The following is a 50,790-nucleotide window of genomic DNA, read 5'->3' as shown; positions in this document are numbered from 1 at the left end:
TTATAATAGTATTACTCTAAATTAAATTATTATAAGTAATAAGTGCACTAAACAATGACCGAAAAGTCAATATATTTAATAATATTCATTTTTCTGATTTACCTTTAATCCTGTTTTTATTTTTTATAAAAAAAATATACTCCATATCATATGCATGACACAATTAAAATAAAGTACAAATGCGTCATAGGCTGCGAGTGGGCACTATACTGTGCACCTCTCTTTGAAACCCCAGTGTAGTTTCAATTTTCAAGGCTGATTATTAATGAAATTGAGGAGAAGAAGAATCTGACAAGATCTTTATTTTGTAAGTGAAACACAAAATTAAGGCAATCAGTCATTGGTGCTATGATTGCAATTTAGAATTTGTAATCTGACATAAACAAATAAATGTTAAAAAAAAGGTACAAGTTTTTCAAAGTTTCAACTAACATGATTCAGACCCTTAATCCCTATTGGAGAGAATCATTTCCCCTCTCTCTCTCTCTCTCTCATCCCCACCAAACTACCCTTTTCAAAGTGTATGGTATTTGGTACTTGGCTCTGTAAGTTTACTGTTCTGCCTTTTGCTTGATCAGTTTTAATTTATCTTTAATCACTTGACTGATGATGTCAACTATTCCATTAGAACTCTCAAAGCTCTGCAAAATCCAGAGCTTAGACAGAATAAAAGAACAACAGCAACAACATTTGGGGGTTTCTAATTCCCACCTAACCCAATCCTATGTTTCCTCCACACTGCATTCTCATTACTTCACTGATACTACTATTCTTATTTGTGGGTCTCCTCCTATGATCTAAACCACTTGTCTTGTTGTTCCTTAAAGGTATTATCCATGTCCTACCTCACTCCATTTTTCAAATTTATATGATTTTTTGTTCTGTCTTTGTCTTTGAACCACTGTCTGAGAACTGAGAAGTGAAAGAGATCTTGAGGTTTGATCTCATGTGCATTTTGGAAGGAGATGGGGGTGCAATTGGTTTTCATGTTGATCAAACTCTTCCTTGCTGTCACTGCTTTGCTAGTTCATGGATCTGCAGGTAATGGGTTTGTTTTTCCTTTGTTGTTGAGTTGTTTTGGATTGAATTTTGTTTGATCCATTGAATTTCTTGATTATCTCCAATTGGGCATCCATGGATTTTGAGTTTGAGGTAAATTTGGGATCTGGGATCTTGAAATTAACTGTCGGTGATCAAACAATTGGGAGAATGAAATGTCATTTCTATTTTATTAGATTATTTATTTATTTATTTCGCTTGTTTGAACTAATTTATATTTCAAAGGGTTGCATCAAAATATTGTTTCAGTTGAGAATTTGCATTGAATTTCACTAACTATGATCTTCATACCAGGACAAAAAAAAATAAAATATAAAATAAAAAAACAGAAACAAAAAATAAATAAAAATACTTGCTATCATTACGTGGGCAATTCCATGTCTGCATTGCAGTAGAGATTATTTTATTACTCTAGTTTGAAGTTTCAAGTTCATGTGTTTTATCCAAAATTCTTTTAACCTTCAAATGTTCATTTCTTGGCATGGGTTTTTGCTGTAAATTTACAGAATTAAAGGGCTCAGTCTGATTCCCAAATCTCAAGATACCAGAATTGAAGTTTGGCAGATTTTGATTTCTGAAGGCCATATCTTTCACTTCTTTTTTTTTTCCTTTTTTTTTTAATTATTCAGCTGATCTTCACCAAATCTCAACATTTTTTTTAAAGGCCAATTTTAAGCATATTAATACATAATTTAAACACACAAAGTTCCTTATTCCCAATTTAGATTTTCAAATTTTAACTGGTTCCAAATTTAATGAAAAATTCTACCTATTTCAGTTTCAAAGTTCACAAAATTTTGCCAAATCTTAAAGCAATTGGCCTATATGTTTTGTGTGTGTGTGTGTGTGTGTTATTTGAACATTGCATTTAAAATTTCATGTTCTCAAAACAAATTTATTGGTACTCTGAACCTTGACTGATTGTTGGTTGTTCACAGCTCAGTAATTTTAACAGTGATGCATGTATAATCCAGCAATTGGCAGTTTGCTACTATCTCTACGTGCAGTTTGCTTTTTAGGTTTTTATGAATGGATTTCTGTAACAAGAGCAGTCAATCGAGCACTGAACTGTGGTTTTCCTGAAGCACCAATTGTCAAAATTTTCATAAACTTTTGAACATGGAAAACTTCAAGTTTCTGTTCTACTCCTTGAAGGAGATCAGTTCTCCAAATCAGCGCTTCCTTTCTCAGATTCATAATGTGCTGGAACTTTCATATTTATCATCTAAGCAATTATCCAAGCAGACTGTTCAATACATGACTTTATTTTACATTGTGATTTCTTAGCATTATCTCCAATAATCCTTACCTTTTCATCCAAAATATTTTTATCTAGGCTTCATTTCTGTGCAAAATCCTTGTCATGTTCAGCTCATATGAACACTGGAACTTTATCACCGCCCGACACCTTTTTTAATGATAAAAAAGAGTGTCTCGTTTAAACTTAATCAACACATTATTTGCTATTCAGTGTCATTTGAAACTTACTTCCTGTGAAAGATCCAGTTAAAAGAGGGAAGCGAGTGATTACAATTGACAGGAACAAGTGGCTGACAGTATTTCTCCTTTTATAATGTTACAGAAACCTTTACTTTTAAGTGCAAAAATTCAGTTCTGAGTTCCATGGAATCGATTTGCAGCTCAAAGGCTTCATTTATTTATATTTTTATTTTAATTGTTTTGGTTTAGAGGATGACATACAAAAAGTAACAGAATTTGAACTTGATTGAGACATATTAACTTTGCACTCTGTTGCAGGTTTTGACATCCCTTCACTAAGAGCAGCCTCGGTGCTCCTCCATTTCAAAATAGGAACCCGTGACTTCGGTTCTTATAGAACCACCAGAGCAAGTCAGACATTTCTGCAAAATGGTAACTTTTTCCTCGTTCTAAGATTCATTATTTGTTTTTTATTTATGATTTCATAATTCTGTATCGTTCTAAGATTGGTGGATGGTTTTATAACCCTTCAGTTTACCACAAAACAACAAATACCTAGTTCCTTCCAGATATGACACAAGTTCTCCAATACCCATGGAAGAGCTTAATAGCTATTGCCACCTTGTGGTCTTCATTGATTGGCATCTGATAGCGAAGCATCTATCATGATACTAGATACCATAGTTTACAGTTCTGCTGTGTAATTCATCTGAACATTATCTCTTCTTTTTCTCTTTTTTTTTTTTTTTTTGGTACATCATTACTGCCTGATATTCATTTAATCACCAATGCTAACATAATCGTATTAAAATCAGTTGTTAGCATGATGTATCCCAAACAGTCGACTAATTTGGGATGAAACGAAAGAGGTGTAGGCACTGACTTGATCATGATCTTGCCCAATTTATTTTATGATGGAACATTCTAAATAAACCATAGATATATTCATATTTACAAATCATAGCAGTACATGATAAAGCATGTTTCTACACTCTCAAATTAGGGCTTGAACATGAATAACATCTAGAAATTTTTTATCAATTTCTATTTGGATTGTTGCAATATAATGATCAGCTCCTCCAAGCTTTGGCCAGAAAAGACACAGAAGTCTAGTTCCAGAATCCCCAAACAAAGTGTTCCACCATTTATTACCCGAGCACCATTCTCCAGCTAAAGGTATTTCAGAAAATTTAATGAAGATTTGTATATACTTCATGTCCATCACTATCAAAAATTAAATGTTCTTTTGTTTGTAGCCCCCAGTCAAAACCCTATGAGGCATTCTAAGACTGCATTTGCACCTTCCACATCATCTTTCAAACGCACTGCAAAAAAATGGATACAGGGCTATGCCTCTTCGCCTTCATTATCATATTTTAAGCATCATCATGCAAGAAAAAAAGTCATCAACTTTGCCCCTGAACCATCTAATCAGCTTCATTCACCGACTCACAGCCCACAAGGTTAGATATTTCAACTGAAAATGTCCTCATACTTATTTGATATTGCTATACTTGAATAAAATTGTCATTAACCATTCTTTCTGTTTCTATTTATTCTTATATAGGTGGACCATCCATCTCTCCGTTACATTCTCCCTTTCCGTCATCCACAGGGTGGAGTTCTCCTGCACCAGCACCATTATCAACAACCCTATCAAACCAATTTAATAGTATGTGAAGACTTATTTTTGTCTTTGATTTATATTTGTACTCTATTTCATTAACAGCAAGTATTGATACATACTGTATGGTGATCATGTTCTGTGTCCTCAAGTGCCTGTTCCTCCGCCTACACTATCTTCATCAAGCTCTTCCCAGAAAGAGAAGAAAACTCCACCACCCTCACCAATTTTGGTGCTGCCACCTCCGCCTCCTAATGGAGGTATGTATGCACATTGCTCTAAATGGTATCAACACGACTCGCGTTTCTATTTGATTCGGTATTTTATCAACTTCTTATTGTCACAGAAAATGGCTTCTCTTTTATTTTCTTTTTTTAAAAAAAATACAATTGTCAGATTGTACATCAGTGACATGCACAGAGCCATTGACATATTCGCCTCCTGGATCACCCTGTGGCTGTGTGTGGCCTATTGAAGTCAGACTGAGTGTTAGTGTTGCCCTATACACATTCTTCCCTTTGGTTTCAGAACTAGCCAAGGAAATTGCAACTGGCATTTCACTAAACCGAAGTCAAGTTCGCATTATGGGAGCAAATGCAGACAGTCAGCAGCTAGAGAAAACCATCGTCCTTATCAACTTGGTACCACTAGGAGAAAACTTCAATCATTCTACTGCATTTTTAATCTACAAGAAGTTCTGGCACAAACTGGTTTCCATAAAGACTTCCCTCTTTGGTGCCTATGAAGTGGTATATGTTCGCTATCCAGGTATTGCTTCAATCTTCAGAGTTTGGGATTTTTTTCTGAAAATAAAGAATTTCTAAGTTCTAGCTCCCATTCAAATTTATTAGCATAAAGAAATATTACTGTTAGAATGATTTGTAATGAAGCACATGCACACCTGCTTTCTTGGAGAAAGGAAGTGCAGATTTTGGAGGTTGGAAGAGGAAGTATTTATTGAAGCTCCGTTATCCAGAATAGTTTCATAGTATTTTCTCACACAATTACTTCTCATTTAGTATTTCTATATATATATAAAAAAATAAAAAATAAAATAAAAAATTACAGTATATATACATTAAAATTCAGTGAGCTTAACTGATTTTCAACTCTTCATTGAAGTAGTTTCTGTAAACATTTTAAAGTCATTTTCATGTTATATATATTGTGTCTAGATATGCACTTTTAAAATCTTACAACTCTACAGGTCTTCCACCCTCTCCACCTTCAGTGCCTTCAAGTGCTGGCATTATAGGTGATAAACCATTTCCTGGTCATGGCAACAACGGAAGGGGAGTAAAACCTATACCAGTTGATGTGCCAAGGAAACAAAAGAATCGGCTTGGTGGGAGCATGATTGCTGTAATTGTTTTATCATCCGCCACAGCTTTTGTTGTATTAATGGGAGCTATTTGGCTTTTGTTGTTGAGATGTGGAGGTTGCAGACGTCAGCCTTACCATTCACCACATGTTTTGGTCTCCTCCCAGGGAAAACCATCAGGTAATTTTCTATTGAAAACATAGAATTCACCAAATATATCAGGAGGTTTATAATCGTGTACCATCCAAACAATTGTGAACTTTCCAGAAAGATGAAATGTTGTCGTGATTTATTTTGGCTGTAGATCACATATTTTCCAGAGTGATTTAAAAAAAATTCCCTACTCAAAATCTGTTTTTCAATTTTCAAATACTCCTGAATCTATTGCCTTGTTAAATCTTGACGTCTGTCTTTTATTTATTTATTTATTTTTTTATATATATATATTATTGTAAATTTGCTCTCTGTCTGATTGACTTCTTAGATAAGTTTATTTCCTCCAAATGTCCCTCTAGTAAGGAATTTTTTTTTTTTTTTTTTTTCCCTGAATATTGGCCACAGTTTTGTAGTAGTCATCACCTTGAGAAATAATAAAATTTAAACTTAACAGGGGCTGCAGTGCCTTTAAGATTTGGAAGCAGGCCCAGTTCAGAAACAATGTCCTTTAGTTCCAGCCTACTGTCATATACTGGAACTGCTAAGATTTTCAGCTTAAATGACATAGAAAGAGCCACTGATAATTTTGAGGCTTCAAGGATACTTGGAGAGGGTGGTTTTGGACTTGTCTATAGTGGGATTCTTGAGGATGGAAGGAAGGTGGCAGTGAAGGTTCTCAAGAGAGATGATCGGCAGGGGAGCCGCGAGTTCTTGGCAGAAGTTGAGATGCTTAGTCGTCTGCACCACAGAAACCTAGTTAAATTGATTGGCATCTGCTCAGAGGACCACACCCGCTGCCTGGTCTATGAACTTGTTCCAAATGGGAGTGTGGAATCCCATTTACATGGTAGATGCATATCTAGCTAAATTTATATACCAATATATATATATAGTTACATTGTTTGATTATCCGAGATTTTTGGTTGTCTCTCAGGAGCTGACAAGGAAGCTGCTCCTCTTGATTGGGGTGCACGAATGAAGATTGCCCTTGGTGCAGCTCGGGGTTTGGCCTATCTGCACGAGGACTCAAGCCCTCGTGTTATACATAGGGACTTCAAGTCCAGCAACATCTTGTTAGAAGAAGATTTTACACCTAAAGTTTCAGATTTTGGATTGGCTAGAACAGCACTGGATGAGGGAAACAAACACATATCAACACATGTTATGGGAACTTTTGGGTACGAACTTTCTTATCTTAATACAATATATCACCTTCAGATTGTGCTGCCACTAAACTATAGTGCAGAATGGCAAGTCAGCATCTTTTGTTGCCAGTCCCAAATGGACAAGCCCTCATTGTGCTGAGTTGGGTTTATATTTCTAGCTCCTGCATGCTATAGTATTTTTGTTTATGATTTTATCTGCTACTGTGTTTTAGCCTCTGAAACACTCTGTCCTGTGAACTGATTTGCAGTTACTTAGCTCCAGAATATGCAATGACTGGTCATCTTCTGGTGAAAAGCGATGTTTATAGTTATGGTGTAGTCCTCCTTGAGCTCCTAACTGGAAGAAAGCCCGTGGATTTATCACAACCGCCAGGTCAAGAAAATTTGGTTGCTTGGGTTCGTCCACTTCTCACAACCAAGGAGGGCTTAGAAACAATCATCGACCCAGGTATAAAGTCAAATAACACATTTGACAGTGTTGTGAAGGTAGCAGCAATCGCATCAATGTGTGTGCAACCGGAAGTATCTCACCGTCCTTTTATGGGTGAAGTTGTTCAGGCCTTAAAGCTTGTGTGCAATGAGTTTGATGAAACAATAGAGCCTGCATTGAGAAGTAGCAGCCAAGAGGACCTCTGTGTGGTTGTAGATAGTAAGCTTACCAGAGCTTCAGGTGAGCTCGTTAAAGCTTCGTTTACCCATTACCCAATGTCTGTCTATGATTCTACCTTCGACTCTAAGATAGTATTATCAGCTTCAGATTTGGTGAGTGTGTCAGCCAGATTTGAGGAGCAAGAACATGAATCCTATACGAGGGTATCTAATTCCGCGCCTTTAGGAATGGGGAAAAAAAGAAAGTTCTGGCAAAGATTAAGAGGTTCATCTAAAGGCAGCGTGAGTGAGCATGGATTTTCATTGAAATTATGGCCAGGATCCCACTAAGTCATGCAAAAGCTGAAAGCCCCAGAAAGATGCACTCTCTCCCGAATAAGTTAAGGAGTCGCCATTGATGGCGTTGATGATGATCACTGATGAACAGCCTGAACAGGACCAAGATGATGAACTCTCAGAATTAGCAACTTGGTCATGGTGGTTAGGCATTTGAAAACTGAAGCATCAAATGACAATGGGTAGTTTACATCACCTCAATGAGGAGTTCAGGGTGGCCTGGTTTTGCGTAGAACGTTATAAGCTATCTTCTGTTCAATTCTTGGGTTAATGTATTGCTGACATAGTTATTTCGGATTAAAAATGCATCAAATCCTTTTTAAACCTTAGCCCATTTTTTATTTTTTATTCTTCATATGAATATTTTGTGATTTGATCTTAGGTTTCTATGTATGTCTCCCTCTCTCTTTCTCACCCTGTCTCTCCTATATGTATATATATTGTATCACATAAAATCAAATAACCATTGTCTCTAAATTACTTGGATAAAAGAGAGAACGATCTAATCTTTTCATTTTGACTAAAACGATAAAATTATGAATTATAGTGAGTTAGTTGGATAGCGGGAGTTAATTGGAATTAAAAAAAAAAATAAAGGGTAAAGTGAAAAAAAAATAAATAAATAAAATAAAATAAAATGATCTATCAGCTGATTGCACAAAGGTCAAACCCCCCTATATTAACCAACTGCCCAACTATGAAAAAATAGTGTATTTAAGAACAAAATGGGAAGTTTCCGTTAAGGTACAATCCTAATACCCAATGAAAATCAGACAGCGCATCAAACCTTATCTCAAGATCACCTTATTGCTTCTGTTATCCCGTTTTAGGGCCAAACACCATCAACACTTGTGCCAGAAATCACTCAAACTCACCCACTGCAAATCCTAAATCACTCATTGCAAGATTACAACTCTTGGAGGGCGTGGCGTTGATGTGGTCCGAGATTAGGAACAGAGACTTTATGGTGCAAAGGGCTTTGTACTAATTTAGCTGGAGGTTGCCGCCGACGCTGAAAGAATCGGAGGTGGAGTGTTTGAGATTGGAGCGCAACCTACAAGTCTGGCACCGACAAGCAATTGTAAGGTTACACTATCAAAATGGGTTCCAATTTTAACAGGTTGTATGCTGGGGTTGATCGAATTTGGTGCGTGGCGGGTCTCTCCATTGACGATGATGTTGGGGTTGATCAACGACGTCTCTTTCCATTAACGGATGCTACAATTGTGAGATGAACCAAAGATTGCAGAAGAGGACTTGGGTCTTGAGTTTCGACAAAGAACAGTGATGATCTGGGGGTTGATCGGATTTGGTGCGTGTCTTCTCCATTGACGGTGATATAGAGGAAGAACAAGGAAGATGGAAAAGACGATGAGGTTGATGAATGAGAGAGTCAGAGTCCAATAGTTAAATAATTGATTTTCTCACTAATTCTTACGTCTTATATACGTTCATATATATGTGTGTGTAAATCGATTGCAGATCACAACAACTGAGAACGAATCGATTACAGAGAATGGAGTTGATTTTTTTTTTTTCCTTGAGAAGATACACTTATTGTGGCGGAAGTAGTGGAGTGTGTCGCCGGAGAATGGACACATGGCGGGGTGAGATTGGCTGAGGAGGAGGAGGTGGTGTGGTTCGGCGGGAGGCAGGGCATCGTCTTTGTCCATTGATTTAAGGTAAAAAAAATAAAAAATCATTTATTAACCTTACTGTACTAAGGGTATCTTTGTCATTTTCAATTTTTGCTTACGTCACAGACCAATTTCAGGTCGACAAACTAACTGAACATTGACGGTTGGGGGATTTTTGCAAAACTTGCGATAGTTCAAGGGGTTTATTGTAAAAATAGAAGTTCGGGGAGTGTTTTTTTTGGAGAAGAGAGTAAAAATAGAAATTCAGGGAGTTTTTTGGAAAAGAGAGTAAACATCAAGGGGTTTTTGGCAATTTATCCTAAAATAAAATAAGTTTTATAATACTGTAAAACATAGAGGCTGTATTTCTTGGTTTTTAAGTTTCCTAATCATACACTGTTTCCAAATTCCCTTTTAAGTTTCCTAATCAGACACTGTTTCCAAATCCTTCGTCTGCCAACACCTACTTTCCTTTTGTTGGCAAATATGAACGAGAATCATAGTATAAGTAGAACTCCATCTTTTCACTAAATCTCTGTATATCTTCGTTTTTAAGTTTCCTAATCGGACACTGTTTCCAAATCCTTCTTCCGGCAACACCTTCTTTCCTTATTTTTTGGCAAATAAGAACGAGAATCATAGTATAAGTAGAACTCCATCTTTTCACTAAATCTCGCTCCAAAGAAAGCTCAAGAAAATTGCAGAAGTTTCCTGAAGGTTAAACATGGAAGCCTCTGCCAGTTCCAAGATTCCAATCGGTTATAAGTTTCACCCCACCGACGAGGAATTGATTCACTATCTTTCCTGCAAGGCCAATGAAGAACCATTGCCATGCCAGGGTGTTGTGAATGACGTATTTGACCTCTACAGCAAAGAGCCGTCGGAACTTTTCGAGGGATCGGAAGAGAAGATTCTTTATTTCTTCACCAAGTTGAAGAAGAAGCACGAAAAAGGCTCGAGGATTAATCGTGTGACAAGGATTGGTAATTGGAAGGGCCAAGACAAGGCTAAAGATATCAAAGATGGTGGTACTGGTAATGCAGAAGGAGAAGAAAGAGTGATAGGAATGAAGAGAAATTTTACATATTATGTCAAGTCTGATCCTAAGAAGAGTGGATGGAGCATGACTGAATATAATCTTGGCGGCACTAATCTGAAAAGAGCAAAAGTACGTACATATATATATATGTTTAGTACACACGTAGTTGTTGATTTTCTTTTATTACTATGTTTAGTTTTCCAAACACTAATTTTTTTTATTTGATTTGATATGGTACCCAGATCAAGGATTATGTAATTTCCCAAATTAAACGACAAAAACAGACAGAAAAAGAAAAAGAAGATGCAATGGAAGTGGCAGCAACAGGAATGCAACCACCAGCAGAGGCTTGCAACGCGATCATCGAAGCCATCAAACCCGAAGTATCAGTAATGCGACACAAAGTAACGGAACCAATGGTCTTGCAACCAGAAGACTGCAACGATTGGTTGAACGATTTTGCCAAAACAATTTCTCCAGAATCAAGAAGAAATACGAGAGAGTACTAAAACAGTGTTGCTGCCAAATATTTTTTGTGATGATAATTGGTGCTTCATTTAGGATCAAATCTACAATAGTCTAGGAGTATGTTGCCACCTCTCAATTTCTCGTGGTACTGTAGACTTTTTTCTTGATTTAGACTCTGAATTGCACCCTCCTCTCACTTTTTATGTAAATAATAACTTCACATTATGTGAAATAAAATTCATCTGAAAATTCAATATCACTTGCTCTGTACATGGTAACATAATCATAATTGTACTATAATAATGCAATGAGACAGGATTGATCAAATCCAAGACCATCCACAAAAAATCTAGCTTTAAATATATATATGTAAGTTGTATACAATTCAAAGAGCCTCGTGAACTCTAAAACAATTTTCCTCGAAATATAAGCAAACATGGGCATTATGCTATCACATTCAAAATTGAAGGGAAAACCAGCAGAAGCAACAACCATTTGGGTAGGACTGGGAAGAGCTATATAACTTATCCCACAAACCAGACAGTAGCTGAACACCTAAATGCTGAAACAAGAAAACCTATTAATCGGGCTTCTCACAACAAATCCGGTATGCGGCGCCTACACAAAAATTAATGCCTTCAAAATCCATTCTTCTTGCGTGCTTGTAATCAGACAGAAATTGACTGAACCGTATGCGCGAAGCATCCTAATTTAGAGTGAGCAGAACACCAGCATCATCAAGCATAAGAAAGTTGCTCCCCAAACAGAGAGCTTACTTCACTTTGTCTTGTATTGAGGGGCTTGAATATTCAGTTCCATTTTCTGATGAAGTTACCTCAGATGAACCACTGGATGACAAAACACCATTATTGGTCACTCCACTCTGTAAACTACTTGATGTAGGCATAGGGTTTCTCTGAGGATCAGAAGTTGCTCGCTTTTGGCCCTCCTCTGCTAGTTTTCTGAGAATATTCATGACAGTAGGAAGGAACTTGGTGGACAAGGAAAGAAGCCCAGGAATCTGAAGTACATAAAATCAAGAATCAGGCCTCTAAAAATCCTTTAGTCAAAAAGAAATTATAATTTTTTTTTTGTCTTAAGATTTCTGGTTAAATTATAATGCTTATGCACATATCATATCGTATTTCAATCTCCATGTAGCAAGGATTTAACAAATACATTCAGTATACGTCTCATAGATGTTCTTCAATGGGCGCGCTTCAAGCATGTTTGCAATAATTTAAGGGGGCTCAAACCCAAAAAACACAAAACAAAAGAGACTTTGACACTCACAGCACCATTACGGAATTCACCCGAGATGTCAAGCTGCACCCACAACGCTTTTAAGAGAAGAAAACCAACAAAAATTACACCTAGATACAAAGGATTCCTGCCACGGAAAAAATTCCAAATTAGTTAAAATGTAGTAGATGACCATACAAAGTAGAGCTTGAACACCAACAAAATCAACTCCAAAAGTATGGAGAACAAATACCTTAAAAGTGTCATAAATTCATTGAACCCCAGGATAACCAAAGCAACAATTGCCCATGGAGGTGGTAACCAGTTGTTACCACGCTTGCTAGCTTCCTGAAATCAGAGAGAACAAAACCGATCAGACATCAGGGGAAATAAAGTGAAAAGCTGCAATACATTTACCATGCAAGACAAACTACTCATATAGATCTGTGCAAATATGTCTCATCTGAGCTGAAATAGAAATTTGAGGGTAAATCAATATGCCAAACAAAATATATTGATCTTTATTTCAGAGGATACAAAGCTACTCCAAACCTAAACCCATAAAACAAGCTGAGGTCAGGCTCCAATATACTAGGATGAGAAAAGTTGGGCCAAGCTCAGGCTTGGGATCAGGAAAACGGCGGCCTACTTTTTAGATCTGTGAGTTTTGAGTTGACCATGTAAAATGATGTTTGGACTTCAAAAACATACTGTACGAATAATTTACAACTTAAAAAGTAATGTAGCTCGAAAACGATGAGCCAACAGAGTAAATCTTGAGTAGGACAGCTGTGGTGAGGAGAGTGCAATGTATAAATATATCAATCAAAAGGTATTCCTAAAAAAGTATCCGCCACTAAGTAACTTACAAGTCCTTATTTAGAACACCCATGATCATCATTTAAAGGAAAGGCAAACATCCTCATGAAGAGAACATCAACTGAGAGCAATGCAGTGTGCACGCATATATATAAGTAATAAACCTTTTACTCACACGCTAAACATTTAATTTTCTAATTAAAGAACAGAAAAAGGGAAAAAAAAGGAACAGCCGGATGTGTCGAATCCCCCTCCCATTGTACTAAAACTTATTGAAAATGAAGTTTAAAAGAAAAATACATAAGCACCAAATCGTAAGAATTAAAAAGAGCCCTCAAATCATAGCCCATGTTCATTTGCAATTCTTGGGAAACAAATTCTGTGATTGTGTGTGTGTGAGAGAGAGAGAGAGAGGGAGGATCCATGCCTGAGCAGAAATGGCTTGAGTGACAGTGTACTCTGTCTCTGTCTTGAATTGTCTCCACAATGATTTGCACTGTACAGGTGTGATCAATGTTTTTGATAATGGAACCTGAGTAGAAAAAATCAACAAGAAAAAGTTAGTTTATGGGTATAGAGAATAGGTTCTAAATCAATGCTCTAACTAGACATGTAACATAAATTGTGTGTGCGCGTGCATGAGAGAAAGAACATGATAAAAACAACCATGACAGTACTCTGGCAGTCTGTTGCCTAGAATAGATATTGAACGATTTAATAATAATGTTAGGTTATAACTTTTGCATTACACAAAATTTCAGTTTTATAATCTAGACATCTGTGAATTACAAGGCTAAAAATTGGTTGCCAGCCCAGTTGTGTTAACACAAAAAATCAGTGTATTTAAACCTAAAAGGACCAGAAATGAAATTGGTATTCATATAATTTATGCAGAAAAACTACCCAGTCAATCAAGTTCTCTTTGGAAGTTTGTAGCCTTGAAGGCCCATGCTAGTTTTTTAAATAATAAATTCAACCACAAATTGCAAGTTGACATGGATACAGATTTTACAAATACAAATTATCACCTCTTCCCAAGTGCTTGAGGCTAGCGGATCATATGATGTGCTGCTCTTATTAGTAACAGCACCACTTCTGTTATCCACCAAAGCAACAGATAAAGTATTCTCAATATTGTCAGCAACATCATCCAAACGGATTGCAGCCATAACAGATAACAGCTTCAAAGCCTGTAAAAGATAATATTAAATAAGATATCCAAAACGTAATATGTAACTCAAATTCCAGAAAAGATATTCGATGAACGTGTCATACTGCAGAACGAGCAGTTTTGGTGATTGCTCGAATGTCTTCTTTCCCACTCCAGACACGTGGCATTGAGTCAGAATCATAACTAAACAATGTTGTAAACCTGTGGTAATTTTACAATCAATTAAAATGAGCTAAAAGTCAAAACAACTAATTCAAATAGCAAGGAGGCCTAATTTCAAAACAAATGAATTCAGATGTTTCAAAGAGTCAGTACCTGTCCTTCATGCGGATCAGAACTCTTCCAGCTTCCTCTTTTGCTTTTGCTTCAACCACTCCTCTTGCATAGTTCTCCAAACTCGCAAGCATTTTATCCTTTGCTTGTTCATCCATGTCAAAACCAGAAAGTGCAGCAGAAAACCCAGAAACAGCTGATTCAGTCTCACGCAGAAAAAGTTTCCTTATTGCTGGCCAGGAATCATCTCCAGCGCCATCCAAGAGAGCTTCCACAGGTCCTGATAGTCCCTCGTTCAACGTTGTCTGCAGATGTATTATTACCAGAAACTTATGACAAGGATTGAATAACATAAGAACAAACTTATCAAAAGCAAAAGTCACAGTAATACGCAGCCTTTTCATTTGGCATGTTCAACTAGCTTTATATCCTAGAACTCACTACTAGGATGCAACAATTCCATGACTAGAATGAATCACAACAATTAGCAAGTCATGCAATATAATTAAAGTATCAATATATATTTCATTTCCACACCATACCTCGCTTCTTCCTTCAAACTACCTCCTTAACTTCTATAGGAGGGAAGAGTGGGAGGAAGATAAGAGGAAAGAGAAGGGAAGGAATAGTAGAGTTTCGTGATCGGTATGAAGGCAAGGAAAGAGAAACAAAGAGAGGAGAGGGGCCTTTTTCCTCTGGGCCCACCAAGTGTTTCCTCCCAAAAGTGGGAGGAAAAGAGGAAAGAAGACTCACTCCCTTTACATTTTTACCCTTCAAACAACATCATTCCTCTGATACGTAAGGCAAGAAGCTAAAACCATGACACCACCTTTTTCCTGTTCAACCAAACAAAATGAAGGAAAGAAGACCCTTTCCATTCCCGGGTGACCTTTTTCATCCTTCCTACCTTGTGATCCCAAATTTCTATCCATTTTATCAAAGAGAGCATTACAATTATTCGGATATACTTGCTGAAAGTTTTTTTCTTTCTTCCCCGAAGTAAAATCCTTGCTTAATGTTATAGATATAATATTCCAGACATTATGCACATTATCTGCCCAACTGACTTAAAAATACCCAAAGCCAAATGATTATTAAATATCGAATTGTCATCATAGTCAAAGACAAATATAGGAAGTAAACAATCCCACATTTATGAATCACACAAGTTGTCATTACCTCATACAAGGTAGTAAGTTCAGACAGCTTGGCAGTACGAACTGCAGCAACATGTCCATCTATATCACGCTTAAGCTTATCCCTTACTTTAGATGAATCCCAGTTTGCTTGCTCGATGACGGCGTCTGTAAAGTTAATGAGCCAGTATATTAAACTACACTTTGCAGGAATCCAAAAATCCTAATTGCTTTGCATCATATTATACATTTAAACTACAGTTTCAAGCTCCTTCAGTACACTGTAACTGTTTCTCCGAAACCATAAAAAGAATATTTTAAAATATAACTAAACTTCCTAAAAATATCATACCATTGCAGTCTATGAAAACAAAAGTTACTCCACGGTCAGGAACAACTAAAACTAAGATTTAAGCACCTAATATGCCGAAACTTTTTCACGAGACCAAAAAAAAAAAACAAATAATGTGATCTAAATATTATTTTTTACACGCGGGAATAAGCGGAATTAATTCTTTTTTTATCTTAGCAGTTACACATGTTTCATGAACTTTTCAGTAACTAAAATGGTCTTTCCACTGAACCGTAAAAAGAGTTTCACTAATGTAACCTCTACATTCAGTCATTCATACTGACGACAGAAGGAAATCGATGCAGAAATTAGAGAGATAGAAAAACACATCAAAATTCTGAACCAATACAATAGAAGGAAATTGATGCAGAGAAAATGGAAGGTGGAGGGGCCCAGGGGGGGTTTGAAAAGTTTTTTAAGTTTCCCTCATTAACAACATTTATTATTCTAAAATAATTGAAGAAGTAACAATTATAATGGAATTGGTACAAGTAAAGGGAGTATCATATTATTATGAGAAATTGTGGAAGTGAGTAGCTAATATAAGACACGAAAAGAAATATAAAGTTCGCAACAGAAACCATTTTGTTGCGTTAGCCTTATATAAAGCTAACTAAGGTTCACTTTGTGAAACTCGTAATATACCTGCACATCCTTCATCAAATAGAGTCATGAAAGACTCGGTGCAATCACAAGCAGCCATGGAAAACCTTTCCCCTCCATTCAAAGCTTTATCAAATGCGTCTTTGAATTTATCAAGAGTTCCAGACCGTATGTGTCCCAACATGGATTGGTAGGCCGGTTGGACAAGCTATTAAATCAGAAGAAGACAAGCAATGAGGAAAGAAATACAAATGAATGAAGAAATAAAACCATTTATTGCCAATATATTGATGTAGGAAAATTAATCACAATTTTACAGATGACCTTGAGACCTCGAGGAACCAAAAGCCCTCCAGAAATGGGGACTCAGGTGATCAAGTCCTCTCCTACTACCAGCTCAACAGGGGAGGAGTCTTTTAAGATAAAATTACAAAAAAAAAAAAGATTAAAAAAAAAAATCATAGTTTTTACGCATAATCAAGAAAAAAGTGGTTAGGAAGGGCAACTTGGTGCCACTGCAAGAACTTTCAAAAGCCTCCTTTTGCAAGGTCCTTGTCTATCAGCACTCTTAAGTGGACACATTTTCTTCTCTGTGCCACTATAGAACATCCTAGACACCTTAGAATCACATGTTTCGGATCTCAAAATGCAGCTTAATGAAAAACATTTGTAGCTTATATATATCTCATTGGAGTTAACATCAAACTTAATAACAAAAAATTAGGGGCGGCAATTCGTGTTCGCGGGTCATAATCGTGTCGTGTCAACCTAAGGGTATTTATTATACTAAACAACTCAACCCAAACACGATCCGTTTAATAATCGTGTTAGGAACCCTCAACACTAACCCGGCCTATTTATTAAACGGGTTACACGCGTAACCAGTTTAATGACCTATTTACTAAAACAAAATATTATATTATTTAAATTGTTAATAATACTCAATCAAACAATAAATACTAGAAAAATATAAGTTTCAATCCAACCAAATTACTATATAATCTCTAATTTACAAAAGAATAAGTTATAAGACACAAGTTTAGATAGTTATTTTGGGACTTAAATAAAAATTTGTTTATGACACATATAGTTAAACGGGTATAAATAGGTTCAACCCCTCAACCCAAACACAACACAATTAACCGAATGGGTTAATCATGTTGACCCGTTTACGACCCGAACCCGTTTAAGGTCAACTCAAACCCGATTAACTCTTGTCGTGTTGGCGGGTCGTGTCAAAATTTGTCACCCTACAAAAAATCGAGTAGGGCAAAACAGATTCTACAAATTTCATTGAGATGATTTCTTATCCTTAATTATCTCAAGTCTTCAGTTGCATATGGGACAGAGACTGTTAACCATAAGGCAGCTTACTTATCGCAGTACTTCCTCATCTATACAACAAGAAACAGCATAAAGATCCTAATCTTACAGAAGAGTACTGAAGAGAGTAATTACTTGCAGCAATTTGTCTTCCAGCTGTTTTCGCTTTGCTGATCTAACACCTTCATCGAAATATGTAGCCTCTGCATCATACCTGAAAGAAGTTTTTTTTTAACGCAACACAAATATTTGTGAAAACACATCAACATTGTTCTTGAAGAGATAGTTTTAAGATATTCAAATCATCTATATCATCAAAATAAATTTTAAATGATAGCATATTCGATCACAACAAATACTTTTGCTAATAAATGCTCAGGTACTATCTCGTGAGTCATGAATTCACATGAACAATATATTAAAGGGGGGAAAAGATATCAAGTAATCAAAAAATCATTCAATTTAGGACATCTAATATAGTGAAAGAATCGACTATTCCTCACTAATATCACCACCATATTTAGTGATATCATGAGCCAACTTGGGTTACAATGCTACTCTTTTTCGAATTCTAATGCTAATTAGTTCAGAAGGTGACCCAGAGGTTGTCTTATGCCATACAGGCAGTTGCCCAGGGTGCTCAATTGAGTTAAGCAATAACTCAAATAAGAATGCCAAGATGTTAGAAATCTTCCCATGATCCCACCCTCCCACATTTATGAACCAGATTTATACAATTCAGACCATCAGCCATACCTTCATCATATTCAAAGTCAAAATTTTAAACCAGCAAGTCCAGCCATCACAATTCTGCAAAGCCCGTTGGAAAGGAAATCAACAAGATTAGGATCAGAAACCCTTTTCCCAGTTGCCCCATAAGAGAAATATCTCTTCCAAAGCTGATCCAGAATTCCAGACCCAGGATGATGCAATTAAGACAGGAAAATTTTGACAAGGTGAGACCGATATTCGGTCACAGCATTAATTTACAAGTTGGTATTGAGTATTCCACGTACTGCAACCACCAATTAAACTTTATTTGCTTTGACTTTTTAAAGTTCATATTGGTTTTTCTTTTACCCAGAATACATACAAGCATGGTATTTAGCGAAGAACATGCATTGCTGCATGGGAATTATCAGTCATCAGGGTATAGTTGTAAATAATCACATCATTCAGACTTTTGCATGGAAGATCACGCTACCAAAGAAACTAGTTTATTACCATCACAAGCCTAGTCTATTATAGTTTTTCCCTATTTACAGTCCAAGGTTCAGTGAATCTCTTATACAAGTTTGCCATAACCCTTCAGAAAAAATCAATTCTTAAATGCAATTTTTTATTTTTATTTTTATTTTGACCTATTACATCACACCAGCACAAGGTAAACCTGTGAAAGTATTGTACGTGGACTGGGTCACTCCTAATCCTGATCCTGATACGCTAAAGTAAATGTGTAATCCCTACCTGAATGATCACTAATGCTAAAATCCGTATCTGTTAAGAATTGGATCTCCATTAAAAGATCAATTAGATCTGATAATTCAAAGGAAAAACTCAACTCAACGTGAAAAATTTTGAAACCTAAAGCTATTTAATTTTTAGACAAAAGTACACCAAGTAAAAAATCAGTATACATACATAATACACACAAACATAATTACTGATACACGTACATAGATACCTAAATAACACGTGTGTACATTATATTATATTTTTTTTTTTTTTTTGATAAGTAAAAATATATTAGAAAAACGTTCAAAAGGCCCTAATACACAAAAACGAAAGAGCAAAAGCCAAATCTATGGACCAACAGAGTCCAATAGAACCAAAAAGTCATTGATCGAGGAGCAAGCGCTGCCTCTGACATAACAGAAAAGAGAGCGTAGGATAAAAGACTTAAGGTTTGCAAAACACGATTCCTTCCCTTCAAAGTTTCTGTTATTTCTCTCTCTCCAAATACACCACCAAACACAATGTGGGGCGACCCTCCAAAAATCACGAGCATGACCAGAAACAGGGCATCTTCTCCAAGCATTAATTAATTGGAAAGAGTGCTTAGGCATTACCCACTGAACGCCAAAAATACTGAATATGAGATTCCAGCAATCAGATGCAACAAGACAATGCATAAGAAGATGGTCCACGGACTCACCATCATTGTTACAAAGACAGCACCAATTAACAATGGTATTATCAGATTGGTTCAGTTTTGGGTAAAATTCAAACCAATCCGGTCCTCACGGATTGGCTAAATCTGAAACCGAACCGATCCGTGGAGACTATCAATCCGAACCAAACCGAACCGTGAAATAACGGATTGGTTCGGTTTGGTTCCCACGGATTAAGCTTTTTCAAATAACCGAATATAATTATATTGTAGTTATGCCCAACTCAATATATGATTATATTTTACTATTTTAGTTATGACTCAGCCAAACAATAAATCTATCAAAACAGTGTGTCGTAACACATTTAATCTAAAAAAATAAGTAATAAAGTTAGTGATGGAGATTTGCAAGAATTTTTCAAATGTTATTGTAATAAATTAATAATATAGTTTCTTCTGGAGATGAGGGACGAAGAGACAGTCAATAGACATGCAGAAAGTCAGAGGCTGGGAGTAAAAAACCTAGGGTTAGATACGCTAATGTAGGGCTAAAATTTAAAAGCAAATAATGAATAAAAAATAAATAAATAGAAATAATATATTACAGTATATTATATATATTATATAATATAATTCACGGATCGGATGAGATCGGATCAGTTAACGGATTGGTTTAGTTTTTTCAACGTTCAATCCATTAACCGAACCGCTCATTGCGGATTGCCAATTTTTAAAACCATCACCGAACCATTAGATCAAAAAACCGAACCGAACCATACGGATCGGATTGGTTTGGATCGGTTTGACGGATTAGCGGATTATTTGAACACCCCTAGTATTACCTCTCTTACGCAAATTATCCAATGTTAGAATTTTTCCCCAGGCAGCAATCCAAACAAAGAAGGCAACTCTAAGAGAAGCTTTAGAGCGCCAAATACACTTCCAAGGGAAATCATATCCAATAAAATTAGACAAACACAAGAACATGGATCGAACTATAGAGAGAGAGAGAGAGAGAGCGAGCGAGCCTGATTGATATCAAGGATGCAGGACGAAAGCTGAAGTTTAAAGGCTAAAGTAGACTATCAACAGCAAACAGGCAAGAGAGAGAGAGAGAGATAGGTATCAACCTTCAAACCCTAAGTGTTCATTTTTATACATGAACTATGAATTGTTAGATCACTTGAAAATCAAACAGTGGATATAAATAATATTATGGAATGCTATACAATAATATGTAGTTTTCAAATAAAATCAGATCATCAGATTAAATCACACTTATCCCACATCCAATCTGTTGCTTAACAGACTTATCAGATTCGCCTTGCAATCAATTATCAGACAAAAACACTCTTGTCGAATCCAGAGAATCAGATCCCATTCAAATTAAAACCCAATCAATTGACAGGCCTAGCACCAGGTATGGCAAAGACAAATATCATCAATAAGACATCAATGTGCAACCATAAACATATAGTCAGACAGCCTTCAGCCAACATTGCCAAATTCTTAAAGGTAGTGACCATAAAGTGTAGCATTACAAGAAACATTAATAACCAACTTCTTAACCACTGGAAAAATAAACATTGGATTAAAGTACAGGCACTCACTCTGACAGAAAAGTTTCAAGAATTAAACTAATCTTCTTCCCAAAGCCTGGCACTGGACGAGATTGTACAGCCTCATCTAGTTCACACCAGTCCTGTGATAAAGTTAGATCAAATAGCTATTTTCAATAGAAGAACATACAAGTTAGAATATATAACGATCATTACACAGTAATACACATAAATGATTTTAGTATACAGGTACCTCACTTGCAACAAAAGAAGCAAACTTTTCATTGGCAATTTCTTCACAGCGCACAGTAGCCACCATGACCTGCAATGGATAGAAAGCATAAAATTCAGAGAATATGCAAGTTGTAGTTTCCATTGAGAAGATTTTCACATTTTTACCTTGTGGGCTGGAAGGTCAAGGTCCCTGTTCTCCTTAATGACTTTCCAGATTTGTTGTGCACTAAAAGAAAACCCTGAAGCAGGAACTACACCACGCCGATCTCCAGCAAGCCCACCAGGTGCTATAGAATGGAAGAACTGCTGCCTTAAGCCAGCCACCTTTTGTTATAAACAAAACATAAGTTATATCCCAAATTCATCAAGTACTGAAAACATAGATTGAGTTTTAAATTACAAACGATAATAAGTTAAAAAATCCTTGCGGGCAAACAGTAAGCTGATGAGAAATTTGTAAACAATATGAAGATGAAATGGCTTGATTTAAATTTCATAGAAAATACAGAATAAAATGTAAAAAAATCATAACAAAAAATCCTCACTACCTTTGATAATAAAAAATTATAAAAGTGGTTGTTTCTGGAAATCCAGCAAGTTCTTCTGGTGAGCTATGAATCCAAAAAAAAAAATTTGTCTATTTTTATTTCAAGTGAGTATAGCCTACAGGTCAGTGTACCTGCTCTTTGAATTGCTCTTCTTTCTCTTCATAACTAGAAAGAGCCACTACTTCAACCTGGCCATTTAATCAATAACAAAAAAATTTACCATGAGAAAAAAGTATGTCGATTCCTTCCCAATAACAGATGAGGACTAGCCTAAGCATATCTTAATCAGATCTTACATTAAAAAATTCACTTAGTGGAGTTTCCTTGTGAGCTTGTGGCTTAGGAACAGAATCCCATATCTACATCCAAGAGATAGTTCCAGTATAAGCAACACTGAGATTGCACCCAAACAAGAAGAAGAAGAAGACAAATCAAATATTTTACCTTCTGAATATCTTCCCTTAGAACAGGTTCTAAATTTTCAAGAGGCGTCTATACACAAAGAAAAGGTTCAACACACTCAAAAGTCAGACAATTCATCAAAGCCATATCCCAAGGGAAAAGCAGACACGGAAGAACTAATATATTAGTGCTATATAGAGCTGCAACATGAAATAAGAATAAATGGAGGAAATATACCCTTGTTTTATCACGTATTACAAACATTAAAGTTGTTTTACGTGGACTGAATAATCGCATCATGACCTGTAGAAGGACCATCATAAAGTTGAACCAATCAAATCATCTATATTTCAAAATAATAGTTTGCATAACGCAGGTACACAAGAGATACCTGGAATACAGTTTTCAAAAGCGGCTTATTTGCAGCCTGCTCACGGCCAATGTCATGACACCACCTAAATTAATAATTCAGAGGGAAACTATTTGTATAAACTATAAAGACCCCAAAAAAATCTTTTAATATTTAAAAAGAATGTGCACTATCCATATAATACATCTTGCATGTGCTAGAAAACTTACATGTTTATTAGAACTATATCTGAAACAGCAAGGGCAAAAAGTGCACTCTGCTTTTCAAATGCAGTATCATCCTGTAAATGATACCAAAACTAAATGAGGGAGCAAGCAATACCATAGTTGTCTATTTCTATTATGAAATTCAATAAAATAAAAAAACAGATAATCAAGAAGCAGTGCTATATGTACTTGCTAATCCTATAATTCAAATACCAAGCCTACAATGATTAAATCCCATAGCAATAAACAAATATTTTTGTGATACACGTGTGTGTGTTATTAATGACTGGTTTTGACTCATTCATATGGTTTATTCAATATAAAATGCATACTTAAACAATAAATCCAAATTTATTCAATATAAAATGCATACTTGACCAACAAATTTGTCAATTTTAGGATCCATTCAAATGAAAAGAGAAAAGGAAGAAAACAATGTAATATTTAATTATGTTGTCACTGGTTAATCATTTTCATGTCCTTGACGGATTGTTTCATTGAAAGAGAATGATACTACACTAGGAATTCACCAATGCATCATTTCTGGAAGTCCTGAGATTTTATATTCTTCACGCAATTGACATTACAATCCTGGATGGCTAGAAAAAAAATGACCTAACTCAACTCAACAAAGCCTTTACCCAACTAGTTGTGGTCACATGAATTTTGTTTCGCCCTAAAAATCACCTAACATGAAATTAATTCTGTTTTTGAAGACTAAAACACCAAGCCAACTTAAATGTTACTTTTCGTGACTATTGGTTCAACTTGGTCTTGGAAATGTGTTGCTACAGCTATCCAATATAAAGTACAATAGCTATCAATGTAGACATAATAGAGTCACTAGGTTTTTGAAGTATATTAAGCAGCTACAACAGACCAGCTTAATTATTAATCATAAGAGAATATTCAGGCTGGACATTCCTTGCAATCTCATGACAAAAAAGGTCTTGTTCTAGAACTATGTAGGTGTGGGGAAGAAAACAGGCATCACAAATATTATTGGGCTCAATTAGACATCAAGTGGCGCAAACTGAAGAACAAACTGAAGAAATAGCAAGGAGTCCTCCAAGCAATTCAAAGTAACACAACCCATAAATAGAAAACAGAGGGTCCCATAACACAAGCAGTCTACATGTAACTTGTTAACAAACATCTACTACTCCAAAAGCTTCATTTTTGTTAGAGACAGTGTAACTTAAATATTTAAATCCTTCAACACGCCCCCTTGCGTGTAGCCTTCTTTTGGTCGAACACGTATTTCAATTTTAAATCAGGATGACGGTGAGGTTTGAACACACGACTTACTCTGCTCTGATACCATGTTAACAACCATCTACTCCAAAAGCTTAAGTTTTGTTAGAGAGGGTGTAACTTAAATATTTAAATCCTTCATCATAACTCAAACTCAGCAAGCAATATTACCAACTAATTGGAGTAGGCTACATGATCCTCACCACAAATCTGCTCATTATAAGGCAATATCCTTACTTCTTAGTTAAATTCAAGGCAATAATATCACTCTAATTGTCTCAATCCACGTTCTTTATGGCCTTCCTTTAATGGTTTTAGCACCTTCAACTTGGATAAGATTACTTATCATTACTGGTGCATTATGTGGTTTACGTTACACATGCCCAAACTATCATATCACAAGGATTTCTACAAACACACAGCACTATAAAAATAAAACTATATCTCCATTCTATCCTTCTTGCTTTAATTCTATAGGCAACATTTCCTAAATCTCCTCCTCTTTATGGATAAGTAATCCAATATATTAAGATGGTCAGTTATTAAGTATCTCATTGCCATTAAGTTTCATTATGCTTTTGTATTACTGAAACTACACTGCATGTATGCAGTCTTGGTCATGCTGAACCTAAAAAATTATGATTTTGAAGTGCTGCTGCCCTAGTTCCTTCATTAGCAATCAACATATGCCAAGAGACATCCTCCTGGTAGACCTAGTAAGACCGTCCACAACCAATATACAAAAGAGATATGTTCAATGCAAGTTATTGATGCAAGAGCCTATTTGCTATTTAAAAATCCACTAATCAATCCTCCCTCTACTCTTGCATTAGTTGCAGCTCCATCATGCACGTCAGTGATCACATCAATAAACCTATTGATACTCTCTCCTTTTTTCTTTCTTCCCCCTCAAAATTACATCCATGGGACCCTATCGTGAGCTTTTTTCTTTTTAAGCATTACTACCATATGCAAGTCATTCTTCTAACTTCTAACTATATTTTTACGATAAAACTCACAAGTTTTGATATATGTGAGTAAACTGTGTGCATATCCATGCATATATAGTAATCACAGGCTTGTGCACACACACATATACGTGTGCAAGAACATATTTTAAAGGCAATGAATTCAAATTCTTTCAAGATATTAAGCTAATCGAAGATCATAACTGATGATGGAAACCATGTAAGTGATCACAGAAATTATAAGCAGATGGCATGATCATAAAGGGGGCAAAAAAGGAAATTTTGCAAAGGCACCTCTCCTCGTTCTCTTCCATCAGTACCCTCCAAATCCATTACAAGAGTGCAAGGTTCAATACCAGCGCATTTTGCCATCCAAATACCTTTAGTGGTTTGAGACCTGAAAAGAGGAGGATAGTGTAGGTGTTTCAAAGTCTGATAAATAAAAAAACAAATGAGACCTAAAATGATCACTTTATGAGTACATGCCTCCCCTTAAAAGCATCCATCTCTCTGAAGTTGGTGCTAAACAAATTATTTAATAGTGTGCTCTTCCCTGCGAGAATCGTAGAAGTCCTCATCAAAATCATTTGTATAAAGTGCATAATAATTAATTCCCAAAATCATTGTATAAATTGAATAATAACTAATTGTATAAAGTGTATAATAACTAATCCAGAACTTTCTAACTTATGCAGAACTTTCTTATACAGGCCTTACGCCCTTACATGATGAACAGACATTCTAGAGCCAGAACAAAGAAAGAGAATGCCCTTGTCAAAAAGTAAGGGCAGGGGGTGCTGGAAAAAGAAACTCAATGTCAAAATAGCTAAGTAATACTAGAAAGAAGATATAGTACCCTATGATTTTTCTCTTTGCTTTTTTTTTTTTTCTCTCTAATAAGTGGCACAATATAAAATATATACATATATAGTACGCATGTTAAAATACGATAATTATGCTTTCACTATTTAAACTTCAAACAAACCTTGTTCAGGCTTATAAAATTATACAAATTTACCTCAATAGATATTTATGCATTCTAATGCATGAACTATTTGGCAAGATCATATTTTGTACATAAAACGGTTATGTAAAATGCACGAGTGAGACACGCATGTAATTAGATTATAGAGAGAATAATTCATACCACTACTTTGTGGACCCATAATGGAAACTATGGCATAAGAAAGTCCACATTCAGCCAGCTTCACTTCTTTCATAAAAGTTTCTATTCCAGCAACATTAAATGTACCCTCCCCATCTATGAGGTGAGTAGAACAACATTCACTGGCTTTATCTGGAAAAATAATAATAGTAAACAAGTATATTAGACAGACAATCATGTGCCACAGGCCATAGCTTCTGAAAAATCACAGTCTTCATGTTACACATAAGTCAAATCCATTACGTACATTAGATAATCTGTTTCACAATACAATTCTTTAGTCAAGATGACAATTTCATATGAAACAAATTGAACCGGAGATCTTCTGATCAATCTCCAACCAAATAAATGTAACTTATACCAACAAGCCTGTGGCCTAGCGATTCAAGGCTCCTACTTTCCAAAGGAAGGTCAGGGGTTCAAACCTCAGTGGAGGTAGTGTGTTTGAGTCCCAACTAGGAAAAAAATAAATAAATAAATAAAAATAAATGTAACTTATCTCACTACAACATGGTTAATTCATTAGCAAATTCAGTGCCGAAGCCACGTTGGGACCAGTCGGGGCAATTGCCCCCAATGGAATTTTCTGTTATTTATAATTTTTTATGCAAATATTTTGATAATTCTTAAAATGCCCCCACTGAACTTTTATAAAATTCTCAAAAGTCCCTAAAAAACTCTCAAAGTTTCAAAAAGACCCCTCATAATTTTCAAAAAAAAAAACATGTTTTTTCTTCCTCCATTGGATCCAAAAAAAAATGTTTAAGAATCAAAATTCAATATAGACAACTCCTTACTATTTATTTTGTTTGGTTCACAATTTCTTATCACATTATTTTAATGGTTGCCCCCACTCAAGTAGATTCCTAGCTCCGCCACTGTTAGTAATCTCTACTTGGTTTCTTGTAAAATTGAGGAAAAGAACACCAGTGCTTATAAAACTGAACCTTATGTCAGTTTCAGAAATTTTAAGCTACCATCAACCAAGCCAAATTGTTGGATAAATCTTGATAGACTTAACACTATCGTATTCTTGGAGCCCATATTAAAAGAAATAACTTAATAATAAAACTATTCCATGAAACACCATTCTGATTTCTTTTGCTTTCCAACATTTTCTCAACAGAAAGAAAATGTGATCGAGGGACATTCCTGAGCTCCAACCCAGTTGCCATCAAGTCATAAAATCAACAAATCAACTTATATAAATCATCAAAGATCTCCCTAAAAAGGCAAATTACATCATGCCCATTTTTCTCACCAAATTCACACTTTAATGGGACCGACCAAACGAAATCACAATGACATCTCAACCTAATGAACCCATGACGATTGGAAATTTCAAACAAACGATAAAAACAAAACAACTGAAAACAACCGTTACATTATAACGAAAAAAAGACATATATATGTACCCGTTTACGTTATATAAATATTTCCTGAAATTAATTGCGAGACTAATAAAAGAAGATCGTTACTCGGGTGGTTCATTATTCGTTAACTAATTGTGATTCAAAACGGAATGAATGTAAAGAAACATTACAAATCAAATGGATCAAAACATCGAAAGTTGAATGCAGTCATTACCCATTTCTCAGAATTGATAAACAGTGTGGATTTGATGAAGCTTTTAGGAGAAAACGCTTGAGACGAGAATCGATTTCCTGGAGAAGAGAAAACAAAGTACGATCGATATCAAAAGGAGCATTAACCGAATAACCTCTGTTGTTCTTTTAAAAGTGGGCGTAGCTGTCCGATGATGGAAAAGGGTAATTAAAGTTAGAAATAAATATTTCAAAAAGATTACCGTCTTATATATATATTTCTATTTCTATTTCTATTTCTATTTTCTAAGATATAAATTTTCCACCTTTTATTCACGAAAACTTTTAAAAACTTTACTATACATTGGATTCAGTACTCTTTTTTTTTTTTTCTTTTCTTTTCTTTTCTTTTTTCATTTTACTTTTTTTTCTTTATGGGGTTAGTTGTCATACAATATAGGAATCATGATACACTTTGAATACTCTTATATATACTTCTTAAATATCTATTATTTTAAAATATATATTTTTATTTTTAACACATATGTAATATTTTTAAGATTTTTAGACCACATATCTTAAATACGTCAAAATACATTTTTAATAAGTTTTCAACATTAAATTTAATTGTTCAACAGTAATGTTTTAGGCAAATGTCTTCCACTCTTCCTAGCCAAGCGGTTTCTAGCCTTGGCACCTCTGACTAACTTCTTCTAATCTAACAATTTTTATCTTTAAAAAACAAAAAACAATAATGTTATAGTTAAGCAAAATTTAGATTTTATTTTAAAAATTAATTATTAAAATATGTACCACAGTTTATTAAATATATATATATTCGTATCTTTGCATATAGTTTGTCCATATACTTATCTTATCGTTTGTATTCAAGCTTTAACTATGATTGGGCATGCTTGTATTTATGTGTTGTGAAATAATTCTTGTGTATATTTAATTATTTAGAATATATTAATAATTGTAGTTAGATTTATAACATTATTAAAAAAAAATGACCAAAAATTAAATTTTTGTATATATAAAAAAATATTTTTTTTATTGGTGTATCCTCCTATATTCGTTTGTTACCTTTTTAAAATTTATCGTATCCGTCGTATTTCATATCATATTGTATACATATTCCGTATTCATACTTACTAGAGCATATAATTCTATATATGGACTAATATTGCATGTCCATTCAATTAAACCTGTTTTTAGGTACACAAACCCTACAAATGCTCACCCCAAAATCCTCTCATTTGTCATTTTTATCACGTGCTTCATTTAACAACTTTACATGATAAATGTAATAATTAGTATTAAATTCTCATTTTAATAATTTTATAATATTACAATTATAACTATATTGCACCGGTGCAGATAATTCTCTAAGCAGATGGGATCTGTTTCTCCTTTGGACGACCATATGGACTCTGACCCATCATAAAAACTTAAAATGTTAACATGTGTAGTCGGTGAGTTTAAAGGTTAAAAAAAATCAATACTATTATTTATCTTTATTCACTGAGGTAAATGCAATACTCTTCTATACATAATAAAATTATGTAAATAATGAATTTATTTTGACTAATGAACTCACTAATTAGCATTTTTAATTTTTTTTTAACAAATGCAACAAGTCCGTCTCATTCAGAAGTTACACAAGTCGAAAGCAAATTCAAGACAAAATGTTTTGTTTTTTTTATTATTATTATACTGTGACAACCAGGGGTTAGATTTAACCATCTTAATCCTCCATCATCTTTCAAAATAGTTAAATCTTTTCTAATGCCCGCTTTTATGGATCTCTTGCCTTTGTGGCTTCAAGATGGATAATAGGTCACTGTTTTCTTGTTATAATTTTTTTAAATAAATAAAATTAATGACTATAGAACTTTTTAGTTTGATATATATATATATAGTTAATGTAATAACCCTTACTCTAGCAAGATACAACATTGTCCATTTTTTACAGACATGCAGGTACTCTTCCAAATTAAGCAAACTTAACTCTGGTACTACCAGCGTGGTAGTTTACTTGTGCCAATACACTTCCGGCTAAGTTAAACTCTGATACCATTTGTAACAACCCTCACCATAACCAGATACAATATTGTCCGCTTTTGACTCCACCAAATAGAGACTTCCCAGAAGATCATCCATCCTACTACTATTCCAGGTTAAACACACTTAACTCTGGAATTATGATGAGTTCATGGCCGTCACACCTTTAAAACACGTTGTGTTGAATCTATATATAACACTTACTCCATTTATACCCAAACGATGTAAGATCGTACACCTATAACTCGCCCAGTGTGGTAACCTAATGGTGCCTACTGCACACACCCACCCACAAGGTCGCCACAGTTAATAAATTATATTACTTATATGCGGATGGTCAATGTTTGGAGGTGTCAAAACCTACAGCCTAGTGATATTTTCTCATTAGAACATGTAGGTGTGAGAGTTTCTTGCCATAATATATATAAGCAGCTTGGATGTGAGCCTACCCTCCTTCATCAAGTTTTGTAAGTGTAACTTACACCTAGGCCTATAAAAAATAGATTTGATTTTGATCCAAATCGGAATTGAATATGAGCGCACATTGCAAACATGGATTGAAATATTTAATTCGATAATTAGGTAAGAATAAAAATCTAATAATTTATGAATTATGATTAATCCGACTTGGTATTAATCCAATCCAACATAATTATATATATAATATGCTTTTAATATATTAGTTAATGCTATAACACATACGAATAACATTTACATGTTAGCAAAATGTTTTTATCATTATTATGAAAAAGAATCTAAATTCTTTTTTTTTTTTCTTCTTCTTTTGGTAATATTTAATTTTTCTTTTCATTTTATTTTTCCTTCATTATTATTTTCCGATAACTTTGAACAATAAATTTTAAATAAAAAAATTTACATCATTACCCGATCATATTATCAAAACTTTGATTAATAACAATTAAATAAAATTTCAACCATATTAAACACAAGAATGGCCTTTCAGGCAAACCACTTTCATTGGAAGTTGAAATAAAAGTTGGACGCTATTAAACTTTCGAGAAAAAAAAAAGTTTGACGCTATAATCATTCGTATAGAGTAGGTGGGTCATCACACATTTGCCAAGATATAATTGATTTTACAACACGCCACTGAAATATCATGATGTATTTGTTGCTTTCTATATTTAGTTTATTATATGGTGATAAAATAAAAAATATTTAGTTTATTATATGACTCATTTAGATGGCTTGGTCTAGGTGATGCCATTTTCACATTCTCAAAGGGCGTGTCCAGCATTATTATATGAGGCAAATGAGTACCCTTGTAAGATCTATCACAGGCAAATAGCCAACCAAAATCACCAACACCTGTTTTTTTTAATTAAAAAAAAAAATTTAATTTTAGTTTTTTTTGGTAGGTATTATTTATTTATTATTATTATTATTATTATTTTTACTCTGGCAAGAAAACAAGCCATACGACATCTACAACAAGACCATCGGTCAGAGACAGGATCAAAAATACAAAAAACACCATTCCAAAACTAACTAACACCTCTTATAGTCAAAATTAACAGTCTTGACAAGTCAAAAAAAATGTGCCAGCTATAGAAGGAAAACTACCACAACAAAAGAAAAAAACAGTGCTAGATAAAGACCCCATGATGTCACCCATGACGTCAGTGGTGAGTCCACCGAAAAAATCACTGGCGAGAGGACCAAACAAACCAGCGCAGGCAACAGAGACGGCGTATGTCGGCAAAAGACATAGATGCATCAGATCCACTGTCAGTGCAAAATACCAAAAAGCTCCATAAAGGAGCAGACAAACATACCCACCCCGGCGACCCAACAACCATCTACCCTCGGAAACGGCGCAGATCAGGAGATCGGGAACACAAATTCACGATAAAACGTGAGAGACACTGCTCACAACGAAACCTTGACGACAATGAGGAGAAATAACAAAAAATGCCGTGAATTCACCCACCAAGTAAGCTATGTACAGTACGCCGATATTATTTAATTTTAGCTAGAAATTGATGATGGCTTTGGGCATGATGAATACCCTTTATCTCCTTTGCAACGCGTGTGCAGTACAAACCATTTTTCACAAGATTCAGTTTTGATCATCTAATAATGTCATGATTAAGGGAATAACATATTGTCTGAATATGATTGGTTATTCAAAACTGAGATTTGAGAGGTGGCAAACTATGGGATCTCGATCATTATGATTTAAAATTTATTTGTAAATGTCCAGCACTTATTAAAAAATTAAAAATAATAAAATAATAATTAATAGGTACACGGGTCATAATAGGTTGACCCTGTCTATTTTTAACCCGTTTTGAACGATTTGAAAATGGGTTTTGACCTATGTTGACCCGTCTATTTTTAAGTCAACCCAAACCCGGCCTAACCCGCTCATTTGCCACCCCTACTCATAACCATTAGAAAAATGACGAATATGAACCGGTTGATAATTCATAACCCATTTTGCCACCCCTAATTTAAATGTAAGAATTTATGGTCTTTAATGTATGGACCTATGCTCCGTTTATCTGTTTTGTCATAATGCATGTGCACGAAAGTTAAATTGATAATTGCATCCGATAATCAAGCTTCATGGTAATATATGACTTCCTTTGAATGTAATTCTCAGAATAGTTTTTAAAAACAATTTTCAGAGAATAAGAATAAAAAATAGTTTTTAAATTTTTGAGTTTGAAAATCTGCTTGGTTGGAAAAACTACAAAAACAGTTTTATGAGAAAAAAATTTCAAAAATCTGTTTTGGTTGTACCAACTGAAAATAGTTTTCTGAATTAAAAATATATATATGTGTACATTACTTTTTATTATGTATTTATTTATTTTTTGAGATGTTAACTACTAATGCATTATATTTATTTTATCTAATTTTACTATGCAATAAGTATTAATTAGTAAAAGAGGTACCTAGGGAAAAGGAAAAAAAGAAAATTACCCAATCATGACATACACATAGTGTGTTGCAAGCCTAAACTGTTCTTGTATCCTGGGGCTTCTATCATTCATAACATTTCATGAATTCAATATTTATATACATTCCATTAAAAAATATTTACATACATAAATCATCTCATCACTGGATGTGATGTTCTCATGAATCTAATTTGATATAAACTCTCACTCCTCATCTAACTTAAAAGGCAATTAATAGAACAAGCATATATATTCTTCCCTTCATAAGATGACATGAAAAAAAAATAGCATCGTCGAAGTTAGATGAACAAGCATATATATTCGGTCCTTGATTCGTGGTAGCATTCCCCTCACCAAGAACTATCATCTTCTTTGTCTTCACACTCCATAAAAAAAGTGATCTAACTATTGAGGGATAAAATTTGGGATAATTCCATAAAAATGGTGTTTTGGAAGTCAAAAGAACAATTATATGGAGTCAAATTTTAGTTTTCCAAATTAATGGAGTTTTCTTAAATGCTGATCTGGACATGAAATTTTACTGTAGATCATTTTTTAATTCCCAAACTGTCAATCATATATTGTTGCGAATTGACCCAACTACATCTTCAAGCTAACCAAGACCCAAAAGCCTGTGTAGCAATAGACCCTTGAGGAGTTGGTGACCAACGAACGACTGAGATGAAGAACTTCTCCGTAGGACTGAACGGCGGTGCGGATTCAGAAAAGTGACACCATGGCGGTGAACTGGGTTTTCACGGAATAGGTCGGCAGTGACGTGGGCAACAATGAGCAAGGATCAGATTGTCGGGTCATGGTGACCGGAACAGCGGACGGTGACTAGAATATAGCCCGCAGAGAGATTGGAACGACTGTGAGTAAGGAATACCCCCACCGACGATGATAATATAAGGGTCTGAACCTTGGGCCAGAGAGGATTCCTGCGAAAACAAAGGACGTTGACCAAGTGGGTAACGAGCAAGGAATGAATGGTGACCGAACCAGCAACTCCAATGCACATACGACAAGCAAGAATGGTGAGAAAGAACGGGCAGTGAACTTGGAACGGCCGGCGAGGACGATGAGAGCTGCCAAAAAAAAAAAAAAAGTGATCTTGAAAGTTGAAACTGTGATGTTGGTGAAGAAGAGGTGTGGCACTGACAACAATGTTGAAGCTTGTGGTGCCACGGTGAAAGAGCTTTTTTGAATTCTTCAATCTCCAACTCAATGGATTCTAACCATAAAAAAAGCCATGAAAACCTCCTTCCCACCCCTTCCACCACCACATCCACAACCACTTCTGGATCAACAACCACCTACCACAACCATCTCCCACCATATTCCACCAACAATAACACAGCCTACACTACCCATTGTGAACACACAGACCAACCAAATAACTAATGAAAGCAAAGATGCTACAAATACGTTTTCTTCATCTGATGATGAGGTATCTCAAGCTGTTAAATTCAGGGCTGATCTGAATGTACTCACACGTGAAATGGACGTTATTCAAGAGGTGGTCAATATTCTACAGAGAGATAACCATCTGCTCAAGAGCAAGCTTAAAGCTCTGCAGCCTGATATGGACCACGAAGTTGAACTAAGAAAATCCATTGCACAGACTGAGGAAAAGAAGGAGCACAGGAAGCAAAGCAAGGTTCTCAAGGGGCGAATGCAGACCACTGAAGATGAGCACCCTACCGTTGTGCAACAGGAAACTGGCAAGATGAAAGAGGTAACCTTACAACCTAGACACTCTTCTCTTGCACACAAGAAGCACTCTACAAAATGTGGTCCTACACACAGCACACTACCTGCACCTTCTCACTTCCTGTCTCAAATTACCCATGTTACCAGCCCTGGTAATCCCACTTCCATTGTTCCACAACCTTCACCATCCTCTCACCTCCATTTACCAACCTCACCTGAGGTTCTTCCCTTGGAGGTAGGGTTGCCCCTCCATTCTCAGACGAGTCCTGTTCACATTCCCCAAGTGCCTACAGTAAGTAGGGCCACTCCTCATGTCACTGTTTCAGAGGACAAAAGAGTACATGGGTCAACAAATCTTACTTCCATTCCTTATAAGTCTTCTAGTGAGCTCATTCCTGACAAAGGAAAGATGTGTGTTGAATTACCTAATCTTATGGTCAATGACCTGTCAGCCTTTCCCCCTCTTGTCACTTCCAACCCCATTTCTCTGGTGACAAATCAATTAGCCATTACCCCTACTCTGTCAAAGCCTCATCTTGACACTTCACCTGTCATACCTACGCATGAAACTTACCAACAAAAACACACTGATGGACCACCAAACAAACCCTTGTGGGCTCATGTTACTGCTGGGAGAAAGAGAAAACTTGATTTTGAATTTCTTCAACCAATGTCTTCTGATGGGTTTATCTTTGTGGACCCATCTGCGAGTGCTAGAGATGAGGGTATTGAGGATTGGAAATCTAGTATTATTGGTTATTTCCTCCAAAGGAAACTAAGTTACAAACTGGTTAGCAGAATTGCTAGAAACCTTTGGACCAATAAGGGCTTAACTGACATAATTGCTACTGACACTGGTTTTTTCATTTTCAAATTCAAATCTGAAGCTGAGTGCAAAATTATCCTCGATGAGGGTTCCTGGTTCTTTGCAAAAAGACCTCTGATCCTGAAATAATGACAACCTAACTTGCAGCACTGTAAGAACTCAAACACTTCCGTACCAGTCTGGGCATTAATTCATAATGTACCATTTGAATACTGGAATAGCAAGGGCCTTAGCAGTATTTCAAGTGCCATTGGTGTTCCCCTTTTTGCTGATGCAATTACTGAAGCAAAGTCAAGGCTATCTTATGCCAGGGTTTGCATTGAAGTTAATGCTTCTGTGGAACTAATTGATTATGTTAATCTCAAAGTTGCAGAGGGTGAATTTTTAGAATTGCCTGTTACCTATCAATGGAAACCACTGGTTTGTCACAAATGTCATACTTTTGGACATTCTGAGGGTAATTGTCTAAGTCATATCCCTTGGGTTCCAAACAGAGGGGAACTCATTGGAACACTGCTACCTAAGAGAGATCCTAAAAGAAATCATAAAACTCAATGGAGGAAGGTCCAACCAAAACCAATTTGCATACCCCCATCACAACCCCAACCCATACCTAAACCTCTACAGCCCACACCCACTACCACTCAGGCCACACCTACTACTATACAAACCACCTCTGAGCCATGCACCAATCCCATTACTACTGAGTTAGCTCAACAACCCATCCCTGAGCCTTTCACTAATCCCCCTACCACTGATAAAATTCAAAATTCCATCACCCATGCTCATATAGCCACTACCACTATAACTATCAGCAAACCTGAAATCACTTTTAATACACCCACTAATCCACATCCTAGATTATCATTATCCACGCCCTCATCCACCAATTCAGCTCAATCATCCAATCGATTCCATATTCTAGCATATCAGGATTTGGAGGATGAATGTGTGTCTATGCCATCACCATCTATTCCTGAAACCAAACTAAATCCTGTTATCTAACCCAAAGATAATGAAATACCATCTGTTAAGGTTCCAGCAGGTGTCTGTGTCTCTGATCCTAGTGTCAGTTACTGTGAAAAGGTTATGCCTAACACTAGACTCACACCTAGACAGGGAAAGAAATTGAGGAAGGATGCCAAAAGAGCAAATAAGGCTGCTCAGGTAGCAGCTAAAGAAGCCTACATCAGGTTCTTTGAGGACCTAAAATCTCCTCAAAAGTAATGATTTTTGCTACTTGGAATGTTAGAGGGATGAACAATCCCTCTAGACAGTGTGAAGTGAGGAAGTTCATTACTGAAAATCAGCTTGATTTTGTTGAACTTATTGAAACTAAAATAAGGAACTGTAATATTCCTCTTATGCATAGTGCAATTTCAAAATGGCCACTCATCAATAACATTAACCATGCCCCTTTGGGAAGAATCTGGATCTTATGGAACCCTTCAGAAGTTGATATTCAATGCATTCAGATGACTGACCAATTCATCCACTGTTCTATAATCCCATCCAACCCATCAGCCACTCCTTTTTTGGCTACTTTCATATATGGTACTAACACGCCTGAGGAGAGAGTTCCTCTTTGGGAAGCCATCAATGAGATATCCACTCAAATCACTAATGAACCTTAGATCCTTCTAGGTGATTTTAATGCAATAAGATGACCTAAAGAGATATATGGGGGAAGTGACATGTGGACACCTTCAATGGATGATCTCAATAACTGCATTATAGATTCTGAACTTGATGACCTGAGGTTTACTGGACACATGCACACCTGGACCAATAAATCCCAGGGACAACCCTCAATTGCAAAGAAACTTGATAGAGTCATTATGAACACTCACTGGCTCTATTCTTTTCCAAACTCAACAGCAAATTTTGCTCCTCCTTTGTGCTCTGATCACTGCCCCATGTTAGTGGATATAGGAGTTCCCACACCAAGAAGGAAATGTCCTTTCAAATTCTTTGATTTTTGGTGTGAGCATCCTGATTTTTTGACAACAGTTGCTTCTGTGTGGAATACTGAAGTGTCTGGAGTGCCTATGTTTAGGGTTACCACAAAACTCAAAAGACTGAAAAGTGCACTAAAAAATCTAAACCACAATGTTTTCAGTGATATTTCTAGTAGGGTAAAGAATGCAAAGTCTAACCTTACTGCTTGCCAAAACCTTTTAGACTCTGATCCAGGGAACTTTGAGCTCAGGCAACAGGAAAAAGATTTGCTTCTTACTTATTCCAGTCTAAGTAAAGTGGAAGAACAGTTATTTCAGCAGAAATCAAGAGTGAAGTGGCTAGCTCTTGGTGATCAAAATACTAGCTATTTTCATAAGAGTGTCCAATCCAGAATTAACAAAAGAAGGATTACAAGTGTTAAATTGCAGGATGGAGCAGAAACAAAGGATATGGAGACCATCAAACATACATTCACCACTTTTTTCAGAGATTTGCTAGGTAGCAATCCTCATTGCTACCCAGGTTTGAATTCATTGTCACCATTTATTTCTAAATCAGTCAATGCTGAATTCCACGATATTCTTTGCTCTATCCTAACTGATGTTGAAATAATGAACTGCATGTTCTCTATTAAATCAAAAAATCTCCAGGTCCTGATGGTTATAACTCATTTTTTTTAAAAAGGCTTGGAGCATTGTTAGGAGAGATGTCACATTGGCCATTAGGGATTTTTTCCAATCCGGGAAAATACTCAAGCAAGTTAATGCAACTTATTTGGCACTTATTCCTAAAGTCCCTAACCCATCATCACCCTCTGAATACAGACCTATAGCTTGTTGTAGTGTCTTGTACAAGTGTATTTCCAAGCTTATTGCAAATAAGTTAAAACCCATTATGCCTACTTTAATTGATAAGGCCCAAAATGCCTTTGTCAGTGGTAGAAAAATTGGGGATAACATCATCTTGGCTCAAGAATTGCTAAGAGGTTATCATAGGAACCTTAATCCACCTAGATGCACACTCAAAGTGGATCTCATCAAGGCCTATGATACTCTAAGCTGGCAGTTTATCCTGGATGTTCTCCAACTGATGCAATTTCCTCCAATATTCATCTCTTGGATTAAAGCATGTATATATACTGCATCTTTTTCTATTTGTATTAATGGTGAACTGTGTGGTTTCTTTAACAGCATCAAAGGGCTAAAACAGGGGGATCCTCTATCTCCTTACCTCTTTGTTCTGGCAATGGATGTTTTCTCAAGTATCACCAACCAAATCACAAGCAATGAACTTCTCTTTACATATCACTGGAGATGTAAAGCAACCCAAATCTCGCATTTAACCTTTGTAGATGACATTTTAATGTTCTGCCATGGAGATGTAAGATCTGCACAGTCACTCAAAGTTTCCATTGATACCTTCACTAACCTTTCTGGCCTCACCCCTACCCCTAACAAAAGCAATTTGTTTTTCAGTGGAACTCCACATCAGACCAAAAACACCATATGCAACATCTTTCAATTCCTTTGTGCTGAACTACCTGTCAAATACCTTGGCCTACCTCTAATCTCTACTAGACTCACAGCAAATGACTGGCAATCCATCATTGACAACATGCTTTCTAGAGTTACAAGTTGGACTGCAAGAGCTCTATCCTTTGCAGGAAGGTTACAGTTGATTCAAGCTACGCTTTTCAGCATGCATATTTACTGGACAAACCTCCTGATTTTACCAGCTAAAGTATGTGACAAGATGAACCAAATAATGCAAAGATTCTTATGGTCAGGCAAAGCAATGAACAAGTACAAAGCTAAGGTGGAATGGGAGCATGTGTGCAGCCCTAAACATGCAGGAGGACTGGGCATCTATGATATACAACTTTGGAACAAGGCCTCAATTTTGAGACGTATCTGGACTTTATGCTCTAATGACTCAACTGGAATTTGGAAAGAATGGACACTCAAGAATTTAGTAAAAAATAAGAGCCTTTGGGACATTTCTATTCCTAGTGACAGCTCTTGGTTCTGGAGAAAGCTTCTACAGAATAGAACTTTGGCACAGCCTTTTGTCAAACATATCATCAACAATGGCTCATCAACAATGGTTTTATTTGACAATTGGCTCCCATGTGGACCTCTCTATCAGGTATTGTCTAACTTTAATCATAGACAGGGTTGGTTACTTAACAAATCCATGAAAGTATCTTCATTACTTACTACTTCCCAATGGTCATGGCCTAGACATATTTCAAATATAGTCTCACCTTATTGCAATATCAGGAACTTGCCATTCCCCAACATTCATTGCAATGATACCATCCAGTGGACTCCATCTCCTAACAAGACATATTCCCTTAAACATACCCTTTTTGCTGTTACCCAACCAATCCCCCCTACCCACTGGCATAAGCTCACATGGTTTAAACATGCCATACCAAAACACTCATTCTGCTTGTGGCTAGCAATTCAAGAAAAATTACTTACTCAAGATAAACCTGCACTTCTCTACACAATGCAACCAAATGTGTGTATCCTTTGTCTAAGAGCTGCTGAAAATCACGAACATCTGTTCCGCCAATGTGATTATTCAAAAGTTGTATGGGCTGGTCTTCAACATAAATGTGGGTTCTACACAAACCCTAAGTCTTGGAAAAACTTCCTAATTTGGGCATCATCTAATTGGAAACAGAAACTTAAGAAAAGCAGAGTTATGGTTTGGAAGCTAACATTGGCTAGCTATGTTTATCACATTTGGAAGGAGCGAAATAATAGAATGTTTAGAAATACCTCATTACCTCCAGGCCAAACAATGAACTCAGTGATCAACGCAATCAGGCTAAAGCTATTAACTGTCAAGAAAGTTAAATGCCCCTTTGCGAGAGAAATTGCAGCAGATTGGAATCTCCCAGCTTCTTTTTATGAGCCTGACCAGTCAAATCCCTTCTTCCATTTCGTAACTACTCAACTCACCCAAAATCCTCCACCTCTACCACCACCACCACCATTTCCACTGATCCCAACTTCTCAACACCTTCCCCGACCATAACCAGTAGTGTGGATTCTTCATGGTTTGTTGAGTCATCCCACCCGAGGATGTGGTTGAAGGTAGTTAATGCTATGGATGCAGAATGTTGTATTTGGGCTTTTGGGCCTAGCTCGGTTAAAGACTTCCTTGTAGGTTTCTTTGGCCACTATAGTGGACTTTTTATTTCTTGTTTCCATGCCCAGTTTTGTATGGGCTGAAGGACCTTCTTGTAATTTCTTTCTTTTTTAATGAATTACTTATTTACCGAAAAAAAAAACTCAATGGATTCTTTTGCTCTCCTTTGGAATCCTTCAACAAATAGAGCTCCAATTGAGGGTATCTTTCATAGATGTCATCAACAACTTTTTGAAATTCTCTATTAGCGGCTGTGAGCATAGAGGTCGTGAAGAGAAAGACTTGAGGGCTGTTGTTGCATGCTTTTGGTTCTCGGTTAGCTTAAAGGGGTAGTTGGGTCAATTCACAATAATATATGATGGGCAGTTTGAGAATGCAAAAAAATGATCTACAGTAAAATTCCATGTACAAGTCAACATTTGAGAAAACTCCATTAATTTGGAAAACTAGAATTTGACTCCATCTATTTGTCCTTTGATCTCCAAAACACCATTTTTATGGAATTATCCCATAAATTTTTGAATATTACATTAAGCGTTTCCTATAATTATATAAATAAATGAATCAATTAATTTCATTCGACAAAATAAATCAAAGACAATAATGTATAATATAAAAAAAATATTAAAGAGAGGACGTCTAGAATTATCTAGACAAATTAATTTAATTCAAACCCCATTACAATTATTATTGGTAAGAATGTCAAGAAAAAAATGTTACAATTATTTAATTCAAGAATATCTAAAAATGCAACTCTACTGAAACCATGTCACTAAAAACATTCTAAAATAGTTACGAGTTGCCTGATTTGACTAGGACTTGCAAACTATGTGATCTCAAATCTCAATTATCATGACTTAAATGTTGGAATTTATGGGAATGTCAAATAGTTAAATGCATCCGATAATCAAGCCACATGGTAATATATTCTCTCTATTATTTTTTTTATTTTTTATTTTTATTGACACTACTCTCTCTATTTAAAGTGAAATGTAAAAGTTTGGGGGCTCTTCAAAAGCATGAAAGAGCGAAAATTTTATAATAGGATAAAAAAAATAATAATAATTAATAACACATCTGATAAGTTCGCTTATACATCCTATGTGTGTGTGTGTGTGTGTGTGTATATATATATTTGTGTTTTTTCTTTTTTCCTTAACAATGGATTAGTTTGAAATAGTCTCGTGGAAAGTTTTTATGTATTAATAGACCATAAAGTATGTAATTAGTTGAACAATGATATTATGAGAGTGCTCTTGCCATTAATTGTCATCGGTAATTGAATCATGATTTATTTATTTAAATTTTAACATGAAAGAGACTTGGTTCTCTTGTAGTCTTGTTGATTAAAAGAAAATATTTGTTTGGAGGTAATATTAATAATTGTAAACTTGTATTTGTCACTTGTTGCTTACTTTGAATGAATATGTCCTGAACTCCACTATGGACCATCTCATGTATATAGTCAGTCGAATATATTGCATCTTGTTCCTATAAAATAATGAAAAGACATTATCAACAATCAAAAAAATTTGCATGACATTAGTTATAAAACAAATATAAAGAAAATTACTGGTATATAAATATTAATATTAAGGAAAACAATGCCCTCGTACTAATTCTTTCATTCGGCAATATAACTTCGGTTAGTGTATCATGACTTAAATATATCATGAATATATATATATATATATATATATATATATATATATATATTTCATGGTAAAAATATCAGATTAAAAGTAAGTGGTTGTGAATGTTCAAAGTCGAGCTCCTTAGGACAACAAAGAATAATCCAACCGCTAAGATACGAAGGTGGTCGCACTATTTCTTACATTGTATTTCTCTTTTTGTTAAGGGATAAAAGGATAAAGAAATTAAAAGAATAATGGAAGATCTTCTTCATTCTCAAAAATAATAAAGTTTATGATTACTATTTTTACTCTTATTTTCCATTAAAAAAACAGATAGTAAATTTCTATGTACATAATAAATAAATAAATATTCCTTTTATTCTGTAAGTACAGTATTATTTGTCTTTCTCACGTGGAAGGTGATTATCACTTATCCCAATAAAGCGATGGTCTATAAGACTATAACAAAGATTACATATTATAGAGAGGAATTGTTACGAGTATCTATACCATATATATTTTTATGAATACTTTATTATTATTATTATTTTAATGTATCTTCAATTGCATGTAATTGGAGTTTTAAAATTGAAATTGGTGAAATTTGAGAAAAGGAATTAAAAAAATTGAACCAATTTTTTTTTTTTTAAATTTCACAAATTTCAATTTCAAGACTACAATTCAAAGCAGTTGAACACAACTTTATTGTATTTTTAGATAGCAAGTTCGATGTAAACACTATGTATAACAAATTTGTACATGTGCATTTCAGGGTGTGTTTAATAACTCATAACATTTTTTGTTTTCTGTTGTCAATCTTTAAAAAAGAGAAACAAACACAAAAATTATGTTTAGTAATTTGTTTTTATTTCCTCTTAATGAAAAACATTTCTCATTTTTATGAAAGAAAGAGAAAACATCAAAATGATGTTTCCTGTGTTTTTTCACTGTAACAGAGGAAACATTTTCGCCACGGTTTCTCTCGTTTTTTACGCAACAACTGACATTACTCTTCCATTAATACACAACCATTGACATTACTCCATCAGTACTTTTATATTATATATATATACATTATATAAAATCTATTTTTATATTTTATATATATACATTATACAACTGTATGCCTTGTATTTATTTATTTATTTTTTTTTTTTGCCCTTTTTCTAATTGTTATACATGTATTGGTTGTAGTTTGTTTTCAGATTTTTTGTTAATATATATGTATATATAAAATCTATTTTTGTATTATATATATATACATTATACAATTGTACGCTTATCTTGCCCTGTATATATATATATATATATATATATATTTTTTTTTTCTTTTTAGATTATATCTTTTTATTGTGATTGAAAGTTAGATTTTGATAGATGGATGAAAAAATAAATTAAAAAAATTTCCAAAAAAAAAAAAATTTTTGTAACAAATGTTTTACTAAATACTGCTTTTTGTTTTTTATTATTAAAATTGTGGCAACAGCAAAGGTTACTAAACGTTATTTTTGCTTTATGTTTTTATTTCAAAAAACAAAATTATGTTTCTGTTTATTTGTGACTGCAAAAACAGAAAACGAAAACATTACTAAATGCACCCTCAAGTTTTTTGTTTTTGTTTTTGTTTTATTTAGGCTTTGTTTGGTTAGGTGGAAACAACTATAAAAGAAAGGAAAGAGAAAATTTTAAAAATTTTTAGAATTTGAATAGATAGAAAGAGAAACATAATGGAAAATTTAGTTTTCTACATTGAGTATTTTCATATGAAAGAAACACCTATTTATTTGTAGTCCTTTTTTACCTAGTAACTTAATTGTGAAATTTTTTCTCAAAACAACTTCTATTATGATGTAAGTTCTTTCCAAAAACAACTTCTATTTGAAGTAAGTTCACAATGAAAATTATATAGTTATATATATACAGAATATCAATGATAATTTGGGTAAAATTATTCAAAATAAATCTTGATTCTAAATATAATTTTTTATTTTTTTTAATTGTCTGTTCTATGTTGTAATTATAGCCACCCATAATTCCGTATGGATATATATACATATTTATTTTTTATATGGTGAAATATTTGATTTTTTTTCCCAAACAATAGTATTATCTCTTCATCTCTAATTTTTTATTTATTTTTAATTCGTTTATGTTAAACTAATAATTAGTTTTATTTAAAAAAAAATATTATGAAACCTTATTCTAAATATAAATAATAGAAATTAATATAAACAATTATACATTTGAATTTAATAATCCATCGCAGTTTTGGTATGCATAATCACTTTCTTTTCACTTTCATACTATCCAAACTAACAAACTAATATTTTTCTACAATTTTATTGAATAAATTTTCATATTAACCAAACTTGGAAGATCACTTTTCTTTTCATTCACCCCATTTTCTTTCACATTCTATTTATTTTCTTACTTATTTTCATCTAACCAAAAGAGTCAGGAAAAACGATTTCAATCAGTGAAACAATAATAATAATAATAATAATAATAATAATAATAAAAGACTGTTCTGTTCATTTGGGATTTTTTTTTTTTTTTTTTTTTCTTTTTCATTTCAGGAGTCATTTGGTAACATTTATATTTCTTGTTTATTTTGTTGTTGTTAAAAGGGCAAACAAATCAAATGGGCCAAATTGTACATATTTTGAAATTTGTTAATAAAAAATTATCAACTAAATGAATTTTGGACACATTTTTTTTCAATTAATTAAAAGAAAAAAAAAAATCTGTTATCGGATATTTGAACAACAGTATTTGAACAACAGGCGTTACAGGCCCAAAAAATTTGCAATAATCATGGCGTAGGAAAGGGAAATGCACTTCCCCTTTTGGATTCTCGGGTACCAAACGTTCCTTTTTTCACGAATAAATAAATGTAGTAAAATAATTAATAGGTATTGGAAGTAGTAGAAACGTGCTTGGAAATAGCACAATTTTTTTCTCTATAATCTCTTGACCGACTGGACTCTCGACCCTCTTCTTCAGCTCTCTCTCGCTCTGTGGAACTCTCTCTCTCTCTCTCTAGAATCGAAGATGGAGAGTAGCTCGACTCGAGTCATCTCTATCTTCTTCTCTCTACTCCTCCTAATTTCATCTGCAAGCTCGTTCTATCTCCCAGGTGTCGCTCCTCGTGATTTCCAAAGGGTACGTTCTTTCACCTTCTAATACAAACACATTATTTAGTTGTTGAACTAAATTGATCTCTGTTCTGTTCTTCATTATCCGTGCTTTTGATCTATTAATAATTAAGTACTCTTTGCTCAATGTGTTTGATTCATATAGATTTCATTGATTGTGACGTTGGTGGATGCAATATATGGATCTAGGGTATTGGTTTTTGATCTGTGGTCGTAGCTCGATTAGATCTTACTTTTTGACTTGAATGGTTTTCGATCTAGGGTTTTGGATTTGGTTTTGGTTGGAGAAACTAATTCGTGATTCAATTGCCTTGGCTAGTTGATTTTTTTCGAAGTTCTGTTTTGGACATGTGGTTGTATTTGTGTGTTCATTTTTTGAGTAATTTTTGTAGTTATTTGGTTGCTTTGTGGTTCCTGATGGGTTGAACTGCCCAAAATCTATAGTAACTATACTTCCTCTTTGATGATGTAGCCTATTTCTCAAATTTATCTTTCAGTTTACTAGCCATTAGGCATGTGTCTGTATGTGCACCCAAGCACACCTGTATGTAAGCGCCTGTGTTTGTAAGTATGTATTTTCATGTTTCACTCCGTAAATCATCAGATGTATTTTGTTAAGAATATGTGAGATCAGAGAAATGTGATGCTGGTGCTCAGCACTGACCATATAGGTGTAGTTGCATAATTTGTTCCAAGAGATATAGAGAGAGAATGCATGCGGAGGGAGAGAGAACTCTTCTTGACACTGTATATAAAAAATGAAATAAATAAAACATATTACATCAAGTTGGCAAGGAGTATCCAACAATGTTCTTTATGATCTGTTAGGTAGAAGAGTGCGAGGAAGAAAAATTAAGGAGGCGACCAAGGTTGGATAGAATTTCAATTCCTTGGTATGAAGCTAAGGGGATGGGAATAGAGAGGAGTGGAGATTTGTTTCTCCGGATCCATCATATTCCTTCCTCCCAAGTCCCACCTTTGGGAGGAAAAGATGGAAAGACTTTTCACATATCTGACATTTTTGTTTATGTAACTCCATTATTTGGAAATATAAAGGCATAGTAGTAAAACATGAAATACTTCTTCTTTTTTTTTTTTTTTTTGTCCCCCTTTTTCCCCTTCCCGCTTAAATAAACAAAAGGTGGGAAAGTCTCTGTTTTTTCCTTTCTTTCTAGTATCTTGTCCATTCCCTTGCCCTCTCCTTCCTTTCAAATTCTCATCCCTCATGACTGAAGGAAGTGCTGAAGTAAGAGTACTCTTTCCTGGATGGATTTCAGCATTTGAACTTGGAGAACCTGGAAATTGTGTTTGTGCAGCCAAAGCTTTTTGCAATGTCTTACGAATGTATCCTACTAAATCAATGCATAGATTTATTTATTCACATAAAAACATTTGTCTGAAATAAATATGTTATATCAACTTGTAGTTTGATTTGGAGTAAAATGCGTTGTTTTATACAGAAATTCATCTTATAAAGGTGAAAAAAAATGGCAAGGTGTTTGTCTCATATTCGATTATGAAATTGTTTCATTTCTGTTTCATATTTTTATTTATTTATTTATTTATTATTATTTTTTTGTGAATTTGGCAAGAGTTTCTTTTATGTTAAAGTGTCCATCCAATTTATTTCTTACCTCTTATAATCTATTGTTTTATTTTTGTTCTACCTGTTACCAGGGCAATCTCCTCCAAGTTAAAGTGAACAAGCTGTCATCAACAAAGACACAACTTCCATATGACTACTATTTCTTGAAGTACTGTAAGCCCACCAAAATTGTGAACAGTGCAGAAAATTTGGGAGAGGTCCTTCGAGGTGACCGCATAGAGAATTCCATCTATACTGTGAGCATCTCTTAGTATATTTATTTGTTTTGCTATCAAGCTGTAGTTGGTAGAAGAAAAAGAAAACAAAATGTTTTAAATGTTACCCTTTTTTGACTTGATTACTTTGGTGGATTCCGTGTTTTTGTTGATCTAAATTTTTTAACTCTATCCCAGTTTCATATGAGGGAGGAGCAGCCATGCAAAGTGGCCTGCCGACAAAAACTTGATTCTGAATCTGCAAAGAACTTTAAGGAAAAAATTGATGATGAATATAGAGTTAACATGTAAGTGCTAAATGTTGTTGTACTCTTTATTACCTTTGTTATTTGAGTCCTGTTTGTCTATATATTATAAATTGTCTTTTGCTGGAATCCTTTTTATCATATAATTTATGTTTAAAAATGTTATATATTGTCATCTCTTATTATTCAATTGTGCAAGAATAATGGCTTTGCATTGTTTGAACTGAAAATCTGAAATGGGCATGCAGGATTCTGGACAACCTTCCAGTTGCTGTTCTTAGACAAAGGAGGGATGGGAGTCAGTCAACCACTTATGAACATGGTTTCCGCGCTGGGTTCAAAGGAAATTATGCAGGGGTGAGTTTATAGTAGATAATTATTCATGCAGAATGCTCATGTATTTAATACAAATTTTCTGCATGTATTTGCTTCTGCAGAGCAAAGAAGAGAAGTATTTTATCAATAACCACTTGAGCTTTAGAGTCATGTATCACAAGGATCCAGAGACTGATTCTGCCCGAATTGTGGGGTTTGAGGTTTCTCCAAACAGGTCTTGTGCTTTCTAACTGCACTTTGTTTTTGGTCAGCTTTGCATTTGCTTTTTAAAGTGAGCTTGGGTGGAGTTGAATGTCTGATATATATGATCATTTAATGTTTAAGCATGCCAGTTGCCCCTACAAATTTTTAAAATTGAAATGCTACTAATTTATATTAAAAAATGAATAAAAACTTACAAGAGAATGGAAATATCCAAGGGCCATTTGCATGCGGAGAGTGAGAGCCTCCCATTTAATTATCATTCTATGTAGCTTAGGGAAAAAAATTAGCATTTCATGTACACTTAAATATTTCATTTCAGCAATTTTTTTATAATTGCAGCAGGGCCTCAAGTTATTTTATCTGTTTTGTTTTATTATGTTTTTGCTTTTTGAGGAGTTTTCATCCCAAATACATGTTGTTTATCCGTCCAGATCATAATTTATTATTATTTTCTTTGTTATTAATTATTATTTTTTAATCGTTATGATTTGCATTATATAGAACATTGCCATCTTTTTGGTGTCTGAATGTTGCATTCGTGTTCATTATATAATCTGAAGAATATATGATTTTATCAGAGGCTTACCTTTTGTGGGATGTCAAATTGTTACTTAATTTGTTGTTCTTAATTGACTATTGTTAACAGTATTAATCATGAGTACAAGGAATGGGATGATAAGAACCCTCAGTTGACGACGTGCAACCAGAACACCAAAAATATAATTCAAGGTAGCACTGTCCCACAGGAAGTTGATACTAATAAGGAGGTTGTATTTACATATGATGTTTCCTTCAAGGTACCATAGACTTTTTGTCCTCCTTTATACTATTTATCAATGCCTTTCCACCTTTATCAACTATTTCTTTTTCCCCCTAGGAAAGTGATATCAAATGGGCATCACGTTGGGACACCTACCTCCTCATGAACGATGATCAGATCCATTGGTTCTCCATCATTAACTCCCTGATGATTGTCCTCTTCCTTTCTGGCATGGTAGCCATGATCATGATGAGAACTTTGTACAGAGATATTGCAAATTATAATCAATTGGAAACACAAGATGAAGCTCAGGAAGAATCAGGATGGAAACTTGTTCATGGAGATGTTTTCAGGGCACCTACTAATTCCGGATTACTTTGTGTTTATGTGGGGACTGGTGTTCAGATCTTTGGAATGACAGTTGTGACAATGATGTTTGCGTTGCTGGGTTTCTTATCACCTTCTAATCGAGGTGGGCTTATGACTGCCATGGTTCTCCTTTGGGTTTTCATGGGTTTGTTCGCTGGTTATTCCTCTGCACGATTATACAAAATGTTTAAGGGCACAGCATGGAAGAGGAATACCTTGAAAACTGCTTTTATGTTTCCTGGTATTCTTTTTGCCATCTTTTTTGTGCTGAATTCTCTAATCTGGGGAGAAAAATCTTCTGGAGCGATACCATTTGGGACGATGTTTGCTCTTGTGTGCTTATGGTTTGGAATATCTGTGCCCTTGGTGTTTGTAGGCAGTTACTTGGGCTTCAAAAAACCAGCCATTGAAGATCCAGTAAAAACAAACAAAATCCCAAGGCAGATACCGGAGCAGGCATGGTACATGAAGCCGGTCTTCTCTGTACTTATTGGAGGCATTCTACCATTTGGGGCTGTTTTCATTGAACTATTCTTTATTCTGACCTCCATATGGCTGAACCAGTTCTATTACATCTTCGGATTCCTATTCATAGTTTTCGTTATCCTTATAATCACATGTGCCGAGATTACTATCGTACTCTGTTATTTCCAGTTGTGCAGTGAAGACTATTATTGGTGGTGGAGGGCTTACCTTACTTCTGGGTCCTCTGCTTTATACCTTTTCCTCTACTCGGTTTTCTACTTCTTCACAAAATTGGAAATTACAAAGCTGGTTTCAGGAATCCTGTACTTTGGGTATATGCTGATTGGTTCATATGCCTTCTTTGTGTTGACGGGAACAATTGGCTTTTACGCTTCATTCTGGTTTGTGCGGAAGATCTACTCCTCTGTGAAGATTGATTGATGTAAAGATGCTAGGATAGGGCAGTGTCTTGAGTATCAATAAGGAGAGAATTCTATGTGGAGTAGATGAATTTGAGACCTGAAATGAAGCATAAAGAGGCTGTATCTGCTTTTGTACTATAAGGGGTGCACTCTATGGAAAGTATTCCCAACCTCACCAGACCACCTTCAACTTGCTGATAGCTTAGGGCTTGGCTTGTATGTTACATTTTCTGGTTTTGTTTATACCAATGTTATTTGCTATGAACTTCCCGACTTCATCATTATGCATAGAAGCTTTAGCAGTTTCTGTGCGAGAACCTTTAGTGGAGATGATACTTATTGCAAAACATTTTGATATTATTAGCAATGCAGAATTGATCATTAGTTAGTGGAATTTACATCTTTTGTAGTTTGATTCTTTATAAATTGATTTGCATTACTTTTGTCAGATGTTCTTAATGAAAAGGTTGGGGTGATGGATGGAGCAAGGGAAAGCCTTAGTGAGGGTTTTCTTGAAAATGAATATGTTTTTGTGAAGTAGAATTTTTTGTAGATTAAAACTTCTACCTCAGGTCTATATACCGTAGATTGTTTTTG

The 50,790-nt window shown here is 34.9% G+C and overlaps 4 protein-coding genes across 5 annotated transcripts; 3 read left to right on the top strand and 1 right to left on the bottom strand.

The window, feature by feature from the left end:
* Positions 1 to 408: 408 nt before the first annotated feature.
* LOC132283441 (receptor-like serine/threonine-protein kinase ALE2) lies at positions 409 to 8,092 on the top strand. Of its 2 annotated transcripts, none has more exons than XM_059785386.1 (12): positions 409 to 545; positions 629 to 1,041; positions 2,818 to 2,931; positions 3,574 to 3,675; positions 3,756 to 3,962; positions 4,067 to 4,171; positions 4,276 to 4,383; positions 4,520 to 4,891; positions 5,331 to 5,624; positions 6,055 to 6,447; positions 6,535 to 6,778; positions 7,015 to 8,092. In XM_059785386.1, exons 2-12 carry the CDS (start codon positions 966 to 968, stop codon positions 7,703 to 7,705), a joined length of 2,706 nt encoding a protein of 901 aa, XP_059641369.1. In that variant the 5' UTR covers positions 409 to 545; positions 629 to 965; the 3' UTR covers positions 7,706 to 8,092. The 2 variants fall into 2 exon arrangements, with proteins under 2 accessions (XP_059641369.1, XP_059641370.1); XM_059785387.1 differs by having other exon boundaries at positions 409 to 827; positions 963 to 1,041.
* Positions 8,093 to 8,559: 467 nt separating this feature from the next.
* On the top strand, positions 8,560 to 11,114 carry LOC132283443 (NAC transcription factor NAM-2-like). Its single transcript, XM_059785389.1, has 3 exons — positions 8,560 to 9,393; positions 10,033 to 10,516; positions 10,630 to 11,114. The coding sequence occupies exons 2-3, from the start codon at positions 10,073 to 10,075 to the stop codon at positions 10,894 to 10,896; spliced, it is 711 nt and encodes a 236-aa protein (XP_059641372.1). The 5' UTR covers positions 8,560 to 9,393; positions 10,033 to 10,072; the 3' UTR covers positions 10,897 to 11,114.
* A 78-nt stretch (positions 11,115 to 11,192) lies between these two features.
* Positions 11,193 to 28,561, bottom strand: LOC132283442 (protein ROOT HAIR DEFECTIVE 3-like). The gene is made up of 23 exons (XM_059785388.1): positions 28,178 to 28,561; positions 26,573 to 26,722; positions 25,912 to 25,978; positions 25,720 to 25,822; positions 23,207 to 23,277; positions 23,019 to 23,082; positions 22,865 to 22,930; positions 22,670 to 22,717; positions 22,522 to 22,584; positions 22,357 to 22,413; positions 21,843 to 22,001; positions 21,697 to 21,765; positions 21,495 to 21,586; positions 17,910 to 17,988; positions 16,494 to 16,659; positions 15,540 to 15,664; positions 14,403 to 14,665; positions 14,192 to 14,288; positions 13,945 to 14,106; positions 13,344 to 13,448; positions 12,351 to 12,445; positions 12,149 to 12,245; positions 11,193 to 11,876 (listed from the first exon to the last, which is right to left on the bottom strand). The coding sequence occupies exons 1-23, from the start codon at positions 28,179 to 28,181 to the stop codon at positions 11,628 to 11,630; spliced, it is 2,451 nt and encodes an 816-aa protein (XP_059641371.1). The 5' UTR covers positions 28,182 to 28,561; the 3' UTR covers positions 11,193 to 11,627.
* A 16,833-nt stretch (positions 28,562 to 45,394) lies between these two features.
* On the top strand, positions 45,395 to 50,587 carry LOC132280733 (transmembrane 9 superfamily member 7-like). Its single transcript, XM_059782453.1, has 7 exons — positions 45,395 to 45,578; positions 47,249 to 47,413; positions 47,570 to 47,679; positions 47,886 to 47,994; positions 48,075 to 48,187; positions 48,824 to 48,974; positions 49,055 to 50,587. Exons 1-7 carry the CDS (start codon positions 45,468 to 45,470, stop codon positions 50,210 to 50,212), a joined length of 1,917 nt encoding a protein of 638 aa, XP_059638436.1. The 5' UTR covers positions 45,395 to 45,467; the 3' UTR covers positions 50,213 to 50,587.
* Positions 50,588 to 50,790: the final 203 nt, after the last annotated feature.

The sequence above is a fragment of the Cornus florida genome, unplaced genomic scaffold (genome assembly GCF_030987335.1).
Source record: "Cornus florida cultivar Cherokee Brave unplaced genomic scaffold, ASM3098733v1 CherokeeBrave_3.0.0_Hap2_Chr11, whole genome shotgun sequence".
NCBI classification, from domain to species: Eukaryota; Viridiplantae; Streptophyta; class Magnoliopsida; order Cornales; family Cornaceae; genus Cornus; species Cornus florida.
This window is presented reverse-complemented; position numbering and strand designations above follow the sequence as displayed.

Coding starts and splice junctions, on each gene's coding strand:
- LOC132280733 (XM_059782453.1), top strand. CDS start 45,468: ATGGAGAGTAGCTCGACTCGAGTCATCTCTATCTTCTTCTCTCTACTC. Junction 45,579..47,248: donor CTCCTCGTGATTTCCAAAGG/GTACGTTCTTTC, acceptor ACCTGTTACCAG/GGCAATCTCCTCCAAGTTAA. Junction 48,975..49,054: donor CATATGATGTTTCCTTCAAG/GTACCATAGACT, acceptor TTTTCCCCCTAG/GAAAGTGATATCAAATGGGC.
- LOC132283443 (XM_059785389.1), top strand. CDS start 10,073: ATGGAAGCCTCTGCCAGTTCCAAGATTCCAATCGGTTATAAGTTTCAC. Junction 10,517..10,629: donor CTAATCTGAAAAGAGCAAAA/GTACGTACATAT, acceptor TATGGTACCCAG/ATCAAGGATTATGTAATTTC.
- LOC132283442 (XM_059785388.1), bottom strand. Junction 16,660..17,909: donor TGGAAGACAAATTGCTGCAA/GTAATTACTCTC, acceptor CTGATTTAATAG/CTTGTCCAACCGGCCTACCA. Junction 14,666..15,539: donor AACTTACTACCTTGTATGAG/GTAATGACAACT, acceptor ATACATCTGCAG/ACAACGTTGAACGAGGGACT.
- LOC132283441 (XM_059785386.1), top strand. CDS start 966: ATGGGGGTGCAATTGGTTTTCATGTTGATCAAACTCTTCCTTGCTGTC. Junction 4,172..4,275: donor CCTATCAAACCAATTTAATA/GTATGTGAAGAC, acceptor TGTGTCCTCAAG/TGCCTGTTCCTCCGCCTACA. Junction 4,384..4,519: donor ACCTCCGCCTCCTAATGGAG/GTATGTATGCAC, acceptor TACAATTGTCAG/ATTGTACATCAGTGACATGC.